At 38.6% G+C, this 61,143-nt stretch overlaps 3 protein-coding genes across 7 annotated transcripts; all 3 read right to left on the bottom strand.

Annotated features, from left to right (window-relative positions):
- Positions 1–5,961: 5,961 nt before the first annotated feature.
- On the bottom strand, positions 5,962–34,729 carry LOC106168994 (medium-chain acyl-CoA ligase ACSF2, mitochondrial). Of its 4 annotated transcripts, XM_087013769.1 has the most exons (19): positions 34,387–34,518; positions 34,070–34,253; positions 29,458–29,592; positions 29,074–29,127; positions 28,711–28,826; positions 28,065–28,118; positions 27,576–27,687; positions 27,277–27,372; positions 26,680–26,876; positions 25,966–26,063; positions 25,537–25,607; positions 24,888–24,995; positions 24,449–24,597; positions 23,805–23,952; positions 23,170–23,228; positions 22,292–22,349; positions 21,536–21,607; positions 20,607–21,204; positions 5,962–6,023 (listed from the first exon to the last, which is right to left on the bottom strand). In XM_087013769.1, the coding sequence occupies exons 1-18, from the start codon at positions 34,413–34,415 to the stop codon at positions 21,121–21,123; spliced, it is 1,824 nt and encodes a 607-aa protein (XP_086869895.1). In that variant the 5' UTR covers positions 34,416–34,518; the 3' UTR covers positions 5,962–6,023; positions 20,607–21,120. The 4 variants fall into 4 exon arrangements, with proteins under 4 accessions (XP_086869895.1, XP_086869896.1, XP_086869899.1 ...); XM_087013770.1 differs by lacking the exons at positions 20,607–21,204; positions 21,536–21,607 and adding an exon at positions 6,989–7,060 and having other exon boundaries at positions 5,962–6,527; positions 34,387–34,729; XM_087013772.1 differs by lacking the exons at positions 5,962–6,023; positions 23,805–23,952 and having other exon boundaries at positions 21,113–21,204; positions 34,387–34,728.
- On the bottom strand, positions 14,196–17,921 carry LOC147761453 (medium-chain acyl-CoA ligase ACSF2, mitochondrial-like). The gene is made up of 5 exons (XM_087013102.1): positions 17,889–17,921; positions 17,563–17,746; positions 15,389–15,523; positions 14,645–14,760; positions 14,196–14,253 (listed from the first exon to the last, which is right to left on the bottom strand). The coding sequence occupies exons 1-5, from the start codon at positions 17,915–17,917 to the stop codon at positions 14,196–14,198; spliced, it is 522 nt and encodes a 173-aa protein (XP_086869228.1). The 5' UTR covers positions 17,918–17,921.
- Positions 34,730–39,400: 4,671 nt separating the features above from the next.
- Positions 39,401–49,405, bottom strand: LOC106177855 (medium-chain acyl-CoA ligase ACSF2, mitochondrial). 2 transcript variants are annotated; one of them, XM_087013767.1, is made up of 18 exons: positions 49,095–49,405; positions 48,711–48,894; positions 47,852–47,986; positions 47,499–47,552; positions 46,713–46,828; positions 46,253–46,306; positions 45,413–45,524; positions 44,831–44,926; positions 44,184–44,380; positions 43,291–43,388; positions 42,939–43,009; positions 42,076–42,183; positions 41,769–41,917; positions 41,164–41,311; positions 40,925–40,983; positions 40,734–40,791; positions 40,390–40,461; positions 39,401–40,043 (listed from the first exon to the last, which is right to left on the bottom strand). In XM_087013767.1, the coding sequence occupies exons 1-18, from the start codon at positions 49,121–49,123 to the stop codon at positions 39,960–39,962; spliced, it is 1,824 nt and encodes a 607-aa protein (XP_086869893.1). In that variant the 5' UTR covers positions 49,124–49,405; the 3' UTR covers positions 39,401–39,959. The 2 variants fall into 2 exon arrangements, with proteins under 2 accessions (XP_086869893.1, XP_086869894.1); XM_087013768.1 differs by lacking the exon at positions 42,076–42,183.
- Between the last annotated feature and the right edge of the window lie 11,738 nt (positions 49,406–61,143).

Below are 61,143 nucleotides of genomic sequence, written 5' to 3'. Positions count from 1 at the left end.
GAATATTTATAATACGCAGGTCAAGTTTGAAAATTGGCGTGATTGGACTATTTTAACAAAAGTAATGCTGTTTTTTTCCTTTATTCAGCATACATGCAACACTGATAACGCATTTTAAGGAAAACCAATCAGCCTTTTGTCTTGCAACTCACAGGAGTGATCAATCTGACCAGTATACAGATCAAGTTTGAAAATAAGCTTGATCAGTTAAGTTTTGATGAAGTTATTAGCCTTTTTGTATATAAGTGGTTTTTCTTCAGATTTAATTCTTAAGCATGTTAACAGTCTCATTACGGAACTAATTGGATATGTAAAAGTGTTGTTTTGACATTTTCTGCTTCTTAACAATATTGTTAGTTGATTATATAAAAATGACGGTAAATCTATTATAGTGCAGTGTGTAATAAAGTATCAAAAATGGAAAGGAACTCATCATTGCAGTTTGTCAGATTCAATCATTCACTATGTTCAGAATCTCCAAATGGAGCAAATTGGACATTATAAATTGTTCTATGTATATTTTTCCTATGTCAACAATTTTCCTAGTTGATCATATAAAAATGACAGTAAATTGATTATTGTTTTATGTAAAAAAGGTGTTGAAAATGGAAAGAAAATCATTTCAGTACAGTTATCTCTTGTTAACATTTTGGCATTTTGCAAGTGTGACTCTGAACTTCCATGTCCTTGGAGACCTTTCCGTATCACATTTTCTGAATATCCATGATACTTTTATTTTTTTAATAAAAAATTGATGGTTTATTGCTGTTAAGTATTATGTTATATTGCATGAAACTTGAAGAAAACCCTACTTTGGACACTGCTGCCAGGATAGCGATTAAGGAAAAACCATTTTACTTATGATAATCAACCTTACTGAAAAGACTGAAGTGCAGCTTGTGTTGGAAAACCATTGTAATTGTTTTTTGTTTTGAAAGCAATGCAGTAGAGTGTCATTTGGTGCAATAAATGTATATGGATAGTAGGCAGTTAATTCAGGGTTATAAAGTAATTTGCTTAATTGATTTTCAAGTTATTTCAAGGTTATAAAATAATTTGCTTAATTGATTTTCAAGTGGCCATTAAATGAGATTACATAAACACACATTGAGATTTCATTGTAAAGGCCCATAGGTTTAGCTCTCTTAACTGTGTCACATAATTAGGAATCGATTATTATGCAGGTAAATGTTATTTAATATTGAAAATAAGTTTACAAAAGAAAAATTTTGTGTAACGCTTACATTAATGCTAAAGATGAATAACAGTGCCTTATTATTCTCAAACTCAATAGGGTTATTCATATCATGTTAGTAATTGTACAGCTAGTTTTCACTTTTCAGCATATATGCAATACTGTAAACACAATATAAGAAAAACAGATAGGCCAATTGCCATTATACTCACAGGAGTGGTCAATCCGGCTAAAACGCAGGTCATGTAAAAAAATTAGCATAATCGGGCCATTATTTAAAAAGTTATGCTGTTTTTTCACATTTCCAGATTCAATTCTTAGGCATGTTAGCAGTTTCATTATTTAATTAATAAGATACGTAAAAGTGTTTGTTTCACATTTCCTGCATCTTTACAACATTGTTAGTTGATTTTGTAAAAATGATGGTAAACTTGTCATCGTGTATTGTGTAATAAAGTTTCAAAATGGAAATAAACTCATATCATTGCAGTTTGTCAGATTCAATCATTCACTATGTTCAGAATCTCAGAATGGAAGAAATTGGACATTTAACACTGCTCTATTGATATTTTTCCCATCTCATCAATTTTCTTAGTTGATCATATAAAAATGGCAGTAAACTGTTATTTTTGTTTTATGTTAAAAATTGTTAAAAATGGGGGAAAAAACATTGCTAGTCACATTTTCTGAATATCCATGATACTTATATTTTATTATTAAAAATTGACGGTCATTATGCTGTTAAACATAATGTAATATTGCATCAAAATTTGAAAAAAAAAACTATTTTGGGCACTGCTCCCATGATGACCATTTAAGAAAAACCATGTCACTTACTGTTCTCAAACTTACAGGAAAGAAATATGGGACTAAATTACAGCTTCAGTAGGCAATGCAGTCTGATTGGTAATTCTTACTGCCAGTTAAACAGTTTTTTTTTTTTTTTTTTTTTTTTTTTTTTTGTGAAAATTTAATTTTTCACATATTGGCATTTTCAAGGTGTGACTTTGAAGTTCCACGGGCTTGAAGACCTTTGCTAGTCACATTTTCTGAAAATCCATGATACGTTTATTTTATTAGTAAAAATTGACGGTCATAATGCTGTTAACCATTATGTAATATTGCATCAGAATAGAAGAACACAAATTTGGGTGCTGCTGCTATGATGACCATTATGGGAAAACCATGTTACTTATGATTGCCAAACTTTCAAAAAAGAAATACAGGACCAAAATGCAGCCTTAATTGGAAAAGCAGTCTAATTGGCTTCTTTTTCTGAAAGTTATACATTTTTACAACTAGTCTTACAAGAATGATTCTTAGGATTGACATACAGGTCATATTAGCAAACCAGCTCTATGAGATTATCATTTTTATCAAATTTATGCATTTTTTGTGAAATTTTCATTTTTCTCATTCTGGCACTTGCTAAGTATAAACTTGAACTCTGATGGGCCTGAAGCCTTATGCTTTTACTTTCGTCGGTGTTACCTGTTGTGCATAATTAAAATTTGATGTTGACTGTGCAGTTAAACATAACATATTATTGCATCAGAATTGGTAGTCTCCTATTTTGTGCATTATTGTTTTGTGCTTTTCTTAAGGTGTGACTTATGGGCCTGAAGACCTTTGAGAGGGTCAGTCTGTAAATTTCCCTTGGGTATCACTAGGCTAATTTCAGAGTTGTAAAGTCATTTGCCTAATTAATGGCAATTAAATGACATTACATAAAGCACACTTGTTGATGTTTCCCTGTAAACTCCCAAAGGTTAAGCTCTCTGCTAGATTAATAATAACGAAGCAGTGATAATTATGCAGGTAAATTTTGTTTAATATTGCAAATAAGTTATATATATATATATATATATATATATATATATATATATATATATATATATATATATATATATATATATATCAAACTCAAAGATTAAAAGTTTGAATAGCAGCTTCATTGGAATTATATTTACCTCTGCCAAGGAGGTTATGTTTTCACTCCTGTTTGTCTGTCATGAACATAACTCTAAAAGTTATGGACAAATTTTGATGAAATTTTCAGGAACTGTCAGAAGTGGGTCAAAGAGGACAATGATTAGTTTTTAGTGGTGGTTCGGATCAATAATCTATCAATAATCAATAATAATCAAAAATTGCTGCCTTGGCAGAGGTCTGCGCTCTCAGAGTGCTTTTCTAGTTTTGTTGTGTTTTCCTTATTAATTTTTTCTCAAACACTGGCATCTGCACATTTTCTATATTTTCTGTATTTCCACATAAGCAGTTGTATTGGTTTTTATATCTTTAAACATTATGTAATATTATTTTATGCACTGTCATAATTTTTCAAATATTGGGGTGGATTGAGACCATCTTCTGGGTCTTCCGGAAGATGGTCAGGTTTTTAAGTTTATATTCACTGGTATCTATTTTTTTCTGTTGGAAGACCATCAAAATGGAGGATGAATCAACATAGATTCTTTGGAATACTGTCAGAAAATATCTCTGGGTCCACTCCTGTAATTGACCATGTTACCTGTTGTGCATGATTAAAATTCAGTGTTGACTGACAGTGCTATTATAAGCATTATTTATTATTGCATCAAAATTGACAAAATGATCTATTTTGCATCTTTATTTTCTGTTTTTTGTCTGTACATTTGACAGCTTTGCTGCCTTGTTTTTTTATTGAAATGACATACGCTATATCGGATAAATTTTAATGCAGAGAGTATTTATTTAAGGGCAACTCCTTTGGATCTTCCCTCCAAATGGATTTTGCCGGGAAAATAACCAATTTTCTCTTACTCACGAATCTTATACCTCTGCACTTGAATTCGATCTTAAATTAAATTTATAAAGGTTGATTTAGTTTAAAATAACTGGCTAGTCATTATAACCAGCAAACACCTTCTTAAGATGTATCAACATCAGGTACGCCCCAGAAAATTTGTCTAAGGGGTTTAGTAGTTTTTAAGATTTTTACGAAAAGCCGTGGAAGGCAAAAATAAACACTTGCGAGATTTTCAAACCCATGGAGTGCACCTTTCATGATCACCTATTAATAAATATATAATTTTACTTGCTTGATGGGCCCTTGCTTAAGTTGACTGGATTTTAGAAAGCCAGGTAGCCCCAGGTCTTGGAAAATGTCTGTTTTGCGCACATGCCCTGAGAGACTGTGACATCTGAGTTGGGGTATATTTTTGTACATGTAGCTATATGTGGGTTACAAAGATAAACATACACCCAACCGATATTATCTCTGTCATAACTTCCTACTTAAGCTGCCTGTCACCGCCTTGTCTTTGTCCTTATTTTGGACGGCATTTTTTCATTTGTTTCTCTAACCTGGATTTCAAAGCGATAAAAAACGTCTACCATTGCGGTTTACAATATATTTCGTTCGACTGTGAACATCCGGTTTTTGTCAACACCAGAGATTTTGTTTGCCTTGCGGTGTTCATATACAGTATGTAAACTATTTCCACAAATGAAATAAAGACTCCATTTCCATAGACATCATCGGTCTAAATGGATCAACCCAACTATGCGGGACTCTCACTAATACCCCATTCCCACAGATTTTAGATCGATCTGTCCCCGTGGGGAGTCTCACTAGATTACTGTCAGCTTAGCCAGCTTAAATGTCTGTCCCGCCCACTACAAGCTGTAAGGGGGTAATTAACTACCGTGCGCGCTCGGCTGACATCAATTTAGCGTGAACCCCCAGGGAGTTAGATCGATCTAGTTTGGATCAATCTAATCTCTGGGAATGGGGTCCAAGGGCGTATTCCCAGACATTTAGATCGATCTATCCCCGTGGGGAGTCTCACTAGATTGCTGTCAGATAATCCGGCTTAAATGTCCGTCCCGCCTACATGTACTACAAGCTGTATGGGTTTAGTTAACTTTCGTGTCCGCTCGGCTGACAGCTATTTAGCGTGAACCCCCAGGGAGTTAGGTCGATCTAGTTTGGATCGATCTAATCTCTTGGAATGGAGTCTAAGAACAATCAGCTACGCTGAATGACACTCCTCCTCTTGTTTCATATGTACTCGAATAATCACCAGCATTTCTGTATTCTACTTAACGCCGAGAGGGGGCGTGTTAATCTGTTAAGCTAATTTCAGGCAATGTGAGTCCCCGCAGAATTGCTTTGTAGACCGATGGTGACTATGGCCACATAAAGAACAGTGGACTAATTTGTCCAAGGGTAAAAAATGGCCGACCCACTTGAATACTTCCCCAAGGGATATCTATTCAGCGTCTATTAGCGGATTAGACGGCAAGCTTTGTAGTGGGTCGCCATATGTTGACCCTTTGACAAGTTAGTCCCCTATTCTATGGGAATGGGCCTAAGAAGCTCATCCTATCTCGTTTGAGATGTTTTATCAGGTGTGCAAGTGCAACAAAACAGACAGATTTATGTGCACCCTTATTTTCAACTTTGTGAAAAACACAGGGCCTACAGAAAGAATTTGTTGAATAATTCCAATAATATCATATATTAAAAATGGGAGACTAAGTGTAGAAAATATTGTTCCGTTTGTTTAGGTTTGTTTTCTCTCCAACTGTTGGGGTGGTAAAGGGGTCAGAGATAGTCCGCCTGTTGATTTGAAGATTATCACGCGTATACAAGTACATGCTGTATATAGAATTACAGGAGATGGCGACAGTGTATAAATTGTGTCGAGTTGACAACAGCCCGGCAGCCATGACACAGCAATCTGTGATTACGGTATACCCGAGCAAAAAAATATTCAACAAAATGAAATTGAAACATTCTTTTCTTTCACAATAATGAACCCGTTAAAGGCAGCAACACAGAAACCTAAAGACCATTTAAAACCTTTACAATCACAGCAAGAATTTCATTTACGATTTTTTACGTACACATCTTGGTTCATTTAACAAAATAAGTGCCACATGTTCTAATAGTTTTTTTCTTGAGATCCTGCCATTCTTATAAAATTCATTTTGAAAAAGATGAAAGATGTCATGTCATTGGATATTTCGCCATATAAAACTGTCATTTGAATTTACTTCAGAAACGTCAATTACATCAACATTATCTCGATAAATTTTGTTTTTTTCATTTCTTAAATTAATTTCCCTTTTTTCTTTTCTGTTTATACTAGCACAAATCGATATTGGTCACTGGAAAGTTTCAATCTCGTCTCGCGAGAAATCTCTCAAATGTCAGAAGTCCCGGATGTGAGACAATTCCAGGCCTGTCTTGTCGCCACTGTTTTCACTGGTTCATCTCACTCCACTTCAATTTACCGGAATCCAGGAGAATTTTCTTGGCATTTTTCAGGAGTTCTTCTTTGGATACCTGAAATGACAGAATTATTGATACTCTGATAAGAAGTACATAAAGCAGCTTTAAAAACATATTTAACAGTTTACGTAAACAGATCCAATGCCCCTTTGTTCTTTAAGAAAAGCTATCCAAGTGTGTGTGTGTGTGTGTGTGTGTGTGTGTGTGTGTGTGTGTGTGTAAAAAGTCTTCAGTTAAAATAAGTGGGTGGCAAATGGGCGTTAGTCAAGAAAAATGACGGGTAAATAATCATATATTTTATTCATGCATTAAGGTGTGGAAAAACCTCTAGGCGAGATGACACACACAAACACGCTCACTATTTCAAATAATTAAAACTCACAGCCACTTTTAAACAACTTTCTCCGACCTCACCTTCTGCCTGATCCCCACCCTGGGGAACGTCTCCATGACGACATAGACACACACACACACACACACACACACACACACAGAATAGGTCAAAACATAGTCACCTTTTGCCTGATCCCCACCCTGGGGAACGTCTCCATGACGACATAGTGGTCCGGCCACATGTGATCCAACAGCTGAAATGAGGAATTAGAGGGATGTTATATCCATAGTACAGTAAGCAGAAAGCCCGAACACAAACCATATATACATGTACATGTAGTCTAAATGACGTCATATGGCGACCGTTTCCTCTCACTGGGATCTATTCTTTGATTTTTTTAATAGGTCATTTGGCATCTTTCGTAAAACCCCACCATTTCTTAGTCTCAGAACTGCTCTCTTCATTACAATGTAGTAGTAACAGAAAACAGTGCACTGCATACTGTATGTGTACTTAACACGATGGACATTCACCTACCTCTTTCTCACAGTGAGCTCTCAGTTCGTCCTCTGTGATATCTTGGTTTTTGGTGGGCCTGGGAAAAAACAGAGCAACACAGTTAATTTCCTACATACACACGAACACTACCATACATACACGTCAGCATACAGTCGTACACTGTGCATAGATCCCATTAGTATTATCGTAATAAAAATGATTAAAAAGTACAGATATAAAGTTGCGATCGTAATGAATACATTGTACCTTTCATAACTAATACAATATGAATTTGTTAAGAGGTTAAACAGTGTAAGTAAGAGAGTTAAAGAGTGCATGTGTTGTTCAATAATAACAAAAGAACAAGGGAGTACAGTTATCATTCCTTCAGGATGATACAATGAAAAAGCTGTATTAATAGAAATTGCGACCTAAGGTCAAGTAACATACCATTGCCTAATAAGAGAATGATTACATGATGACGTAATGATGGAAAGTTATGGAAAAACGGATAATCATAGACATTGTGTAAGAGATGAGGGATTATTACATTACCAAATAAGGTAATGTAGGAGAAAGACTTTGTAATACATAATGACATTGGAATGATGATCTATAGGATAAAAGAGAATACATTGTAATTGGAAAATAAGAATATACGAATAAATCTTTTAGGCTCCCAAAAAGATATATGTTCTTCATTAATAGTACTGGCGAAATAGCTGCACTATAGTATTATACAACATTGGTCAAAAAGGTTGTCCCACCCCAATTTCCCTGTACTTTTATTTACAAATGATCACCTCACAGCTGTGAATTGTTAGAAAAAGTGCTTTTTATGACAGATACCGTCTCTAACATGAGTAATGGTTAAAATAATACAAAATAGTGGTGAAAATATACATATTTTATACCATTTAGTAAAATTTATAAGAGGTACCCCCTCAAATCCACTGTTTCACTGTGACTTCTACAGATGTAAAGAAATGTCTATTAAATTGAAAAGACGCCATCAAATGTCACCAAATTCACACACAATTAGCATTAGGGTGTGCCTGTTAAAGGTCACGTGCCTAACAGCGTGTGCGTCTACCGCGTACTGCTATAATCTCCTGTAGGCGGCGCGACAAGCCTTCAACACGGGTAACAATTCTGTTTGGTGGGATATTGTCCCAATCTGCTGACACAAATTGGGGGAGTAGGTCCACGTTTTTATGGGGTTGGTTCTCCTTTGCATTACACACTCCAATTCATGTCACAGTTGATTAGTAAATCAAATATCAGGGCTCAAAGATGGTGGTTGCCTCCTTGGAGCATTGTGTTTCTTCAGCAAACACTTGCCAGGCGAGAGGTGTGAGCAAGTGTGCAGTCATGATGAAGCCTGGAGTTAACCCCAAAGTAAGTTCTTGAAGATGGAATGATATATCAGCTGAGAATGCTACGTTCAGTGATCACACAGGCACCTGAACCTAGCCATCCATCACTGGAAGGAAGTCGGTTTTGATGCAGAATCAAATTATTTCTTGTATCCCATCGATGGTCAAATGAGGGTCCACAGACATGTTAAAAATGCCTCTTGGAAGGGTGTGTGTAGGATAATGTCGCCTAAGGTGTTAGATCAGTCCGTATTTAGAGAACATTCCAAGCCCATGGTATTAGTACATTGTTTCTTTTGGAACAAAACGTAACAGGGGCATTTTAATGTAACATTCTCAACGGAAATCTCACTCAGTTTGCAAGAGGTGACTTCAGGGATGCTACTGGCTTCATTGTGACAACGCACTTGCTCACAGCTCTCGTCTGGCAAGCGATTTGTTGCAGAAACACAGGGCTCTGATGATAGGACAACCGTCTTTGAGACCTGATATTAATCCTACTAAGCACCTGTGGCATTAATCGGAATGTGCATTGCAGAGGCGAACCAATTCCCAAATAATCTTGACCAATTCCACCACGCTCTTTAGGATGAATGGGACAATATCCCACTTAACAGAATTGTTACCCGTGTTGAAGGCTTGTCGCGCCGTCTACAGGAGATAATTGCAGTACGCGGTAAACGCACACGCTGTTAGGCACGTGATCTTTGGCGAGCACACCCTAATGCTAATTGTGTGTGAATTTGGTGGCATTGATGGCGCCTTTTCAATTGAATACACATTTCTTTACATCTGTATAAGTCACAGTGAAACAGTGGATTTTAGGGGTACCTGTTATAAAATTTACTGAATGGTATAAAATGTGTATATTTTTAACACTAATTTGTATTTTTTAAATCATTTATCATGTTAGAGACGGTATCTGTAATAAAAGCAATATTTATAACAATTTACAACCGTGAGGTGATCATTTGTAAATAAAAGTACATGGAAATAGGGGTGGGACAACCTTTTTGACCAATGCTGTATAAATAAAATAAAGGCAACTCACATGACACACAAGACGATTGTATCGCAGTCCACCACCCCTGGCTCCTTAAAACCGACAGCCTGCAATACGAAATATGAAGTGGGTTTCTGTTAAAATGTCTCTCTCTCTCTCTCTCTCTCACACACACACACACACACACACACACACACACACACAAGCACACACGCATAGACACACACAAATGCACACACATTCATTCACACTAACTCTCTCTCACTCTCTCTTTCTCTCTCTCTCTCTCTCTCTCTCACCTGTGTCTGGCTAACTTTGGGATGTTTTTCTACCGCAGCTTCTATAGCAGCAGGATAAACCTTGTCGCCGTAGCGATTAATATAAAGTACATTGGCTTTTCTGCCACTGAAGTATGTAAACCCGTACTCATCCATAGACCCAATGTCCCTAAAATGTAAATCATTTTTACACTTCAGATAATGTGAGGTACAATATTAATACATTGCGGTATAAACATAATGTTTTCCTAAGGCGTTCAACTTGTTATATTACGTGGCGCGAATAAAAAGGATGAAAAAGTCATTCAAGATTTTCAAAACTTACACTTCTTCTTATTCACAGCCGCAACTATCACAACCATTCAGTGTGTGGTCCCAACTGTGACACTCACCCAGTGTGTTATCACAACTATCACAATCATCAATTGTGTTGTCACAACTATCACACTCTCCCAGTGTGTTGTCACAACTATCACACTCTCCCAGTGTGTTGTCACAACTATCACAATTATCTGGTGTGTTGTCATAACTATCACAATCATCCAGTGTGTTCTATCACAATCGTCCAGTGTGTTGTCACAACTATCAAAATCATCCAGTGTGTTCTATCACAATCATCCAGTGTGTTGTAACAACTAACACATTTTCCTTCCATGCGGTCAAATTTAACATACCCTGTGTAGTACCAACCAGACGGGGACATCACTTTCCTGTACAAGTCTTCACAACCGTAATATGTACTGAACATCGAAAATCCCCTTACGCATATTTCCCCTTCAACGCCAATTGGCACGATCTTCTTGTTTTTATCAACAATTTTCACCTGAAATAAAATAATAGAATAATAACAGAAGTAGAATAACGTAACACAAGAGAATATAAATTATTCAGTGTATGATTAATGTGAAAAAATGATTCCAAAATATCTGCTCCATAGAAATGAGCGAACAGTATATTTACCTCAGTATGAGCCATTGGAAATCCTACGCTACGGTATCTATGGTCGTCATTGTCATCCCTCGGGTACGTTAAAAAATTGTACCAGGATTCTGTGCTGCCCATCCCTACCTGAAAACGGATAGGTTAAACTATTGTACCAGTATTCTATAGTGCCCAGCACTACCTGAAAACGGATAGGTTAAAATATTGTACCAGAATTCTATAGTGCCCAGCCCTACCCGAAAACGGATAGGTTAAACTATTGTACCAGTATTCTATAGTGCCCAGCACTACCTGAAAACGGATAGGCTAAACTATTGTACCAGTATTCTATAGTGCCCAGCACTACCTGAAAACGGATAGGTTAAAATATTGTACCAGTATTCTATAGTGCCCAGCACTACCTGAAAACGGAGAGGTTAAACTATTGTACCAGTATTCTATAGTGCCCAGTCCCATCTAAATACCTGTTTCAGCATTCTATAGTTTTGTGAAACTGGCCATTGTCTTTCAAGTGCAAAACCAAGTAGGAGATAAACTTACCCCAACTTCTGGAAATAGTTTCGAACAATCCTCCCGCATTTTCCTCGTTATGAGCATGGATGTGAGGGTAACTGAAAGCGCAAAACACTTCTGTTTAATGCATTTACATATAACATACTCATACATTTGGGTGTTTGTTCTGGTCTATTGTGTTTAAGAATTCTCAAATTCCAATATCCCGACCGAGACCCTATAAAAATGGCCAGCATTTTACCGGGAACTTGTAGCATAATTTTCTATACCGTTTGTAAGTTGCGAGCTTCTGTTCATGTTCTTTTATGTTTCATGCCATTCGTACACTTTGCTTTAACACCAAGGTAAAAAACTCGTCTGCACTGGTGACTTAAATTCATACAAACGCACCTCGTTTCGCAGACGATATGTCATATTTCTGCACGATGCCAGCGTCAAGTTCCAACGCCCTGAACATGAATGTGGGATAGACGTCGAGGTTGGTGATCCTTTAACAACAGCGGACAGGTGAATTGTCTTGTGACAGGTGATATTTTCAATAAAGGTGCCTCCAATAAGGTTCAAGTATAATGGTAACCATTACCTAACTGTATGAAAATAACGCTTTAATCTTCACAGAGTAAATAAATACAAATATGAAAATATATAGATGAAAGAAAGATACTGATAACGTAACACCTTGCACTATCAAACCTACTTGCACTCATGAATGCTCTTGAATAAATCCTCCGAATGGTAGCCCTCATCTTCGTTCTCTCCCTGGAAATCTACGTCCCACAGTGTGGACGGTAATATGACCAGCTGGATGTCTTTATCATACTCCACACTTACCCAGTAAACGTAGTCCACCGTCAACTCATCGTGGACGGGATTGACCACGCCCAATACCACCGGCTGGAGAAACACGACACAAGTATTTTAAGGGATAATAACTGCTCGTATGAGATTCACATTTCACAATAAATACATGGTAAACAACTCACAGAAATATAAAAAATATCATTTTATCACTTAAAAAAGTGGTTATCGCAATTATTCTGGAATCTGTACTTGCCATCAGGCCACGTGGACCTTCATAGATGGCGCTATCTCTTAAGAAATTATTTCAAAAAGTAAACTTAAAAAAACCTGGTCTAGCTTTCAATGTCGGGATGGTTTCATTAATCATTGGTTAGAATGGGAAAATCACACCCTTTGCCCTAGGAAAATCCTTTTTTAGGGGGGCAAAATCTATAAACCACGCAGAACACTTACTAATCTCAAACAATGAAGATGAAATTATTCTTATTTGAAAAAAAAACAAATAAATAAAAATATATGAGATTTACCTCGTTAAAATTCCCACTTCGCAGCATGGTAACCTTGGTAGTATTCACGGCCTTAAACTGACTGTTGATGGAACATTTTGGTACACCAGTACTACCCTGTTATACCAACAACAAGTTAAAGGTGATAAATTAAGACTTTGATTTTATTTACGGTCCTTACAGTGTTCTCTGATATAATAAATACCCGTTGTTATACCTTTTGATGCTATGAATGTCCGTCACAATCATCAGTGTTACGGTCACATGCTCAATGAATACCACGGCGTCGTTTTCATTTATTAATGTTTTAAGCTGGTGTTTAAATATTGGTACGGACAAAAACCAAGTACGTAAGCCAAATGTAAACTTTACAGCCAACAATTTGACCATTTTACATAACTGGTGTAAGTGTGAAATCTAAGTTATCACTAACTTTTCAGTGATAATTGGCGATAAGATATTGTATTGCCAACAAACACATCATGGATTAATGGCGTCTTTAAACAAACTTAATCGAACGACCAAAAAAGATGGAATACTGTTATTTAAAAACGTGCCCTCAGATAAAGAAAAGTTGAAGGGTGGCAATATACTCACTGAGGAAAGACCCGTGTTAATTGGATCATCCCCGCTGAATGCGTCTCGTGCTGCTTGTATTTCCTCTTCTGATACCACTTCTCCAAGTTTGGTGACGTCTTCCAGAGACAACCTGGAAATGTCACGCTTAGTACCATAATAGCTCAATAGGGGGTGTAATGATGGTTTCGCATCATTGGTACATGTACCTCCGTCAAGGAGGTTGCCGCATGTTATCAACGGCGTTGTCAGTTTGTTAGTGGACAAAATACATGTATGTCACAAATTTTGGGAAAATTGATGTAAATTACAATACAGGCAGTAATTCAGAAGGGAAAGAAGTGGTGAAGTTTTCAACTGAATCCGAATCTTCTACACCCTGAGCTTAAAACACACCTCTACACTAGAGAAACCCCTTGCAATTTCAAGTTACGGAAACGTTAGAGGTTTGTTCTAAGTTATCTATGAAGCTCAAGGCGGGTCTTCTAATATTCTACAGGGACTTTTGTTTTTGTTCTTCCTGTCAGTAATTGTTTCCCTTGGCGGAGGTCTTTAGTGAATATATTTCTTCCCGTCTGAGACGGTCTCACTCCATAAAAGTGGGTGTGGGAGTCGGCCGGTAGAGATTAAATTGGCTCTTTGTGGTTAGAAATTAGTTGTCGCAATATGTGCTGAAATAGGACGAAAGTTAAACAGCCAGTAACCCGATTAATTACACCTTCGTACTATAATTTAAGAGCGACTGATACCAGAGGTTAATATATAGGTAAGGTCCCTTTTCCAACACCCACACCCACACACACACACACACACACACACACACACATCCCGTTCCTCAGTCTACCAGTGCAGTTATCTAAACTGAAAACAATCCAGAACAACACGACAACAACACTCACCCGTATGCTGCACTGGACAGGTTTGGAATTACAACAGTCTTAAGGTGGGGTACTCTGAAATAAATGTGATAATACATATATTGTCATCAGACAGTATTATAGTCATCAAAAGTTTAGTGCCGCGAGAGAAGTAAGATCTGCTTATCCAGGTTTAGTAAACCGTCTCTAGCTGACAAGTTAGCCCTACCATTGGTAAATCCATACACATTTCTGGTTTTCCAGGACGCCACATATTGTCTAAAATTAAGCCTCGTTTTATACTATCTCGGATGGTATCCATTCTTTATTGATACTGTAGGAGGGAGGGGCCCAGCAAACACGTCACGTGGGAAACACGTGGTTAATCCGTGGCTATGACGGTATAATGTGGTAGCAACGTGCTAGCCACGTGATCCGAATGTGACGTGTTTGCTGGGGGGAGGGGTCTGCCAACAGATATACCTACCTTTCAGACTGTATGTTTCTTCCACCAAATGTCTCCAAGTCTGGTATAAGTTCCTTCAAAGCAGCGACATTTGTTCCGGCCTCATTTTCTATTATCACCAGTGTTTTTGACTTTAACTGAAATAAGGAATCGATGCCATGGGTTCTATGACAAATGCCTTTTTTTCGAATTTTATACATTACTCAACAAAAATACAAGTTTGACTGTCTCAGACGATAGTGTCAGAATCTTTCATGTCAATGCAAAAATAGTCAGTTTTTGTGAACATATTCAAAACCTTAAAAATATCGATTGCTTTGAAATAACACACCTTTGCATTGAAATTTACGTTTTTACAAATTTTGTCGCAATACATACTTTATTAAGAGCTATGTCTAGCAATTTTGAACGTGGTCGGTACGCATACGCCGGCTAAAATGAAAAGACATGAATTTGCATCGATGTATAACGTTGGTGTATTATTTTGGAACATAAGGTAACATCGGCAGATCTAACGTGATAAGATGAATATATGACACACGTGTTCTATTTCATTAGTTGTATTAAAGACCTGTAGGCTCTACTGTTTCCCTATTTTTGCTTCAATGGAAAACCAATGGATCGCCAGAGGGGCTTTAACATGACAACAGAAACAACTGTCAAACTTTTGTAATTCCCTTGAAAATGCATTTGAATATTATTTTCTATGCTTTGTGTTTTTGCTGCTAAAATTACATATAATTTGAGATAATATAACGTAATTACCGCGTTAAAGACAACGCCAATTTGTGCTGCAGCATATACCATGTATACATATGAAGCGTCCGAAACACTTGTAATGGTGAGAAAATCTCCCTTCTTCATCCCTAGTGCCAGCAGTCCTTTGGCGAGTTCTGTGCTCTGAAAACCAATCAGTTCAGGTAAGCTTTATTATTGCCGGGTAAACACAGTGATTTAGCTCTGACTATTACATAATTGCAACTGTGTGACACGCGTCGTCTACAATAGGTATGCATGTAGCAGTCATTCTGATTATGATTTCAGTACCTGTCAGTACCTATTGTGTATTAAAAACTCAGAGACCAGCTAGGCAGCGTAATACTTCTCATGGTAGCAAAACGACTCTTTTTCAAAACCTTAGACGAACATAATTTCATCAGTTACTCTAAGGGCTCATTCCCAATGACACTATCGTTCTACGTAGAAGGATCTAACTCTCGCTGAATTCGATTAGGTGTTCAGATTAGCAAACGTCCTCTCGTTTCCAACGTAAGACGTATAAACACCAGCTTTTCTGTTTCTCTTTTCAAATTAACTTTATTCACTCAGCGAAAAAAAAAATATATAAATTAAATATTTAAACAAATAATCAAAAATTAAATGCATATAATAATGATGATAATCACGCTAATTAAATACAGATTATTTCACCAGCTTTTCTGTTTCATATACTCAGCGCCAGAATCTTGAGGATCCGTGCTTATCAGTTGCATTTAACGAGAGTTCCCGCAGAGTTGGTTTGCTGTACGGACAACGATTGTTTCATGGGGTATGCGCCCTAATCCTTGGAATACGTTGTCCGTGTAGTTTTCTGTGTAGTATTTCTTATAACAACTGATCTTAGACATGCAACGACATGCCTTGGTATTCCTTGAAAACGCATCTTCAGAAACAACGTCTGCCATACATAGATGGGCATACATGTACGACAAATAATACATGTACGTTCCTATCTCATCAGGTTCACTGGCCACTGGCGGTTTTGTTTCATGTATATATTTATTTATATTCTAGGTGTTGCTGATGGTGCACACATGGGCTTCAACCCCAACTTTTGCGCAAAGTCATATTGCCAAAACAATAATCGCCCCTGTGCAAAGTTTGCATGCTTCTTTGAAAAGATAATCAGTGAAAAAACCTTTTCAGTGCATATAATGCTCGTTAGACATTTAAATATATAAACATTTTTTATACAAAAAGATCAACACTTAATCTACAATATATATAAACAGTGCATGTGCACTGCTTGTCCTACCCCGGGGCAAACCTGCACTCCACTCTTACCTCTAACGTGACATGTATCTGACCCTCCCTCTGTCAATTGGAGAAGTCACGTTATGGGCTAGTCCGCCCCTTTTCGTGGTCCCCCGTTCCACCTTTAGACATATATATATATATATATATATATATATATATATATATATATATATATATATATATATATATATTCATATGTATGCTTGTATGAATGTATGTATGTATGTGTTTGTGTGTGTTTGTGAGTGTGTGTTTGTGTTTGTAAATGTGTGTGTGTATGTATGTGTGTGCGCGTGTGTGTGCGTTTGTGTGTGTGTGTGTTTGTGTTTGTGAGTGTGTGAATGTGCGTGCGCGTGTGTGCGTGTGTGTGTGTGTGTGTGTAACAACGGTGACTCTGATGGAGATTAGAGAAAACAACACTTTCATTCTAATGTAATTACTAAACCTCTGTCAAAATAACCAAAGGTAGATGAGATAGATTTTTTTACTTATCGTGTAAGATCGCATTCACAACGAGTTGAGCTAGGCTTTACAAATCCTAGGGACTAAATATGGTGGACGTACATGAAAGAAAAACCGCCTAATCTTTTGATAGTCTCTCCGCCTCTCACACGCCTCCCCATGTGTCGTCCCAATGGAGCCGAAATTTAATGACTGTACCCCCGCAGGGACGACGCAAGTTTTCCGTTGTTTCTGTTACTCAGTTTATCGAGTAAAATGCACAAAAAAATAAAAATATATACTTCTTTTGGATTTTAGTATGTGTGTCAACTTCCCCCTCGGGATGCGCAAACTTGACCCAGGGTGGTAATTTAAAAAAATGAATTAACTCCTAGATCGCTAACATCCCCCTTCCACCTAACTCGGTTCTGGACCAGTCTTTTCACTATGCACGAACATACCTTGTCACATATCATTTTATAGGTGAGATCTTGGCTAAACTGCGGCAACCTGATGGCTACCCTGTCCGGCTTTTCCCTGGCCGCTTCCTGCAGGCATTCCCACACCGTGCGTCCCACTAGAGGCTCGCTGCTGGCCCCGTGGATGTAACTGTTCTTTAACGGTTCGTTTGGAGGCGTGGCATCGCTGGATACAGAGGTGAAAAAGAATAATATGAAGTATACTGCAAACACCGATTCTTAAGTAAATAAACAATTGAACCAACCGACAGACAGACCAACAGACAGACAGACAGACAAACAGACAGACAGACGGACAAATACTATACCCTGGGTTTTCAACGATTGACTTCCACATCCTTCTATCGCTATGCCAGACAGACGTACTGAATAGACACTGACACAAATACACTCTATACACACCGATATAATAAATATAGTTTATAAATAAAAGTTATCTATGATCTCTCACTCCTGATTGGTGGATTCTTGTCTTTATCCGGAATGACTTGACAGTCACTGGTTTATATAAGTATATATAAGTTTATATATGTAAGGTTTTTACGAAAAGCCGTGGAAGGCAAAAATAAACACTTGCGAGATTTTCAAACCCATGGAGTGCACCTTTCACGATCACCTGTTAATAAATATATAATTTCACTTGTTTGATGGGCCTTAGCCTAAGATGACTGGATTTTAGAAAGCCATATAGCCCCAGGTCTTGGAAAATGTCTGTGTTACGCACAAGCCCTGAGAGACTGTGTCATGTGAGTTGGGAGGATATTTTTGTACATGTGGGTTACAAAAATAAACATACACCCAACCGATCTTATCTCTGTCATTACGTCCTACTTAGGCTGCTTGTCCCTGCTTTGTCTTGTCTTTATTTTGGACGGCATTTATTCCATTTGTTTCTCTAACCTGGGTTTTAAAGCGATAAAAACGTCTACCACTGCGGTTTACTATATGACCTCTCACTCCTGATTGGTGGATCCTTGTCTTTATCCAGAATGACTTGACAGTCACTGGTTTATACTTATCCGCAGCCCTTGATAACGGTCGAAAAAAAATTTTGAAACCCCATACGTAATGTCATATAAATTTTAATGCAAACAGTATTTATGTCTCCTCATTAATAGCATATTCACAAAATTGTATTCATATTGTCATTTCCATCCACACAAGTGGAAGCATATGTTACAGTGAAATAATTTAAACTAAACTAAACATTAACCCAAGCCAAAGGATAAGTAAATGACAAATACAGATATACATGTATAGTGTACGAAATTTGGCCGGTATCGGCCACTTTTATTGAAAAGTCCGTCTATAAAAGGATGGTGTTAGATATTATATAGCATTAAATAATGTTAATTAGTTAAAATTACGTAATGTTATCTCTTAAAAATAAATATCAAAACAAATAGTGCAAATATTTTCATTTGTGGGGTTGCAAAGAGGCCAACAATTGCAACCAGAAAAAAGAATGGAAAATAAAAACCAAAATAGCATAAGCCGAAATAATGCAAGCCAAAATATATTCATGTTATTATGCATGTATATATATACAAACAAAAGCCAAATGAGTTATGTGCCAAAATTATACAGCCGAAAAGAAGTCGAAAGATAGTTGAATGTGAACCAAATATATAATAACAACATGAGCCTAAATAAATATCTTGCCGAAATTGGGGTAAGGATGCTAGTAGGCTGACAAAGTGAAACAAATTCCTTTATTTAAGGGCAACTCCTTGAGATCTTCCCTCCAAATGGATTTTGCCGGGAAAATAACCAATTTTCTCTTACTCACGGATCTTATATCAATCCCTCTCTGCACTTGAATTCGATCTTAAATTTTAATTTTAATTTTAAAATATTATAGAGGTTGATTTAGTTTAGAATTTCCGACCAGTCATTATAACCAGCGAACATCTTCTTAAGCTCCCACAGAAGTATTAACATCAGGTACGCTCCAAAAAAATTGTTTAAGGGGTTTAATCGATTTTAAGGTTTATATAAAGTTTTTACGAAAAACCGTGGAAGGCAAAAATAGACACTTGCGAGATTTTCAAACCCATGGAGTGCACCTTTCATGATCACCTGTTAATAAATATATATTTTCACTTGTTTGATGGGCCTTAGCCTAAGATGACTGGATTTTAGAAAGCCAGATAGCCCCAGGTCTTGGAAAATGTCCGTTTTACGCACATGACTGTGTCATGTGAGTTGGGAGGATATTTTTGTACATGTGGGTTACAAAGATAAACATACACCCAACCGATCTTATCTCTGTCATTACGTCCCACGTAGGCTGCCTGTCACCGCCTTGTCTTTGACCTTATTTTGGACGGCATTTTTGTTCCATTTGTTTCTCTAACCTTATAATTTCAAAGCGATAAAAATGTCTCCAACTGTGGTTTATTATATATATATATATATATATATATATATATATATATATATATATATATATATATATATATATATATATTTGTAGTGGGTCGCCATATTTGACCCTTTGACAAGTTAGTCCCCTATTCTATGGTAATGGGGCCCAAGAAGCTCATCCTATCTCGTTTGAGATGCTTTATCAAGTGTACAGTGTACAGTGATGCAACAAAACAGACTTATTTATATGCACCCTTATTTTCAACTTTGTAAATAACACAGGGCCTACAGAAAGGTTTTGGTTATTAATTCCATTAATATCATGTATTAATTGTTTCGCAAGTGGTAGACTTAGTGTAGAAAATAGTGTTCCGTTTGTTTAGGTTTGTCTTTTCTCCAATTGTTGGAGTGGCAAAGGGGTCAGAGTTAGTCCGCCTGTTGATTTGAAGATTATCACGCGTATATAAGTACATGCTGTATAATAGTATTACAGTAGATGGCGACAGTGTATAAATTGTATCGAGTTGACAACAGCCCGGCAGCCATGACACATAACAATCTGTGATTACGGTATACCCGAGCAAACAAAATATTCAACAAAATGAAATTGAAACATTCTTTTCTTTCACAATAATGAACCCGTTAAAAGACACAGAAACCTAAAGACCATTTAAACCTTTACAATCACAGCAAGAATTTCATTTACGTTTTTTTACGTACACATTTTGGTTCATTTAACAAAATAAGTGCCACATGTTCTGATAGTTCTTTCTTAAGATCCTGCCATTCTTATAAAATTCATTTTGAAAAAGGTGAAAGATGTCATGTCATTGGACATTTTAATCAATTAAAAGCAAACACAATGTATCAAGAATTTTTACCCCTTTATGCAAATTCATCGAGGCCTTTCGCCATATAAAACTGTTATTTGTACTTCAGAAACGTCAATTACATCAACATTATCCCGATAAATGTTGTTGTTGTTGTTTATTATTATTATTATTATTATTATTATTATTATTATTATTATTATCCCTTTTTTCTTTTCTGTTTATATAAGCACAAATCGATATTGGTCACTGGAAACTTTCAATCTCGTCTCGCGAGAAATCTCGCAAATGTCAGAAGTCCCGGATGTGAAACAATTCCAGGCCTGTCTTGTCGCCACTGTTTTCACTGGTTCATCTCACTCAACTTCAATTTACCGGAATCCAGGAGGATATTCTTGGCACTTTTCAGGAGTTCTTCTTTGGATACCTGAAGGGACAGAATTATCGATACTCTGACACATGTAAGACGTACATAATAACATAATAACAGTTCACGTGAACAGATCCATTGCCCCTTTATTCTTTACGAAAAAAACATCCAAGGTCACAAATACCATAAATATATATATATACATGTACATATAAGTGGCAAATGGGCGTTAGGCAAGCAAAATGACGGGTAAATAATCATATTTATTATTTATGCATTAATAAGGTGAGAAAAAAAACTCTTGACGAGTTGACACACACAAACACGCACACTTTTTTTAAATAACTAAAACTCACAGCCTCTTTTAAACATCATTCTCTGGCCTCACCTTCTGCCTGATCCCCACCCTGGGGAACGTCTCCATGACGACATAGTGGTCAGGCCACATGTGATCCAACAGCTGAAATGAGGAATTACGGGCTGTTATATCCATAGTATAGTAAGCAGAAAGCACGAACACAAACCATATATAGACTAAATGACGTCATATGGCGATCGTTACCTCTCACTTGGCCCTATTCTTCGATCTGTTCGATCTGTTTATTACGTTCGGCCACATTTAATCCAACAGTTAAAAACAACAGGAGAGAAGAACCATGAGTGTGGCGTCAAATATGGGGTGTTCACACCCAGCCTAACTTGATCCGAAATTAAATGACGTCACCACATGGACAGATAACACCACAAATTATACAGTGTCGTACAGTGTTCAATCCCACGTTAAGCATCTGAATTCTTGGTGACGTCATAAGGCTGGTGTTCTACCTGTCCCAGATAGGCCTCATGTGAACGTGTTATGAGGCATGCGTTAGATGTTTAAAGATTCTTAAAGTATAATCAACAAAGGGACCGACTAAGACCCCCTTCTCATAAAGGTCATAAAGACACCAGCGATCTACGTGCATGGATAGACTCAACTCAGTGGGGGACTCTTGCTAAATGCAATCAGCACAATTGAATGACATGCCTCCTTTTGTTTCTTAAGTGCTCGTAAAATCACCAGCTTTTTTACTCTTACTGAGGTCATAATTCATTGTATTTTACGTAACTCACTGGATTTTCCACCATAATGGCTCATACTCACCTCGCTCTGGCAATGAGATCGCAGCTCACCTTCTGTTATATTTTGGCCCTGGATAGGTCTGGAGAAATATAAGAGAAAACGTTTTATAAATATATCAAGCATGTTTTTTCACACAGGCACCCACGCACACATTCATTCATCTTCTTACATTTTACATCTTCTTTTTACACATTTGAGCGCACCCATGCGCGCGCGCACACACACACACACACACACACACACACAAAAACACACACAAACACACACACACGCTCGCGTTAGCACGCACATATATGCACACGCTATCACGCGAACATTCGATGTCATTCCTCCAAATATGTCTGTCCTATTAAACACTACAGCACTGTCAATCTTGTTTATAATGATACCAGGACGGTGAGTGTGGAATGACTCAGCGTAAATTGTAAGGTTGCTTTATGGACTGCGGCAAAATAATTGTACAGTTCGTATAGTAACTATAACTTTATGTTGATAACCGTCAAATTATGTTAAACTTACTAATGCACCTTTAAATATCCAAATGATATCATAAATTCACGAGTCAAATGAGTCGCTGAAGAGCTCTTGTCATAGGCCCATTCAGAATAGGGGACTAATTGGTCTGAGGGTCAAATATGGCGGACCCACTTGAATACTTCCCCACGGGATATCTATTCAGTGCTTATTAGCGGATCAGACGGCAAGTTTTGTGGTAGGTCGCCATATTTGAACTTCGGACTAGTAAGACCGCTATTCTGAATGGGGCTATATTCAACGGCATTTTCGCGAGAGGTTTGTATAGATATGCATGTACATGTAGTAATCATTTTGGCAGATTTTGCAGCTAGACACGTACGCGTATTTTAAAGATTGCACATCCACTTCATACGGTTACTTACATAACACATAGAATGATGGTATCAAGGTCATCTTCGCCCGGTTTTCTAAACCCAACTGCCTTAACCAAGCAAAAAGATCATCATTATCATCATCATCATCATCATCATCTTTATCATAATAAAAATAATTATAATGATTATAATAATAATATATGCGTTCCGTTCCCAGAAAAGTGAGCCCTATTGTCGATATTTGTCATTGATTTCCGAGGCAATGGATATAATGAGCATCCTTGTGATGGTCGGGAGCACTTTTCAATAACAAATACAACAGTAAGCGATATAAAACGTGCGTGAGCGCATTTTCAGAAACAGAAACAGGGCTGTTATTTTCCTTTAATTATATTATAGCTATGATTATCACTGTTTCATGATAAAATGTCCTGTTTCAGAACACAAACGTTCGTAAACGACCACTCGACTCTTCCGATCAAGCGTGTATTTCTATAATACATGTATATATGTCGTGAGTCATACAGTTGTAAGTACTGATATCATATCATTAATGGAAAATTTTGTACAGGGGTATTAATGACGTTGCTTATACCAAAAGGAGTTAGTCAAGTTGTTTTAGAGGGCGTGCTCCAGACTTCCCCACAACAGTTCCCCTACAGGCCTCTCTTTCTCTCTCTCACCTGTGCCTGACTGATTTTAGGATGTTTTGCTGCTGCAATCTCTATGGCAGCAGGATAAACCTTGTCGCCCCAGCGAGAAAAATGGAGTACATGAAATTTCCGTCCAGTGTAGTACATAAACCCGTATTCATTCATCGTACCAATGTCTCTGGGGTATGGAATAGAAAATGATTAATTGGATCGGGATAAGCACACGTTTTGCAAACGCCCAACATGTCTTATTTCTTTCATCAAAGTTCATATAAACATTTCAAAACATATTTAGGGTGTTAGTTGCAGTTACATTAAGCACTACGATATGTCACAACTTTGACACCCTCAAACTGCAAAGTCACAAATATCACTCTCTCCCAGTGTGTTGTCACAACCAGCACACTCACCCAATGTGTTGACACAATTATCACACTCACCAATGTGTTGTCACAACTATCACGCTCACCAAGTGTGTTGTCACAATTATCACACTCACCCAGTGTGTTGTCACAACTATCACACTCACCCAGTGTGTTGTCACAACTATCAAACTCACCAAGTGTGTTGTCACAACTATCACACTCACCAAGTGTGTTGTCACAACTATCACACTCACCCATTGTGCTGTTTCAACTCATCAAACGCGTTGTCCCATTTAACACATAACATACCCAGTGTGGTACCAACCAGACTGGGACACCACTTTCCTGTACAAGTCTTCAGAACCGTAATAAGTACTGAACATGAACACCCCTCGCACACATATTTCCCCTTCCACGCCTGGAGGAACGATCTTGTTGTTTGCATCAACTATTTTCACCTGTAATACGAAGAAATAGACCAGTTTATTGAAACCAATTTGGCTACAGATTTTTTGATATATTGGTAACATTGTTTTTTTCTAATAAACGCCCAGGAAATAACTTTATTAAGGCAAAATCTTCATGGTCATCTTCAGGGTCACTGAACTCTATATAATGGTAGAAGGAATATCATTTTACACAACTATAGTTATAATGAAGTTTGTTTGATTGACTCCCTTTGTCTGTCTCCCTCTCTCTCTCTCTCTCTCTCTCACTCACACACACACACACACACACACACACACACCTCAGTGTGTGGCGGTGGAAAGCCTATACCGCGGTACCGGCGGTCAAAGTCGTCATCCAGTGGATAGGTGGCGCTGACGTTCCAGTATTCTGTAGTGCCGAGTGCGACCTGAAAACACCAAGAGTGAATTATACGTGATGAAGTTCATCAGCTCAAAACCAACAATCCACTTTCTACATGTACTTTCACGAACAAGCAATATATTCCCTTGGCAGTGCTGTATTCCCATTCACAGTACAAAAAAAAACGCATTTGCAACATGTTGTGCGACTTTTTGTAAGCTTTTTTTTGTCGGAAAATAAATATACAACACCGTGCTCTTCTGCTCTATGTAAATGAAATGATTCAAGCTGTAGTTTCATAGTGTTCAAGGTCATAATAATTTATAGAATGTTTCTGAAAGTTGTGTGTTTGTGTGTTTGCATTGTTTCCTTTTACATCGAGGACCAGTTTAAGAAATCGTGTAATTCTATATTTCCTTTAAAGGTTAAAGATACACGTTGCCATACTGGTATTATATCAAAGGATACTGGAAAATTCTTAATAACAGTCTTTAGGAAACAACCAAAGAACGACCCTAACCTAAATATGGAAACACCTAGAATATCTTATATGGCTCAAATAAAGATTTTGAAAGGCAAAACCTTACCACAAATTCTGGGATTAGCTTTGAGCACTGCTCTCTCAGTTTCTCCGTGATCACTGTGGACGTGAGAATACCTAAAGACGCCAAAAAAAAAAAAAAACATCCTTGATTCAAACAGGTCTATAGTACATGCAGGTGCCGGAGAAAAGGGATAAGATATACGTGTAAACATGGCCTAGGACAAACTGAAAACAAGAGTCCGGTGCAAGAATTGTCTGTAAGATTGTTTTTAGATGATTTTCAGTTCCGAAGGAGTACAGTTATATATTAACACAGCATCTAAAGTGAGCCCTGGTTTTAATGTTCATAATAAGCCACTACAAGGGACGCTTTTTTATTTTATCATTTTTATCATTATATTTATTATTTTTCCTCTAGTAAATCTTAAATGTTTTATCAAATAATTACACATTTTTCAAAGAAGAAATGTACCTCGTTTAACAGAAGATGTGTCGTATTTCTGGACAATCTCGGCATCAAGCTCCAGACCCTTCATCAGAAATGTCGGGTACAGCTCCAGGTGGGTGATCCTGAAAAAATGGAGATTATGTTTTAATGAATGAATTTAATGAAGTACCATTGACATTAAAAGCTCGTGCTTCTTGAGTGAATTCCACTGAGATATATTTAACTAAAATCAAATTTTGCATTGGGCTTGAAAAATTGAAAATTTCAAAACCAGATTATACACCATACATGTACGTGTGAACCGTGACGTCTAACTTAACCGGATGTTGCCCAAATAATTTAAACCTTCGAAAGTCTCTAACCTCGGTTCAAAACAACAAAACCCCTGTTACACTGGGTTTGCGACGCTTTGGACAACAAAGTTAGCCCATTACCGATTCCTTTAAAGTTGGAGTTTTGACAAAATATGATAGTCGCCTTCAAAATCAAAGTCGTTCGTACATGTACATTATCAGTGTTAATGTACTATTACAGATTGTCATATTACACATGTGTGAGAGCGGGTTCAAATTGGTTCTCCAAGAGGTGACAAGCCCAATGTCACAGGGGCTTAAAGTGACTACCCATCAGGCAAACGACATTGATTCTACGTTGATTCAACGTTGATCCGCCAAAATTAACGTTGATTCAACGGTGAATCAATGTCGTTTGTCTGCTGGGTAACCCAATACAACATACCTGCACTCTTGTATAGATTTGTACAAATCCTCCATGTGGTAGCCCTCATCTTCGTTCTCCCCCTGGAATTCTACGTCCCACAGTGTGGACGGTAATATCACAAGCTGGATGTCTTTATCATTCTCCACACTGACCCAGTAGACGTAATCTGCTACCAGTTCGTCGTGAACGGGATTGCCCACTCCAACTACCACCGGCTGGTATCACAATAGATAGATAAATAGATCAATAGCTAGTACAGATAGATCAACAGATAAATCAACAGATTAACCTATAGATCAATAGGTAGATTGCTGAACACTATAAGTCTATCAGAAAACAAGAGGATTTCCAAAATCTGAGAGCTAATTGGATCTAATATTTCTGTTGGGTCATCCATTAATATTTGTTCACCAAGATGACCAGAGGAGTTCCGTTGTAAAACTGGTTGTATTTTGTCGTATAAAGCAAAGTCAAGTACTATCGTTTGATAAAAAGCGTTAATTACTGTAATATATACTACAGGAAACTATATAGGATAGAAGGTTACATTTTTTTCTAGTTTTCTAAAGATTTCACGATACAGGAATAACTTTATTTGAAAATGGTCTTTATTACCTTCTTATAGTCAGCGTATCGTAGTAAGGAAAACTTGAGCAAGTTGACCGCCTTAAAATGACTATTGACGGAACATTTAGGAACGCCGGTGCTGCCCTGGAATCAAAAAGGATGGTTAACGGTGTTAATGTGATGTTTTCCACAGACAGCAGTACGTTTAATCAAGTAAACATTTCCACTCCAATGATCTCCGTGCGAGAAAGAATTTTAATTTTTTTTTTTTATTATTTTTTTTTTTTTGATAAACTCATTCTCTACCATGTTTTAGAAAATTTATTTAAAAGCGGTTCGTTTCGTACCGAGGAGAGTCCCGTGTTTATGGGATCATCTCCAGTGAAAGCATCTCTGGCTGCTTGGATGTCGTCCTCTGAAATATCTTTACCAAGCTTTGTGACATCTTCGAAGGACAGGCTGAAAAATTTATACTTCCATTTTCGATAACAGATTTCTTTAATCAAAAGTCAGACATCAGCAGTCCACAAAATGAGATAAATCTGCCCATGTAACAAAACGCCGAGGAACACAGTATTTAACTAGTAAGTTATTTAACTAGACAGCTACAGATTTATCTTAAATTATTTTATTGAAATTTATATCAAAAGGTCGGTCTTAAAGATCTTCTAGAAATATATTAATTTTTTAGTACTTTTGTCTTGACATCTGTCATGGTTGTTTCTCTGGGATATAAGTAATTATAAACTTTTTCAGTATGCCTATAATGTGTCTACTACACGTATATAAGTTTATAATTGAACAGCAGGATAAACAAACATAAAGATGGCGCTCACCCGTAAGCTGCTTTCGACACATTTGGAATAATGATATTCTTAAGGTGGGGTACCCTGAAATAAATACACTTGAGATGAATACTTAACAGTACTTAAAAGTACCGATGATGTTCAAAACATGGTAATTAGAAACTGAATTAGCAAGCAACTTTAGAACTCCGTAAGTCAATATTACAAGTATGTGTCGCGTCTACAATTGCGCTTCTAATTGTGCCTCTAAGGATACAGCTATTGAAAGGGGGTCAGACAGATTTCTGGCAGAGGTCAGACAGAGGTCAGAAAGAGGTCAAGAAAAGGTCAGACAGAGGTCAGGAAGAGGTCAAGTAGAGTTCAGGAAGAGGCCCAGGAGCACCTGTACACCCTTTGGGTTTCCCTATTTGCCACCGATTTGCAATTACTTTGACACGAGATAAGGCAATTTTCGGATCAGATGTGACACATTGACTTGGTGCAACTAGACTGCTTATCGTAGCGATCAGCTCGCCATATAGATCGAGACAATCTGGTTTCCTTTAATACCAGAAGTACAGAAGCGTGGTGGTTAGATTGTGGGGTCATCAGAATCCATGTCCACATCCCATGTTATAACAGCAGGGTGCTAAGTTTAACCGTCACAACTGGGATAGGACTACACCCCAGGTTCTACCTGTCAGACTGTATGTTTCTTCCACCAAATGTCTCCAAGTCTGGTATAAGTTCCTTCAAAGCAGCGACATTTTCTCCGTCCTGATTCTCTATCATCACCAGTGTTTTGGACTTTAACTGAAAAAAGGAATCGATGCCATGGGTACCTTGACAAATGCCTTTTTTTCCAATTTTATACTTTAACTCAACAAAAATACAATTTTGACTGTCTCAGACTATAGTGTCAGAATCATTCATATCAGAAATTCTCAGTTTTTGACAAAAAATTTAAACATTTTCAAAACCTTTAAAATACCGATTGCTTTGGAATAACACACCTTTTCATTGGAATTTACGTTTTAACAAATTTTGTCGCTATACATACTTGATTAAGAGCTATGTCTAGGAATTTTGAACGTGGTCGGTACGCATACGCCGGCTAAAATGAAAAGACATGAATTTGCATCGATGTATAACGTTGGTGTATTATTTTGGAACATAAGGTCACATCGGCAGATCTAACGTGATAAGATGAATGTATGACACACGTGTTCTATTTCATTTGTTGTTTTAAAGACCTGCAGGCTCTACTGTTTCCCTATTTTTGTTTCAATGGAAACCAATGGATCGACAGAGGAGCTTTAACATGAGAACAGAAACAACTGTCATACTTTTGTAATTTCTTTGAAAATGAATTTGAATATAATTTTCTATGCTTTTTGTTTTTGCTTCTAAAATTACATATAATTTGAGAATATAACGTAATTACCGCGTTTATGACAACGCCAATTTGTGCTGCAGCATATACCATATATACATATGAAGCGTCCGTAACACTTGTAATGGTGAGAAAATCTCCCTTCTTCAACCCTAGTGCCAGCAGTCCTTTGGCGAGTTCTCTGCTCTGAAAACCATAAGTATGCATGTATCAATTATTCCGATTATGATTTCAGTACCTGTCAGTACCTATTGAGGCTATTGTGTATTAAAAACTCAGAGACCAGCTAGGCAGCGTCCGTAATACTTGCCATGGTCGTAAAACGACCCTTTTTCAAAACCTTGGACGTGCGTGCGTATGTGCGTGTGTGTGTGTGTATAACAACGGTGACTCTGATGGAGAATAGAGAACACAACACTTTCATTCTTATGTACACACACTGGACAATAGAAGTGTCACCCCCTAAATCAGAGTAATAAAAGTAGGCAGATCTTGGGTAGTTATAATGCCTGGTCTACTTATAATTTGACTATTGAGTATAAAAGCGCTATACCATGGAATTGTATTGTTGGTCTTGTGCATGTACAGCAAATTTTATTCCTGTCTTCCTCCAATATGGCAAGATACAGGCAATTATCTAACGGATTATAGGCGTCAAGTTATTATCCTGAAGAGACGGAATATGAGCAATGTCAGAATATCGATACAATTGAATTGTTCAGTCAGAACCGTGCAGAGGGTCTGGTCTCGGTATAGAAACACTGGATCAAGAGACAAATTGCCTCTGGTGGGTCGTCCAAGAAAAACTACTGGCCGTGAAGACCGACGACTGATTTTGATGTCCAGGTTGTCAAAGTTCGAAACTGCTTGTCAGTTGATAACACAGTGGAACAATTTCTCGCATAAGAATGTGTCTGTGAAAATTGCTCGGTGTCGGTTACATGCTCAGAGAGTTTACAGCAGGGTAGCAAGACTGAAACCTCTTATATCGTTACAAAACAGGCAACGTAGAGTGAACTAGGGTCAACAGGATCTGGAACTGGACAGTCCATGACAATTGGTCCTTTATATTTTTTTCTGATGAGTGTCGCTTTGGTCTGACCTCTGATGACAGACGGGTACGATGCTGGCGAACTGCTGGTAAAGCATTTGAACCACATGCACTGAATTTTCGAACCCGGAGCAGCATATTCATCATGGTGTGGGGCTGCATCAGCATCCGTGGCGTGGGCGAATTGATAGTGGTTAATGGAAACATGAATCACTAGAAATATATCGATGTTTTGGAGTCAGACTTGCTACCATCTATTACTAACATGTTTAGTGACAGGAATTATCCATTTGTTCACCAGGATGACAATGCTCCTTGTCACAGGCCCAGAGCAGTTGATGATTGGTTTGACCAACAGGACATTCGCAAGGTGATGTGGCCTGCCCATAGTCCGGATGCAAACACAATAGAAAATGTGTGGAATGCTATGTCAAAACATTTGACAAATGCCCGTCTAACCAGCAGAGAAACTCTGTTATGTTCAGTGTTTCATGCTTGGGCCAGCATAAGCCCTGAACGCATCAGACAATTATATGAATCCTTGCCTCGTAGACTGGCACCTATTATTAGGTCACGTGGCTATGCCACTAAGTACTAATTTTGGACTTGAAACTGCATATTTTGGTAGCATGTATATTTTGTTCTCATTTTGTGATTTTTTGTGAAATTTGATGTTAATAAAATGATACCAGGAGCATATCATTCCACAGTCATTTATCTCCCCCATAGTATTGGTTCAGTAGGGGTGACACTTCTATTGTCCAGTGTGTGTAATTACTAAATCTCTGTCCGAATAACCAGAGGTAGATGAGATAGATTTTTTTTACTGGTCGTGTATTTGTTTGGTTATTGTTGTTAAATTCGGTTTTATTTTAAGGCCACTTATAGTAAAAGGACCAAAGTCATAGAAACAAAGCCCTGGGCTTATAAGTTTTTATAAAAAATTAAAACAAACTTCCCAAAAGGCCAATTAAAGACGGGGATTAAGTGAAGTGTCCAACGGATGACGCTCTGGCGCCAATTTGAGGGGAAAAATGCCGTTTTCGGTATTGGGATTTTCTCTATAACCAAGACAGCTATTCAAGTGATTCAAAAGGCCTCATAAAGCTGGGTGAAAGCACTACAGCGGGGTACCAGGGAATTGTCTTAAACTATTTACTTTTGATTTTATCATCTTTTACGTTAAATCAGCCCATATTTCAATGGGTTATTCACTTCAAAAGGCGATAACTTTCAAACAAACAATTTCCTCTTAAACCCCTGATATCATGCTGTAGTCCACATTCCTAAAAACAATAGGTGCAACTTTTGTAACGATCGGTTGCTCAGATAGTGAGATATACTTGGCAGCGATTCACTTATCTCGTCAATATAGAAAGCTGTTAAAACAGCCAAAAACGTTCACAGGTTGGTTAACAAGGCTTATTAGTCAAATGCTTAGCTGGCAATTTTACCTGTTATCGGTTATACGATCAGATGGAACCATTGCTTATTGTCATCTAAAAATATTTTGTTTGGGTGCTTTGAAGGGGCAGAAAATCGTGCTTTTGTTACATTTTCCGACCACTCGTTAGGCATGTAAGCGTGCCGCCATTTTGATTGACAGCTCTGGAGAGGACCCTAGCCTAGTGATGCCCAGTAGGGTGTCAAGGATATGTAGAAGGAAGCGCTAACAAAGGCGATTAAGTTTAACCGCAATTAAGAGGTGTGAAGTTGCATTTGAACGTTTCAATGGCTTTTCCTCAGCAAACGAGTAATTTTACCTGAGAGATTACTTCTTTGTTATCGGCAAAGTGATGAGATAAAACTGTCTGTCGAGAGCAAGTGGCCGTCACTTGTGTTAATAAGAGTTTTTTGACGGGTAACGCTGCAGGATTATTTTGCACGGCACTTGGTAATCGTCAGATCAACGGAAAAATCCAGTGATTACTTCAGAGCGGTCTCTCTCAAAATGCCAGCTAAGATAAAGGGGAGACGCTCAGCTGCACAAGATTCAGCGGTAAAAGTGGCTGAGAGAAGGCTTTTGAATAAATATTTTATTTTTACACACATGACACTTAGACCCTATTTGCTTTTTACCTGCTAGTCTTGACTATTTTCGGGGTCTTTTTGTGATTTTCATTTTTGGATACATTTTGAACTCTTTCTTCCCGCTTGATCAGTGATTTTGAAATTGTTTTTCTCCAAACATCGCAAAATGCAAAGCCGCTGACATGCGTTTTTATTTTTATTGTTTTAATCGTGCTGTCAACCCTTGCTTGGATTTCTCTCGTTTGGCCATGCACATCACAATTTTTCGCGTGTCTCTCAAGCTCCATGATATCATATCTTTGAGAATAAAATCTTATTTTGTCAACATTAAATTTACCTTTTGCAAACGGCGACCAACAATCATTTCCGGTTTCGTAACGTGTCGCAGATACGCTCGCCGATATATATCGCAAAAATTAAGAGGTAGGCTAAAAGTATCCTTTTTAGCGTTTTTTTTTATTTATTTATCGATTTTTCTTTCATTTGTCAATTAATTTAGGCGATTCGATTAACTCTTTCACCCATTTATTAGGTATACAGAAATCAGTTATCCGACTGAACAAATAGGGCCGGTTTTCCCCAACCGCCACGCATAGTCCCTACTCTCTTTCAAAATTTTCTTTCTTTCCTCTGGAAATGGACTTTTAACACGAACTTTTCTCTTCCCCATAGTGTACTAGCTAGACTAAGTGTACTAGCTGCTAAGCTGATGTAAGACGTATGACCTATTACCGCACACGTAATCGGCTTATAACTCATTAACTGTGCTCCGACCCCCCTCATGGCAACGGCCCTTAGTAACAGAGGCGTGGCTTAGTTGTCAGCCTGACTGGGGCGCGTGCCGGTTGAAAAACTCATTAAAAGACACATTTTGCGATGCAAATTCATAAAAATTATAACATCCAACGTTAGATACTTTTTTGATTAATATAAACACACAAAAAACTCAAAAACCTGATTTTAAGCGTATTTGACCCTATCACCGGCCTTAAGAAGTTTTCAGTTGTTTCTGTCACTCAGTTTATCGAGTAAAATGCATAAAAATGAATAAAATGATATTGTTCTTTTGGATTTTAGTATGTGAGTCAACTTCCCCCTCGAGGCGTGCAAACTTGCCCCAGGGTGGCAATTTAAAAACTAAATTAACTCTGAAGAAAATTACAATAGATATCTACTACTTAAACCACACTTATCTTCCTTCTGCAAAAAAATGTAGAAGCCTGAAGGTAACAGCATTCCTTTCATCTCAATATCTATCAAAATGGGTCGAACTAACGCTGACTAATCTCCCGTGGAATCAGATGGTCAGTTATATCATATGTTGGCGTCAAATGAGCTGCCCGCTGCTTTGAAGGAAAAGGGAGCGAAATACTGGTGGGAGAATGCTGTTTTTTCTTTCTGTTTTTACGGGCATTTGGTGCATTTCCTTTATTTTCTTCTATGTCCAACATTAACTTCACATCCATTCTCATAACTGCAGTTTAATTAACTTCATTACCATATTCGACTGTCATTTCACACACCCCGCCCCCCGAAATCGTACATTTAGACCGCTAACAACCTTCTACCACCTCAACTCACCTTGTCACATATCATTTTATAGGTGAGATCCTGGCCAAACTGCGGCAACCTGATGGCTACCCTGTCCGGCTTTTCCCTGGCCGCTTCCTGCAGGCATTCCCACACCGTGCGTCCCACTAGAGGCTCGCTGCTGGCCCCGTGGATGTAACTGTTCTTTAACGGTTCGTTTGGAGGCGTGGCATCGCTGGATACAGAGGTGAAAAAGAGTAATGTGTAGTTTACTCCAAACATCGATTCTTAGTAGGTAAACAATTGAACCAACCGACAGACAGACCGACAGACAGACAGACAAACAGACAGACGGAAAAATACGATACCTTGGGTTTTCAACGATTGACTTCCACATCCTTCCTCTCGCAATGCCAGACAGACGTACTCGTGAATAGACACTGACACATATACACTCTATACACACCGCTGTAATAAATATAGTTTATAAATAAACGTTATCTTTGACCTCTCACTCCTGATTGGTGGATCCTTGTCTTTATCCGGAATGACTTGACAGTCACTGGTTTATACTAATCCGCAGCCTTTGATAATGGTCGATTTTCTTTTAATAACATACGTAATGTCAGATAAATTTTAATGCAAAGAGTATTTATTTAAGGGCAACACCTTGGAATCTTCCCTCCAAATGGATTTTGCCGGGAAAATAACCAATTTTCTCTTACTCACGAATCTTATATCCATCCCTCTCTGCACTTGAATTCGATCTTAAATTAAATTTATAAAGGTTGATTTAGTTTAAAATAACTGGCCAGTCTTTATAACCATCGAGCACCTTCTTAAGATGTATCAACATCAGGTACGCCCCAGAAAATTTGTTTAAGGGGTTTAATTGTTTTTTAAGGTTTTTACTAAAAGCCGTGGAAGGCAAAAATAAACACTTGCGAGATTTTCAAACCCATGGAGTGCACCTTTCATGATCACCTGTTAATAAATATATATTTTCACTTGTTTGGTGGGCCTTAGCCTAAGACGACTGGATTTTAGAAAGCCAGATAGCCCCAGGTCTTGGAAAATGTCTGTTTTGCGCACATGACTGTGTCATGTGAGTTGGGGTATATTTTTGTGCATGTGGGTTACAAAGATAAACATATACACCCAACCGATCTTATCTCTGTCATTACGTCCTACTTAGGCTGCCTGCCACCGCCTTGTCTTTGACCTTATTTTGGACGGCATTTTTTCCATTTGTTTCTCTAACCTGGGTTTTAAAGCGATAAAAAACATCTACCACTGCGGTTTACTATATATTTCGTTCGGCTGTGAACACCCGGTTTTTGTCAACATCAGAGATTTTGTTTGCTTTGTTGTGTTCATATACAATGTGTAAACTATTTCCACAAATGGAATAAAGACTGCATTCCCACAGATATAGATCGATCCATCTGGATTGACCTAACTCCCTGGGGGTTAATGCTAAATTGCAGTCAGCCGAGCGCGCACGGATGTTAATTATCCCCTTACAGCTTTTAGTAGGCGGGACAGACATTTAAGCCGGCTAAGCTGACAGTAATCTAGTGAGACTCCCCACTGGGATAGATGATCTAAAAACTGTGGGAATGCAGTCAAAGACTCCATCTATGGATCGACCCAACTATGCGGGACTCTCGCTGAGAACAATCAGCTACATTGAATGACACGCCTCCTCTTGTTTCAAATGTACTCAAATAATAACCAGCTTTTCTGTATTCTACTTAACGCCGAGAGGGGGCGTGTTAATCTGTTAAGCTGATTTCGAGCAATGTGAGTCACGGCAGAGTTGGTTCATAGACCGATGGTGACTATAGCCGCATTCAGAATAGGGAACTAACTAGTCCGAGGGTCAAATATGGCCAACCCACTTGAATACTTCCCCAAGGGATATCTATTCAGCGTCTATTAGCGGATTAGACGGCAGGCTTTCTAGTGGGTCGCCATATTTGACCCTTTGACAAGTAAGTCCCAAATTCTATGGAAATGGGCCTAAGAAGCTCATCCTATCGCATTTGAGATGTTTTATCAAGTGTGCAAGTGCAACAAAACAGACAGATGTGCACCCTTACTTTCAACTTTGTGAAAAACACAGGGCCTGCAGAAAGCATTTGTTAAATAATTCCAATAATATCATATATTAAAAATGGGAGACTAAGTGTAGAAAATATTGTTCCGTTTGTTTAGGTTTGTTTTTTCTCCAATTGTTGGGGTGACAAAGGGGTCAGAGTTAGTCCGCCTGTTGATTTGAAGATTATCACACGTATACAAGTACATGTTGTATATAGAATTACAGGAGATGGCGACAGTGCAAAAATTGTCGAGTTGACAACAGCCCGGCAGCCATCCCAGATAGCAAGATGACGTTGGGCCAACGTCGGCACCGTTGGCACTTGGTCGGCATTGGCATGCCGTCATCGGGCCAACATTGGGCCAACGTTGGCACTGTTGACGTTGGCCTGCCGTCGTTGGGCCAACGTCGGGCCAACGTCATTTTTGGACGTTGATCCGATGTAGGGCCAACGTTGGGCCAACGTAGGACCAACATCATTTTTGTCGTTGATCCAGTGTAGGGCCAACATCATTTTTTAATCCTTAAACTTATGTTGGACCGTTCTTTTTCAATTTTATGTCAAACCTCCATCAAGCTGATATTTTGTGATGTCATTTATTTTATTTTATTTTTATTTTTTATTTTTATTTTCTTTTTATTTATTTTTTTATTGACCATGTGACCTGAATGCATTGAACTAACGTCATTTGATCAATTTTTATTTAATTTATCTCTCTCTCTTTCTCTTTTTTCTTCAAAGTACCCTCATTAGTGCACTATTTGTTTAATTTGACTTGACATTTGAATGAACTGTTAACTTGTTAGAGCTACTCGTTCCGCTGTTTTAATTCCGCTTTTTATGATAAGCCGGTGAAGGACCCGGATGTAGCGTTTCTTAGAGTTATGGATATGAAAAAAGCACAAGCGTATCAAACTGATACAATTCGTCAAGTGATTTGATTCGTGATGCGATTTAATTCGAAGACATCAAAACTGGCGACGAGAATTAATTCTAGTGCAAAACTGTGAGCCAACTTTCTTTGAGAAAATGGAGGAAAAATGTGAAATTTATTACGAAATTCGAACCGTACAGAAGTCCGGAGCGGGAGACATTAGGGCCACGCTGGCTAGACAGTTTTAAACTCTTCGCTGACGGAAAAGGATTGATCGTTTCAGAACCAACGGACGGAATGAATAATGAACAAAAACAGAAAATTAAAAATACATGTCAGAGGAGATGCGCGCTTATGCTGTATTCAGCAGGGACAGGTGTACAAGTTATTTTCAGGACTCTCCCACTTTTACGCAGGTGAGAAACACGAATAACGTTTTAATGAAAGTGGAACACCAGAAACTGTGAGTATGGTGAAACCGAAGTCGTTTGACAAACCAACTCAGTCTAAACACTACGAGTTCAGACATGAAAAACGAAGTAGAGAGAAAACATGGAACTGAGAAAACATGGAACGTTGGATCACTTTTCAAAAGTATGCAAAACTGAAACTATTATTCATGTAAAGGACAGTTATGAACATGATAATCCAGGGGTGCATATACATTTGGTGTGGCAACCAATGAAATAGACATAGACATGGTGGAAATAGAGATAAGCGGCGTTAATCTCAGTGTAATTCCAGATTCAGGTGCATATTTAATATCATTGATGAAAATACATGGGGATCGAATGCTGAAATCCCAAAATAAATAAATAAAAATAATAATAATAATAAATAAATGTGGCTCAGGCTCTTCTGGAGGACCACAAAACAAACAGTATTATTCATACATGTCCGAGAAACCTTTAAAAGAGAAGGGAACATTTGAATGTGACATACAGGCTGGCAAAGGAAGAGACCACGTGGAATTTGTAGTAGTGAAAGGACATGGGGTTTGACATGAGTTGATTAGATTTGAGAATTTTCAGTGTGGTTAAAAGAATTATAGTTGGAGTTCATATGTTATTCTGCAATTGTTTGAAAAGACAATTTAACAACTGAACTGTCAGTTAGCATATATTTGAAAGGACCATTTCTCTCCAAGAAAGGAAGGGATGTTGTGTTTTGACTTGACATTTAAATAAACTGTTGTTTATTTGGTAGAGTTACTTGTTCCATTGTTAATTCCTTTAATTATTATTAGCTTGTCAAGGAGCCAGATGTATCGTTTCTTAGTGTTATGGATATGAAAAAAGCACAAGCGTTGCAAACTGGTTCAATTCATTGAGTGATTTGATTTGTGATGTAATTTAATTCAAAAGCATCAACAATATACTGGGGTTTGTTTTTGTGCACAAGTAATTCTCTTTTTATTGTACATCTGTATCTATTGTAGGGTATACACAATTCTTTTTTCAGAGTTTACATGCATGTAGCTAGCATGCAAGTTGAATTGAAACAGTTACTGCATGGTTATTTATAATTATATTACAACTCTCTATCATCTAAAAAACAATGTTTTTTCATTCATTATTCAAGATTTATTCATTACAGAACTATAGTGATTTGTGATTATGATTATTAATGATATGTTTGAATTAGTTTAACATAACTGAACATATTTTAACTTTAACTAAAAAATGAAGCCATAAATAAAGTGATTCAGGCTTTTTAAAACTGAAAACATCCTGTAGAACTTAATGTATAGGGTTAACATAAGGTTCATTAATAAATAACTTTTATGTAACTAATTAAATATTCAGTTAATATAATTTTCAGACTTTATCTAAAGTAGGAATTTTCAGAAATGAAATTTGGCCATGAAATCACCTCTATGATATAATAAAGAATATATTTTGTGTTGCAGACAGACAGAAAGTTTTGTTGTTTTTGCTTATAATTTCGTTTAGTCAATTAATCACTTACTTTGGAACAAAAAAAAAAAAAGGTAATTTTGGGCCAACGCAGGGCCAATTCAGTAAGCTGGATGGCATAATTACATTGGGCCAACAACGTACCAACGTCATAACCCTGATGCTGGGCCACCATCGGGCCAACCATTACCCAACATCGGGCCAACGTCGGCCCACCATCGGGCCAACGTCAGCTGGTCGGCAAAACGACGTTGGGCCGACGTCGGGCCAACACATGGCCGATGAGCACGGACGTCGGCCCGACGCCGGCACCGTCGCTGGTCCGACGTCGGGCCAGTGTACTGGTCGGCCTTACGACGTTGGCCCGACGTCGTAAGGCCAACCATGCCGACGTTGGCCCAGCGTCGGGCCAACGCCTTCTTGCTATCTGGGCATGACACATAACAATCTGTGATTACAGTATACCCGAGCAAAAAAATATTCAACAAAATGAAATTGAAACATTCTTTTCTTTCACAATAATGAACCCGTTAAAAGGCAGCAACACAGAAACCTACAGACCATTTAAAACCTTTACAATCACAGCAAGAATTTCATTTACGATATTTTTTACGTACACATCTTGGTTCATTTAACAAAATAAGTGCCACATGTTCTGATAATTCTTTCTTGAGATCCTGCCATTCTTATAAAATTTATTTTGAAAAAGATGAAAGATGTCATGTCATTGGACATTCAAATCAATTAAAAGCAAACACAATGTATCACTTGAATCTTTACCCCTTTATGCAAATTCATCGAGGCCTTTCGCCATATAAAACTGTCATTTGAATTTACTTTCGTCAATTACATCAACGTTATCCCGATAAATTTTGTTGTTTTTGTTGTTGTTTTTATTATTATTATTATCCCTTTTTTCTTTTCTGTTTATATAAGCACAAATCGATATTGGTCAATGGAAACTTTCAATCTCGTCTCGCGAGAAATCTCGCAAATGTCAGAAGTCCCGGATGTGAGACAATTCCAGTCCTGCCTTGTCGCCACTGTTTTCACTGGTTCATCTCACTCAACTTCAATTTACCGGAATCCAGGAGGATTTTCTTGGCACTTTTCAGGAGTTCTGCTTTGGATACCTGAAGGAAGAGAATTATCGATACTCTGACACATGTAAGACGTACACAATAACATAATAACAGTTCACGTGAACAGATCCATTGCCCCTTTGTTCTTTACGAAAAAACCATCCAAGATCACAAATACCATATATATATATATATATATATATATATATATATATATATATATAAGTGGAAAATGGGCGTTAGGCAAGCAAAATGACGGGTAAATAATCATATTTTTTATTTATGCATTAATAAGGTGAGAAAAAAACTCTTGACGAGTTGACACACACAAACACGCACACTTTTTTTAAATAACTAAAACTCACAGCCTCTTTTAAACATCATTCTCTGGCCTCACCTTCTGCCTGATCCCCACCCTGGGGAACGTCTCCATGACGACATAGTGCTCCGGCCACATGTAATCCAACAGCTGAAATGGGGAAATAGCAGAGTGTTATATCCATATCATTACGAAAGCCCGAAAACAAACCATATATAGATTAAATGACGTCTAATGGCGACCCTTAATTGCCTCTCATAGGACCCTATTCTTCGATTTTTTTAATAGGTCAATTGACATCTTTTGTAAAAAGACCACCACTACTAAGTTTCAGAACTGCTCTCTTCATTACAATGTAGTAGTAACAGAAAACAGTGCACTGCATACTGTAAGTGTACCTAACACGATGGACATTCACCTACCTCCCTCTCACAGTGAGATCGTAGTTCGTCCTCTGTGATATCTTGGTTTTTGGCGGGCCTGGGAAAAAACAGAGCAACACAGTTAATTTCCTACATACACACGAACACTACCATACATACACGTCAGCGTACAGTCGTACACTGTACATAGATCCCATTAGTATTATATAAGTAAAATAAAGGTAACTCACATGACACATAAGATGATTGTATCGCAGTCTACCACCCCTGGCTCCTTAAAACCAACAGCCTGGAATACGAAATATGAAGTGGGTTTCTGTTAGAATGTGTCATCTTTCTCTCTCTCTCTCTCTCTCTCTCTCTCTCTCTCTCTCTCACACACACACACACACACACACACACACACACATGCACACACAAAAAATAAAAAAAAATGCACACATGCATTCACACTAACTCTCTCTCTCACCTGTGTCTGGCTAACTTTGGGATATTTCTCTGCCGCAGCTTCTATAGCAGCAGGATAAACCTTGTCACCCCAGCGGTTAAAATGAAGTACATTGGCTTTTCTGCCACTGAAGTATGTAAACCCGTACTCGTCCATAGACCCAATGTCCCTAAATGTAGATCATTTTTACACTTCAGATAATGTGAGGTACAATATTAATACATTGCGGTATAAACATAATGTTTTCCTAAGGCGTTCAACTTTTTATTTTACGTGGCGCGAATAAAAAGGATGAAAAAGTCATTCAATATTTTCAAAACTTACACTCTTCTAATTCACAGCTGCAACTATCACAACCATCCAGTGTGTTGTCACAACTATCACACTCACCCAGTGTGCTGTCACAACTACCACACTCACCTAGTGTGTTGTCACAACTACCACATTATCCCAGTGTGTTGTCACAACTATCACACTCACCTAGTGTGTTGTCACAACTATCACAATCATCCAGTGTGTTGTCACAACAATCACGATCATCCAGTGTGTTGTCACAACAATCAAAATCATCCGATGTGTTGTCACAACTATCACATTTTCCTTCCATGCGGTCAAATTTTACATACCCTGTGTAGTACCAACCAGACGGGGACATCACTTTCCTGTACAAGTCTTCACAACCGTAATATGTACTGAACATCGAAAATCCCCTTACGCATATTTCCCCTTCCACGCCAATTGGCACGATCTTGTTGTTTTTATCAACAATTTTCACCTGAAATAAAATAATAGAATATTAACAGATGTAGAATAACGTAACACAAGAGAATATAAATTATTCAGTGTATGATTAATGTGAAAAAATGATTCCGAGTGAATTTTACTGTACAATATGTCTGCTCAATATATATCAGCTACTTGTTTAATATTAACCTCGGTATGAGCCATTGGAAATCCTACGCTACGGTATCTGTGGTCGTCATTGTCATCCCTGGGGTAGGTTAAACTATTGTACCAGTATTCTATAGTGCCCAGCCCTACCTGAAAACGGATAGGTTAAACTATTGTACCAGTTTTCTATAGTGCTCAGCCCTACCTGAAAACGGATAGGTTAAACTATTGTACCAGTATTCTATAGTGCCCAGCCCAACCTGAAAACGGATAGGTTAAACTATTGTACCAGTATTCTATAGTGCCCAGCCCAACCTGAAAACAAATAGGTTAAACTATTGTACCAGTATTCTATAGTGCCCAGCCCTACCTGAAAACGGATAGGTTAAACTATTGTACCAGTATTCTATAGTGCCCAGCCCAACCTGAAAACGAATAGGTTAAACTATTGTACCAGTATTCTATAGTGCCCAGCCCTACCTGAAAACGGATAGGTTAAACTATTGTACCAGTATTCTATAGTGCCCAGCCCAACCTGAAAACGAATAGGTTAAACTATTGTACCAGTATTCTATAGTGCCCAGCCCTACCTGAAAACGGATAGGTTAAACTATTGTACCAGTATTCTATAGTGCCCAGCCCAACCTGAAAACGGATAGGTTAAACTATTGTACCAGTATTCTATAGTGCTCAGCCCAACCTGAAAACGGATAGGTTAACTATTGTACCAGTATTCTATAGTGCCCAGCCCAACCTGAAAACGGATAGGTTAAACTATTGTACCAGTATTCTATAGTGCCTAGCCCCATCTGAAAAAGGATAAGCTAAATTTCTGTTTCAGCATTCTAAAGTTTTGAGAAACTGATCATTGTCCTTCAAGTACAATACCGAAGAGATAAACTTACCCCAAATTCTGGGAATAGTTTCGAACAATCCTCCCGCAATTTCCTCGTTATGAGAGTTGACGTGAGGTTAACTGAAAGCGCAAAAACTCCTGTTAAATGCACTTACATAAAACATACCCATACATTTGGGTGTTTGTTTTGGACTATTGTGTTCAATAATTCACAATTTACAATATCTCGACCAAGACCCTATAAAAAGGACCAGAACTTTCTGGGTACAAGCATTATTTTCTATACCGTTTCTAAGTCGAGAACGTCTGTTCATGATTTCTTGTGTTCCATGCCAATCCTACACTTTGCTTTAACACCAAGGAAAATACTCGTCTGGTGATTTAATTTCAGACAAACGCACCTCGTTTCGAAGACGATATGTTATAGTTCTGCACAATGCCAGCGTCAAGTTCCATCGCCTTGATCATGTGTGTCGGATAGACCTCCAGATTGGTGATCCTTTAACAACAGTGTATAGGTACATTTTTATAGTGACAGGAAATATTTTTTAATTAAACCTTTTATAAGGTTCAACTATAATGGTATGAAAACAAACTTTGCAAACTTGGCATAAATATTTTTTTTAATTGTGACAGGTAATATTTTTAAATAATGGAACCTTCAGTAAAGTTCAACTATAATGGCATGGACACAAGTTTTGAAAACCTGACATAAATAAAATTTAAAAAGACATGCTTTTACTTTGTATATGGCACTTTGCTATATAAATGATCATCTGAAATGTGTGAATTGCAACCTAAAGTTTCACAAATAGTACACTGCTGAGTCCGTTTCATGAAGTGATTGCTCGCTAAATTTCCTCGTTCTGGTCTCGCGCGCCCAATTTCTACCTTTCATGGCTAGGCCTCACGTTTTTGCGGGACTTGTATCTCGCTGTTTACATAAAAAGATGACTGCTTGAAGCAGAATGAGTTTCATGCGTTTGAGAGTGAACAACGGGATAATTCTGCGATGGTACTTAGTGAAGAGATAGCTGTGGGTTTGTAAAATTGGTCTGGCTTTACGTACGCTCTGTTGTAAACGGTGGGGTGTACTATAAAATGTACAAAAGTGTACTAGAGAGCTTTTTGTAACCGGTCCCAGTATTTTAAATCTGATAACCATTACTTAACTTTATGAAAAAAGCGCTTTAATCTTCAAAGAATAAATAAATACAAATAGTTGAAAGTACAGATAGGTGGAAGAAAGATAATGATCATGTTATATATATACACCTTGCACTATCAAACCTACTTGCACTCATGGATGCTCTTGAACAAATCCTCCATGTGATAGCCCTCATCTTCGTTCTCTCCCTGGAAATCTACGTCCCACAGTGTGGACGGTAATATGACCAGCTGGATGTCTTTCTCATACTCCACACTGACCCAGTAGACGTAATCTGCCGTCAACTCATCGTGGACGGGATTGCCCACTCCCAGTACCACCGGCTGGAGAAACACGGCACAAGTATTTTAAGGGATAACAACGGCTCGTATGAAATTCACATTTCACAATAAATACATGTAACCAACCCATAGAAATATAATAAATTCCATTTTACCACAAAAAGGCGGTTATCACAATTATTCTGGACACTGTGCTTGCCATCAGACCACGTGGACCTTCATAGATGGCGCTATCTCGGTAATAATCTCTTAAGAATTTATTTCAAAAAAGTAAACTTTTAAAAAAAACATGGTCTAACTTTCAATGTCGGGATGGTTTCATTAATCATTAGTTAGAATGGGAAAATCATCCTTTGCCCTAGGAAAATCCTTTTTTTTAGGGGGTGGGGCAAAATCTCTAAACCACGCATGACACTTAGCCCACTAGTCTCAAACAATGAAAATGAAATTATTCTTATTTGAAATAAACAAATAAATAAATATGAAATTAACCTCGTTAAAATTCCCACTTCGCAGCATGGTAAACTTGGTAGTATTCACGGCCTTGAACTGACTGTTGATGGAACATTTTGGAACACCAGTACTACCCTATTAAACCAACGAAAAGTTTAAGGTAATAAATATTGTCTTTGATTTTATTCAAAGTCCTAACAGTGTTCTCTGAAATAATAAGTACCCGTTGTCATATCTTTTGATGCTATGAATGTCCGTTACAATCATCAGTGTTACAATCACGTACTCAATGAATACCAAGACGTCTTTTTCATTTAAGAATGTTTTAAGCTGGTGTTTAAATATTGGTACAGACAAAAACCAAGTACTTAAGCCAAATGTAAACTTTACAGCCAACAATTTGACCATTTTACATCTCTTAACTGGTGTAAGTGTGAAATCAAAGGTATCACTAACTTTTCAGTGATAATTGACGATAAGTTAATGTATTGCCAACAAACATCGCATGGATTAATGGCGTCTTTAAACAAACTTAATCCAACGACCAAAAAAAGTTGGAATATTGTTATTTAAAAACGTGCCTTCAGATAAAGAAGAGTTAAAAGGTGTCAATATACGAACTGAGGAAAGACCCGTGTTAATTGGATCATCCCCGCTGAATGCGTCTCGTGCTGCTCGTATTTCCTCATCTGATACCACTTCTCCAAGTTTGGTGACGTCTTCCAGAGACAGCCTAGAAATGCCACGCTTAGTACCATAATAGCTCAATAGGGGGTGTGATGTTATCAACGGTGTTGTCTGTTTGTTAGTGGACATAATACATGTGTGTCACAATTAACCTTCACAAATTTTGGGAAAATTGATGTAAATTTCAATACAGGCAGTAATTCAGAAGGGAATGAAGTGATGAAGTTTTCAACTGAATCCGGGTCTTCTACACCTCTACATTATAGAAAACCTTTGCAGTTTCAAGTTACGTTAGACGTTTGTTTCAAGTTATCTCTGAAGCTCAGGGCGGGTCTTGTAATATTCTTTAGGGATTTTTTTTTATTCTTCCTATCAGTAATTTGCCGATGTTTCCCTTGGCGGAGGTCTGTGGTGCCCTCTAGTGGTGAATATATTTCTTCCCACCTCACTCCATAAAAGGCGGTGTGGGAGTCAGCAGAGATAAGATTGGCTTTTTGTGGTTAGAAATTATTTGTCACAATGTGTGCTGAAATAGGACGGAAGTTAAACAGCCAGTAACCCGATTAATGGGCTGAATGGCAGTGATATTACACATACTATATTTTAGGAGCGCCTGATATCAAAGGTCTATATATAGGTAAGGTCCCTTTTCCAACACCCACCCACCCACACCCACACACACACCCACGCACACACACACATCCCGTTCCTCAGTCTACCAGTGCAGTTATCTGAACTGAAAACAATCCAGAACAACACGACAACAACACTCACCCGTGTGCTGCACTGGACAGGTTTGGAATTACAACAGTCTTCAGGTGGGGTACCCTGGAATGAATGTGATAATATGTAATCATCAGACAGTATTATAGTCATCAGAACTTTAGTGGCCCGAGAGAAGTTAGAGTTGCTTATCCACAACACACCCGTGTTTAGGAAATCGTTTCTAGTTTACAAGTTAGTCCCTCCACTGGTGAATCCTCACTCATTTCTGGTCTTCCATGACGTCACATATTGCCTAAAGTCTTGTTTTATACTATCTCGGATGGTATCCATTCTTTATATTGTTGCTATAGGAGAGAGGGGCCCAGCAAACACGTCACGTGTGTACCACGTGGTTAATCCGTTCCGAGGCTATGACGTTATAATGTGGTAGCAACGTGCTAGCCACGTGATCCGAACGTGACGTATTTGCTGGGGGGGGGGGGGGGGGTCTGCCAACAGATATACCTACCTTTCAGACTGTATGTTTCTTCCACCAAATGTCTCCAAGTCTGGTATAAGTTCCTTCAAAGCAGCGACATTTGATCCGTCCGGATTCTCCATTATAACCAGTGTTTTGGATTTTAACTGAAAAGACAACCTTTAATCAGTGACAAACGCTCTGTTGCGGTAAATGTATAAATCGATAATGAATTTCAATAAACTGCTCTTTAACTTGTAAAGCTGTGTTCTGAAATTTTAACGTTTTTCTGTTTTTCAGAGCTTTCTCGTTTTACTTTTAACAGCAAAATGCTGTGATACAGGTATGTCTAATATATAAAAACTAAATATTTTCAAAGCATTAAGTTATCATATGGAAGCATTCCCATAGACATCTCCGCCTACATGTACGCTTAGTGCAATCAGCTTAACAGATTAACACGCCCCCCCCCCCCCCCCCCCAGCATTTTGAAGAATACAGAAAAGCTGATGGTTGTACGTCGGAAACGAGAGGAGGCGTGAGATACAGTGAGGTGTGTCATATTGATTGCAATGCGAGAGTTCTCGCAGAGTTGTGTCGAGTCACGTGGACCGATGATAGACTCAAACCTATACATAACCTGGTGATCAGTGTCACATATTTAATAATCCAATCGGTTGCAAGCAAAGAGAAAAAATGACGCTTGCATTTACTGTTACTTGCATTAAAATACATACAACGAAATGCGCAATACATGTACAAGTAAAATATTATTATTATTATTATTATTATTATTATTATTATTATTATTATTATTATAAGTGTGACACCACCTACTTGATTCAAAACCATATCTAAGAATTTCGAACGTGGTCGGTACGTATACGCTGGCTGAAACAGAATGACACATTGAGTTTAGGGCATACTTTCTTTATGACTGTAAAACAAATGATAAACTACTTCAATTTCTTTCATACCAGTTGTATTATCCCATTGCAAAATTTGGGTATGAAATACTGGTATAACATGGATATCGTCAAATGACCGTAAAAGACAAAACTGTGTCTGTAATTCTGGAAGCCCATGGTTTCTGTATTACATCTAAATATGTACTAAGTGACTTCCAAACCCGTCTCAGAGCTTACTTCAATTTATGAGTGTTACTTTATTTGGACAAGAACTGAAAGTACCGCATTTAAGATGACTCCAATTTGAGCTGCCGCGTACATGACATAGACTAATGAAGCGTCCGTAACGCTAGCCATTGTGAGAAAATCTCCCTTCTTCATTCCTAGTGCCAGCAGTCCCTTGGCAAGTTCTGTACTCTGAAATCAACAGGGATATTTATTATTAGTTTGATGGTTTTAACATTGATTAATTACTAATTCTGATAATTTTAACATTGATATGTACATGTACAAGGTCTATGTTCACAATTTTCATTTTCCCAAATAAAGGTTATACCGTAGTAAGTTGGCTATCAATTTAGTGTAATATGCTGTGTCCACGGGCCTTTTTATGAGTTTTTGTTGAAAACCCACCACATTTCAAAGAAATGACTAAATAAGCATTATGAATTCATAAATGATTTAACGCATTCAGCGGAAATATGACGCACACAACAGTAGCCCCATGCCAGTCATTTTTATACGGACAGATTTCGGGTAACTAGATAAAAAGTTTAATATTCCCAGCCAGCCTTCTTATCTTGTGAGTTTTATTGAACTGTGCGGTGGCAGTCTGAGATAAAATGCTCCATAGTTTAGATTAAAAACATCCTATTCATCAAAATTGTCAACCCTTTTTGTATACATATAGTATACCCCCCCCTGGAATATATAGGACGCCATTTGGGGGGGGGGGGGGGGAAGGGGGCGTAGATCACAGGATAAATAATCATTAATTCAAAATTCACAGTAACAAATAACTACTTGCTCGAACGTTAATTTGATTTGAGTTTGGTAAGCTTACACATGTACTTGGAACAACTGTACGCGGCACGTACGCCAAAATGAAAGCGAAAGCGTTCATCAGTCTTCATAAACTAACCTTGTCACATATCATTTTATAGGTGAGATCCTGGCCAAACTGCGGCAACCTGATGACTACCCTGTCCGGCTTTTCCCTGGCCGCCTCCTGCAGGCATTCCCACACCGTGCGTCCCACTAGAGGCTCGCTGCTGGCCCCGTGGATGTAACTGTTCTTTAACGGTTCGTTTGGAGGCGTAGCATCGCTGGATACAGAGGTGAAAAAGAGTAATATGAAGTATACTACGACTTAATGAATTAAAATAACAGAAAGACAGGCAGTCAACCAAACAGAAGGCGAAAAAGACAGGCAGACAGACAAATAGACTAGAAGACAAACAGACAGGCAGACAGGCAAATAGACTAGAAGACAAATAGACAGGCAGACAGACAAACGCTATATTACCCTTGGTTTTCAACAACTGCCTTCCACATCTCGTGCCGTGTTGTGAGACGTTAAGGTTGTTGTGCACAGAGGTAAATGTTGTCATGGGTGTTTATATAGTGATGTCAAGTGGTCTGGGACATGTAGGTAGATCAGGGTCACCACCTCGTGATTTCACACTAGTTTTGCATGCGGTAACGTGACACACTCCCCCATAATGGAGAGTCCGTTATCCATTCATTTGTACAGGTAATCCTCGTCCTAGATTTTGACCCACTTAGGTCAGGCTAACCCTAACCATTATAACTATATGTAGGGCGAACTTTCTGTTACACGGACCCTCAGTAATAGATAGACCCCGAGTCAGCGAGGGTTATGTGACATGCACGAGTGCATAGCACGAGTGGATGTCACATAACCCCCGCTGACGAGGGGTCTATCTTACTTAGACCACGGTCCATGATCGGGTTATAACGCATTCATGCGAGACGTGGGGTTATGCGAGTTACACCACGTCTGAGTCTTTTGTTCTTCACTTCCACCGTGGTCTAATATAACATAAACCCTAACTTAAAAAAAAAAAAAAAAAAAAAAAAAAAAAAAAAAAAAAAAACAGAGACTTACTTTGAATGTAGAAATGGATTCATTAACCATTGGTAGGTATGGGAAAATTGTTGTTTACTCCGGGAAAATTAATTTTTTGGCCAAAACGAACAGTTATTAACCCTCTAACCGTACTATTTCAGCGCACAATGTGATAAATATTTCTGACCAAAAAGAGTCAAACTAATCTCTGTTGACTCCCACACCCACTGTTAAGGAGTGAGACGGGAAGAAATATAGGCACCACTAGAGGGCACCACAGACCTCTGACAAGGGAAACAACGTCAATTGCTGATAGGAAGAACAGAAACCAAATCCCTTTAGAACATTAGAAGACCCGCCCTGAGCTTCAGAGATAACTTGAAACAAAACTCTCCCGTAACTTGCAACGGCAAAGGTTTTCTTTAGTGTAGAGGTTTGTTTTAATTTATCTCTGAAGCTCAGAGTGTACTGTAGAAGACCCGGCCGGTGTAGCAAGAATGGAAGTCCAGACTTTGATATGATTAGTACATGTTAGGGTTAGTTGGGGTATTGGGGTTAGTATATGGGACGAATGTCACCTGTACAAAGTAATGGGTAGCGGACTATGGTTCCTAGCGGACTTCCATTCTTGTTACACCGAATTCAGTTGAAATCTTTATCGCGTTTTTCCCTTCTGAATTACTGCCTATGTTGAAATTTAATTATATCAATTCCACCAAGGTTTTTTTTTAAGTTATCTTGGTCACTAACGCTGATTAAAACATTACTTCTCTCGTTGACATACATGTAGGTAATGAAACCATCAAACATCACACTCCATACTGAAGTGTGACAATCCCAGGCTTTCTGTAAGTAATAGAAATATCAATATTAATTTTCTACGACAAACTGCGCATGAGTAGTTTTATAGCCCCGCTCAGCCTGGCCGACTTTCTTAATAGCGCTCGGTTTTAGAATCAAAATCAAAATCAAAGTTGTAACTGCATTTATACGTTTTGTTTTTGCTCTTTATTCACTATATGACAAATTCTTTTGGCGAATCTGGAAAATCTTGGTTAGCAAAGCGTTAATTGCTCCTTATTCAACTTCTGTTTTTTGGTTTGGTGTTGCTGGAAGGGGGAGCTTTAGGGTGGGCTTATAATAATAATAATGATAATAATAATATAAAAGTCAATTCAGGTATTGGTTTTAGAGACAAAAGGTTTAAAGCTATTTTTTTTAATTGGCTGGAGTTGCTGCATGTTTTTCAAGTACATTAATTACAACTAGAAAAGCACTCAGAGAGCGCAGACCTCCGCCAAGGCAGCAAAGTCTTCATCCGATGCCGTTTCACCCCTTAATTTTCGATATTTTTGATTATTGATTGATTATTGATTCGGATCACCACCAAAAACTAATCATCTATTCCTTGGCCCACTTCTGACAGTTCCTGAAAATTTCATCAAAATCGGTTCATAACTTTTTGAGTTATGTTGATGACAGACAGACAGAAAGACAGACAGACAGACAGACAAACAGGGGTGAAAACATAACCTCCTTGCCGGGAGTAACGAGGAGACTATTCCATTCATTAGGAGCAGAAACTTGCACAGTGCATAAGAAAGTCACCATTGTTTTTTTTTTTTTAATCTAACTTAATATACATGGTATCAGTAATTATTGATAAAGTGACCTCAGCGTGTATATTGCATGCATAAAACTACCAATTAAGTAATAACTCAAGGTTTTGGATATGATCCGTGCTGTATCAAGGAGCCAATGTTACCGTTTTTAAAGTGGTGTAGTGCGCTTTTCCCTGGGTGTGCAGATTAAGTTGCGCGCTGAGATAAGTTTACGTGCTCATCTTTACCTTTTACACGCTTTAAATTTCATTCTTTGTATTTTTAGTTAAAAAGTCTAAATAATTAAACAGTTTGCAGAACAACCAAGGCGTGTAAGGCCTACTAGAACCTGAATCGTGGGGATCTAGACTAAATGAATATTAGGAAGAAGAAAAAAAACACTATTGTCGAAGTTTTTCTGGCGGGAAGCAAAATATTTTTCCTCAGCAGCCCGGGAGCCACCGGCTCATATGACGGTTATTTTGGAGAATATTAGATTTGGCCTCGTTTTCAAAACTTGAAGTGGCGGCCGTCCTAAATATGGCGGGAGAAGCAGGCATAGAGACAGGTAAGATGAACAGACGTTTATACGCTGATATGTTGATAATTTTACTAATGCACTTGACAGAACGATAAAGTATGTTCTGAAGCTATATTTTATATACCATAGTAGTGTTTAGGTATCGGTTTCACTGAATCTTCTATCAAGTTACTGCCGTGTTCCAAAATGGCGGCACACAGAACCCAAATGTAAACACGTTCTTTTGAATTGTGCCAAATGCAGATAACAATGATTTTTCTTTATCTGTTCAGTTTTTTTAATAGTTTGACATATGTTTTTGAACAGGTAAAAAATTTAGGTAGGAACCTAACCTGTAACTTATCGATTTTCTACATTTCCGACAGGTAGTATATTTTGCAATGTTCCGAGTAACTACATGGGCAGTCTTGTGTTACATCTTGAATGAATGTCGAAGTTTAATATTGAATTTTTGCATTTTCATGCAATTTTTTGGTGTTTTGAAGTTGACTAGATTAAATGCTTCATGAAATGACAGTGTGTGTGGTTGGGGCGATCACAGTAGAGTGAATGTGGGGGCAGTCTTGCCTCATGTCTTGTATGAATGTCACAATAAAATATTGAGCGCCATGACATGAAGCAAACAAACACGTCTTTAGTGTCCAAATCATATACCTCAAGTGCCGACAAGGCACTCGGCGTTTATTTACATGCAAATCAGGCAGATGACTACGTGTCACTGCTAGAGGCAATTACGTACTATACACCTGTGTTTACTCGTTACAATCGAATGCACTTTACATAATACTGGCGTAATCACTTTTCTTTCTCTTTTTCTTTCTTTCTTTCTTTTTTTTTTTTTTTTATAAAAGGATTAAATAATGTGTAATAACGGCAAAATCAATACAAAAACATTAGTGCAGTATGTACAGAGGTGTAACAGTAGTGTCAATGTCAAAGGTACATGCAAGTCTCCTCTCCGTTTATAGATAACTGAGTGTCAGATTCATAGGTATAAACTCTTTTAAGACATTATTACAAAACATAATCAGTAAGATATCTGGGAGTTTGTCTTTTTCTCGTAGAACGTCTAAGAGTTTGAGCTGGTTGTTCACATAGATCTGATGGAGTTTCAACTTCACCATTTTCGTTGCTTTCGTCAACTTGAGGCTGAAATTCATGGAAAGAGTCAAAGTCATTGCAAGGTTCCTTGTCGTTGTCAGCAGTATTTACGTTTTCATAGTCTGACAAAGATAAGTCCGAATCATCGGAGTTGTCACTACATAAATCGTTGACTTTTCTCCATTTATAAACGGGTACCTTATAACAGTCTGATTGTTTAACTCTATAAGACATAGATCTTAGCTGATTTCCTATGAATTTTTGAACATTGCACCAGTGACCGTCGACTTTTACCACTATGTAGCGATCTCGGTCGTAATTCTTGGTCTTGTCGTGATGTAAATAAACGATATCTCCTACATTGAGATTGTTATCGTTGGCGCTTTGTTTTAAAGGCGCTTTAGATTGCATACTACTGTCGTGGTTTTTCGCTCTTATAGAATGCTGATCAATAATCAATTTTCTATCTGAAGTGGGAATTTGTTGACAGGTGAATTGATCCCTCTGAAAAAGCATTTCCCTTGCAGACAAACCTCCTCGGCGCATTCTAGAATTGAGCTGAGCAACGCACAGGCTGAGAGTAGTTTGAGAAATAGAATCACGCGAGGGATCTTTACGCAGAATTTCGTCTTGAAGTTCCTGAACTGCTTTTTCCGCCACTGGATTTTTATTGATGTTTTTGGGACGTCCTATTTCGATGACTAATCTAGACGATCGAAGGGACTCATCTGATACTAATGATTTGAATCCAGGAGCAGAATCAGTGCGAATGACAGCAAATGGACCGTCAAGTGGTCGCATTTCTGCACACAGTTGAATGAGACCTTCCCGTAAACTATCCTTAGTTTCGTCCTTCACAAAACACGCGGTTGTGAAAGAAGTGACCGTTTCTCTTACAATCAGTATATTTTGTGAGTGTCGTTTCATAATATCAGCGGCAAATGATGCTCCAACTGTAGGTGGGGGTTCTTCTGAAGACTGTTCCTGTTGAAGATGAGGAATTTTTTTCAAGGAAGCACATCGATGGCATGAATGCGATGTCTCGTCGGCTTCTTTGTCTAAGTTCAACGCGTAAAAGTAGCGTTTTACTACGCTCTTAAGCTGATAACTGGACGGATGTTCTAGACGGATGTGGAGAGCAGTAAGAAGTCCGCTTAACACCTGTCTGGGAACTACTATAAGATCACGTTCGTTTTCCAGTGGTGATTGACGGCGTACTACTAGAAGACCGTCTTTTGCGATGGTAAGACCCTCAATGTGTAGATAACGTTTCACGTTAGACACTCCGTTGTTTTTTTTACTAGGTCGCGTACCTTGAGATAAGTGGGCCTTAGTGCGACGTAGATCGTAGCATTCTTGTTGAATTTGAAGCCATGCTTTCCGGTTGGTGAATGGTAGCTGTTTGATCTCGCTAAGAACATCGTTGGTGGAAACACTAGATACCACGCAGTTTTGTAGGTCATAGACAAAGCTGCAAACTTGACACTTCTGGCTTTGGCATTCTTTTGCGTTTCTACTTGCGAAATCAGTTGGAATATTATCTGAACCTGCCAGGTGTTGCACAGAAACGTGATATCTACTGGCTAAAGAGAGAAATGTAGACACTCGTGGACTAGCAGAAAACTCTCCTCTGCATAATTTAACATGTGCTTGTACGCAAGGCTTACTGTCAGTTAAAACATGCGTTTGGTGACTTGACTGTATAATATATGGAGCGAAGTGTTTGATCGCAGAAGCTATAGCTAACGCTTCCAGCTCACACGGTATCCAAGTCACCTGATGTTTTCGGAGTTTTGCGCTGAAAAATCCAGATAAACGAAGCTTATCTCCGCGTTTGGCGTACAAAGTTGCAGCAAGACCAGAGTGTCGAGAAGAGGCATCTGTCACAAGCCAAAGCTCATCGTTGATACGAGGAATCATAATAGAACGATGGTTGAGTAGAGCTTTCTTTGAATTTTCGAAGGCAACAACATTCTCCTCCGTCCATGACAGTTTATCCTGGGACTGTTTTCCGGCAGTCATGCTATCTAGGGGAGCAAGTATCGAAGCACAGCCAGGTAGTACGCGTGCGAATGCTTTATAGGCACCAATGAAGGATCTGAGCGCGAAAACTGTCATGGGGCGGTCGCAGTTCGACAATGTAGATATACGGTGAGTGTTGGCAGAGAGAAAACCACTTCTCCAAGTCCATCCGAGGATTGTTGTTTCCCTTGGACAAATCACGGTTTTGGTCGGAGAAAGACGGAGATCACACTTGCTGAGAGCTCGTAGAACCTGTCGGAAATTATCCATCAGTTCTTTTACAGTTTCGCCGCCACAGTAAAGATCGTCGGCGATCTTACAAACGACGCCTTTCATTATAAGATCACCAAGGACACGTGACATCATCTCTTCTAATGCTGTCTCCGACCCGGGCATTCCCATTGCTGAACGTGTGTAGACTCTTACTCCCTTGAAAGGAGTAGCAACTCCACAATATTTCATAGAATTCTTATCCAGTGGAATCTGATAAAAGGCACTGGATAAGTCAGTGGTAATAATGTGTTTCCATCCTCCAATGTTACGTAATGTTGAATTTACGTCAGGTAAAAGAGACGGTTGAGGTTTGCAATATTTTCCAACTTCGTTGAAAGCAGTAACCAAGCGGAACGAACCGTTGCTCTTTTTTACCAGAAATGAAGGGTTCAGATATTCGACATTCACACCCACATCTTCCGGTTTTGCGAAGACGCCAACACTCTCCAGAAAATCAAATTTCTCTTGTAGATCGACAAGTTTGTCTCTGCTATACTGGGGAATCCTGCCCTTCCTCTGGGGCGGTTGAGTAGGACCCATGTTTACCACCGATTTAAAAGGTCCCATAGCACCGTTGTATCCGGGGATTGACGGGTTGAAAACATTGTCGTATGACACAAGTAGTGTCTGAAAATCTTGTTTGTCCCCTGATGTTAACAGAGAATCTGGATCCAACTTTACGGCAGCAGAGTGAAGTACTGGTGACGCAATAGAAATGTTGGCAGGCGAAGTATCCAAAGTGGATGGCTGGAAATCAAGCGATTTTTCACTATCGCTCACTGGACAGACAAAACCAATGTGAGAGTTGCGTTTCACAATACATGGTAGTCCGGTGTCGTTTGTAAGTCTTATTTTGTTATGAACTGATCTTACGACTTGCGGATTTAACCACACAGGCGAAGAATCATTGCCATAGACACATGGTTCAACGGCGAGTTCCTTCTCACCAATCAAATTATCAGGAATGACAGTTTCAATATAGTCTCCAGGCCAAAGCGTGGAATTTATTGGTCCCGCGCGAAGTATATGAGACTGAGTACGTTTGATGTTTGCTGTAGATCGAACGTTTTTTCCAGCATCATACGTAATAGAGGAGCCATCTGAAAAAGAAATCAGCTTTCGGGCTGGTCTTAAAGTAATATCGTTCATCTCTAAAAATGGAGTTCCGGCCAAAATTTCGGTACTCAACTGGTCTACTACGAGAGCCTCCAGGAAAAACGATCTCTCATTTCGAGTGAGGTGTATACGAGTTTCACCTATAACGTTCAAGGTGGATTTCCCGTCTGCCTGGCTGGCTGTTTGTGACTTGTTAGGTAAGATGGGCGCTCCTATCTCTATTGCAGTAGTCTGACTTATCAAATTAGACTCGGCACCACAATCGAGTGTTAAATGAACTGGGTGTTGATTGTGATAAGCATCGAAGCATGGCGAAGGACTAATGCGGACACGTTGAACCTCTGCGCTGGGAATCTCAAAATTTGAGTTGGTAGACACGTCTGCTACAACAATTTCCTCATCAGAGGATGAATCTTCATTGCACATAACCTGGTGAGTCCTGGTGATGTAAAGTTTATCTTGCTCGGGTAAAAATTTGCAAGTGCTGAGAAAATGATCGTAGCGTTGTCGACCGGCCTGTTTACAAAGCGGGCAAGAACGTTTTTTTGCGTTGAAAATAGGAACGTGCTCCTTCACGGGAGAGAAAATTTTGGGTTTTTGCTTTGTAATTGCTCTCATGGCACGAATTTCCTCGTGAGAATTCAATTGATCCAATAATGAATCTAAAGCTTGAGATATTTCAGGTTTGATTGAAGCGAGAGTTCGAGATCGTAACTCCGTTCCGTATCGCTCTTTCACTAGCAAGGGCAAATCTTTGTGAATTAACTTCAACCAGGTGAGTATGACAAAGTTTTCTAAAGAAGGCGAAATTTCTTCGTCGTCTGTCATAACCTCGTTGTGATGAGTAATACCACCATCGGCGGTGAGCAAATTGTCTTCTACAAACGCCATTAAACGCTGATATAAATCCTCCGGCCTCTCGTCGGGTTCAAGTTTTATTTGCGCAAAGTCTAGAAAGTGAGCGCCGGTTGATTGAAAACCAAAGTGTAACCGAATAGACTGCCAAACAGAATTCAGACTGGTAGAGTTTTTCACAATTGATCCACGTGAAATTACTGGACAAAAGTTGGCTATTTGATTTAGCATAGACTCTAATTGGGTTACCTTTTGTTGTGCTGTGCGTCGTTGTCTCTCAGAAATGGTATCGTCGTCGTCGACAAATCCGCGTAGAGGATTTTGTTTGGTTTTCTTCAACCATGTCACACTACTTGACAAAAAGTGTGAAAATGTTGCATCTTGTGAGAGCAGAAACTCGAGATTTTGCTTCCACTTCTCGAAGGATCCTATTGTCTCCGTTTTTGTAAGCACCCATTGCTTTGGTGCTCTAAGTGAACTTGTATTTGTACTAGCCATTTTCAAATGTATCTCTGACGTACGTAGTTACGAAATTTTAAAAATACCGCTGCCACCACGCCATGACATGAAGCAAACAAACACGTCTTTAGTGTCCAAATCATATACCTCAAGTGCCGACAAGGCACTCGGCGTTTATTTACATGCAAATCAGGCAGATGACTACGTGTCACTGCTAGAGGCAATTACGTACTATACACCTGTGTTTACTCGTTACAATCGAATGCACTTTACATAATACTGGCGTAATCACTTTTCTTTCTCTTTTTCTTTCTTTCTTTCTTTTTTTTTTTTTTTTTTTATAAAAGGATTAAATAATGTGTAATAACGGCAAAATCAATACAAAAACATTAGTGCAGTATGTACAGAGGTGTAACAGTAGTGTCAATGTCAAAGGTACATGCAAGTCTCCTCTCCGTTTATAGATAACTGAGTGTCAGATTCATAGGTATAAACTCTTTTAAGACATTATTACAAAACATAATCAGTAAGATATCTGGGAGTTTGTCTTTTTCTCGTAGAACGTCTAAGAGTTTGAGCTGGTTGTTCACATAGATCTGATGGAGTTTCAACTTCACCATTTTCGTTGCTTTCGTCAACTTGAGGCTGAAATTCATGGAAAGAGTCAAAGTCATTGCAAGGTTCCTTGTCGTTGTCAGCAGTATTTACGTTTTCATAGTCTGACAAAGATAAGTCCGAATCATCGGAGTTGTCACTACATAAATCGTTGACTTTTCTCCATTTATAAACGGGTACCTTATAACAGTCTGATTGTTTAACTCTATAAGACATAGATCTTAGCTGATTTCCTATGAATTTTTGAACATTGCACCAGTGACCGTCGACTTTTACCACTATGTAGCGATCTCGGTCGTAATTCTTGGTCTTGTCGTGATGTAAATAAACGATATCTCCTACATTGAGATTGTTATCGTTGGCGCTTTGTTTTAAAGGCGCTTTAGATTGCATACTACTGTCGTGGTTTTTCGCTCTTATAGAATGCTGATCAATAATCAATTTTCTATCTGAAGTGGGAATTTGTTGACAGGTGAATTGATCCCTCTGAAAAAGCATTTCCCTTGCAGACAAACCTCCTCGGCGCATTCTAGAATTGAGCTGAGCAACGCACAGGCTGAGAGTAGTTTGAGAAATAGAATCACGCGAGGGATCTTTACGCAGAATTTCGTCTTGAAGTTCCTGAACTGCTTTTTCCGCCACTGGATTTTTATTGATGTTTTTGGGACGTCCTATTTCGATGACTAATCTAGACGATCGAAGGGACTCATCTGATACTAATGATTTGAATCCAGGAGCAGAATCAGTGCGAATGACAGCAAATGGACCGTCAAGTGGTCGCATTTCTGCACACAGTTGAATGAGACCTTCCCGTAAACTATCCTTAGTTTCGTCCTTCACAAAACACGCGGTTGTGAAAGAAGTGACCGTTTCTCTTACAATCAGTATATTTTGTGAGTGTCGTTTCATAATATCAGCGGCAAATGATGCTCCAACTGTAGGTGGGGGTTCTTCTGAAGACTGTTCCTGTTGAAGATGAGGAATTTTTTTCAAGGAAGCACATCGATGGCATGAATGCGATGTCTCGTCGGCTTCTTTGTCTAAGTTCAACGCGTAAAAGTAGCGTTTTACTACGCTCTTAAGCTGATAACTGGACGGATGTTCTAGACGGATGTGGAGAGCAGTAAGAAGTCCGCTTAACACCTGTCTGGGAACTACTATAAGATCACGTTCGTTTTCCAGTGGTGATTGACGGCGTACTACTAGAAGACCGTCTTTTGCGATGGTAAGACCCTCAATGTGTAGATAACGTTTCACGTTAGACACTCCGTTGTTTTTTTTACTAGGTCGCGTACCTTGAGATAAGTGGGCCTTAGTGCGACGTAGATCGTAGCATTCTTGTTGAATTTGAAGCCATGCTTTCCGGTTGGTGAATGGTAGCTGTTTGATCTCGCTAAGAACATCGTTGGTGGAAACACTAGATACCACGCAGTTTTGTAGGTCATAGACAAAGCTGCAAACTTGACACTTCTGGCTTTGGCATTCTTTTGCGTTTCTACTTGCGAAATCAGTTGGAATATTATCTGAACCTGCCAGGTGTTGCACAGAAACGTGATATCTACTGGCTAAAGAGAGAAATGTAGACACTCGTGGACTAGCAGAAAACTCTCCTCTGCATAATTTAACATGTGCTTGTACGCAAGGCTTACTGTCAGTTAAAACATGCGTTTGGTGACTTGACTGTATAATATATGGAGCGAAGTGTTTGATCGCAGAAGCTATAGCTAACGCTTCCAGCTCACACGGTATCCAAGTCACCTGATGTTTTCGGAGTTTTGCGCTGAAAAATCCAGATAAACGAAGCTTATCTCCGCGTTTGGCGTACAAAGTTGCAGCAAGACCAGAGTGTCGAGAAGAGGCATCTGTCACAAGCCAAAGCTCATCGTTGATACGAGGAATCATAATAGAACGATGGTTGAGTAGAGCTTTCTTTGAATTTTCGAAGGCAACAACATTCTCCTCCGTCCATGACAGTTTATCCTGGGACTGTTTTCCGGCAGTCATGCTATCTAGGGGAGCAAGTATCGAAGCACAGCCAGGTAGTACGCGTGCGAATGCTTTATAGGCACCAATGAAGGATCTGAGCGCGAAAACTGTCATGGGGCGGTCGCAGTTCGACAATGTAGATATACGGTGAGTGTTGGCAGAGAGAAAACCACTTCTCCAAGTCCATCCGAGGATTGTTGTTTCCCTTGGACAAATCACGGTTTTGGTCGGAGAAAGACGGAGATCACACTTGCTGAGAGCTCGTAGAACCTGTCGGAAATTATCCATCAGTTCTTTTACAGTTTCGCCGCCACAGTAAAGATCGTCGGCGATCTTACAAACGACGCCTTTCATTATAAGATCACCAAGGACACGTGACATCATCTCTTCTAATGCTGTCTCCGACCCGGGCATTCCCATTGCTGAACGTGTGTAGACTCTTACTCCCTTGAAAGGAGTAGCAACTCCACAATATTTCATAGAATTCTTATCCAGTGGAATCTGATAAAAGGCACTGGATAAGTCAGTGGTAATAATGTGTTTCCATCCTCCAATGTTACGTAATGTTGAATTTACGTCAGGTAAAAGAGACGGTTGAGGTTTGCAATATTTTCCAACTTCGTTGAAAGCAGTAACCAAGCGGAACGAACCGTTGCTCTTTTTTACCAGAAATGAAGGGTTCAGATATTCGACATTCACACCCACATCTTCCGGTTTTGCGAAGACGCCAACACTCTCCAGAAAATCAAATTTCTCTTGTAGATCGACAAGTTTGTCTCTGCTATACTGGGGAATCCTGCCCTTCCTCTGGGGCGGTTGAGTAGGACCCATGTTTACCACCGATTTAAAAGGTCCCATAGCACCGTTGTATCCGGGGATTGACGGGTTGAAAACATTGTCGTATGACACAAGTAGT

The sequence above is a fragment of the Lingula anatina genome, chromosome 5 (assembly GCF_051362555.1).
Source record: "Lingula anatina isolate TDL-2025a chromosome 5, LinAna3.0, whole genome shotgun sequence".
Lineage (NCBI taxonomy): Eukaryota > Metazoa > Brachiopoda > Lingulata > Lingulida > Lingulidae > Lingula > Lingula anatina.
The sequence above is the reverse complement of the archived record's forward strand: the minus strand, read 5'-3'. Positions and strand labels throughout refer to the sequence as shown.

What these genes read in the sequence shown, in the direction of transcription:
- LOC147761453 (XM_087013102.1), bottom strand. Translation starts at nt 17,917, where the DNA reads ATGTGGAAGTCAATCGTTGAAAACCCAGG. An exon ending in ATAAAATGATATGTGACAAG is followed by an intron (nt 15,524 to 17,562) that starts GTATGTTCGTGC and finishes ATTGGTTTTCAG; the next exon opens with AGCACAGAACTCGCCAAAGG. An exon ending in AGAAACATACAGTCTGAAAG is followed by an intron (nt 14,254 to 14,644) that starts GTAGGTATATCT and finishes CATTTATTTCAG; the next exon opens with AGTACCCCACCTTAAGACTG.
- LOC106168994 (XM_087013770.1), bottom strand. Translation starts at nt 34,415, where the DNA reads ATGTGGAAGTCAATCGTTGAAAACCCAAG. An exon ending in TAAACACGGGACTCTCCTCG is followed by an intron (nt 27,373 to 27,575) that starts GTACGAAACGAA and finishes TTTTGATTCCAG; the next exon opens with GGCAGCACCGGCGTTCCTAA. An exon ending in GATACGCTGACTATAAGAAG is followed by an intron (nt 26,877 to 27,276) that starts GTAATAAAGACC and finishes TTGTGATACCAG; the next exon opens with CCGGTGGTAGTTGGAGTGGG.
- LOC106177855 (XM_087013767.1), bottom strand. Translation starts at nt 49,123, where the DNA reads ATGTGGAAGGCAGTTGTTGAAAACCAAGG. An exon ending in ATAAAATGATATGTGACAAG is followed by an intron (nt 47,987 to 48,710) that starts GTTAGTTTATGA and finishes TGTTGATTTCAG; the next exon opens with AGTACAGAACTTGCCAAGGG. An exon ending in AAGAGCATCCATGAGTGCAA is followed by an intron (nt 43,389 to 44,183) that starts GTAGGTTTGATA and finishes CTGTTGTTAAAG; the next exon opens with GATCACCAATCTGGAGGTCT.